Genomic DNA, 72,089 nt, shown 5'->3' on the forward strand with positions numbered 1-72,089 from the left:
GTGGTCGTGGTTGATAAAATCTCTATAAAAAAACAACGATAAGAAAATAAGAGTAATGAAATAGATTAAAAATGATGAATGTAAATAAAGAAATGTAAGTATGTAAAATAGTAAATATAAAAATTATTAAAATAGATTAATTTTTATTTCGCTTTATTTAGAATTCGATTGACTACAGTCTATATCAATGTTTCATATCGGCAAAGCCGATGTAGCAACACCTGCCATACCACAACAATTTCATTATAATGAAATAGTCAAAGCTTTTAATGCATTTCATATTCCGGCCATAATCGATATATTTCTGTATAAATTAAGGTGTAGGGACGAAGGAAGCAATATGCCTACATGGAACCACCTTATAGAAATATCTCAATCTAAGTATTTAAGATATGTTGAAACATTATTAACGATATTAGGTTATAATTATATACCAAACCAAGGTTATCGTATTGAAATTGTCACCATATAACACGTGTTCGCCATTCTCATGTTTGAATACACTTCTCCGCGTTTAACAACAATAACTTCATTCTCCCGAGCTGAACTCGACGCAATTTTTATTTTTTTCGTTTGTTTGTTTGTTTTTCTATAAATCTACTTTGCTCCCAAAATAAAAAGAAGACGTATATTGATTTTATTAGTAGATGCTAATTGTCAAAAAGTAGCAGAACAACAATAACAAATGTGATGGAATGGAATGAAAAATCTATCATTGGAAGATGATGTTGACGTTAATATGTCGTGTATCATATGATCTACAATTTGTCCAAGTGCAAACAATGGTGTTTGGGGTGTGCCAAAACAAATAGATGAATTGTATTGGAAATTTGTCAAAAGTGGGAGAATTGTTGCTATTTATGTAATTGGTTAAGTAGCATATACACTGGTGGCCAAAACTAAAGCAACTAAAATTGCAAAGTTAAGAAAGGCCCCATAAAAGTTAACAAAGGCCACGTGTTGGGTTTCTCAGTTTTAAAAACATTAATGCAATATTCATTGTGGAATAAAAAATAATTTATGGATAAGGGAATTGTCTCAATTTTTGTTTGGACAAAACTAAAGCAACTCTACATTACAAACAGATGAGCTTTGAAATGTTAGTAATTTTTACCATTATAATTGCTATGTTTTTGTTTCTACACCTATTTCGATTCTTAAAGATCGATTAAATAGATTTTATTAGGATAACATGTGTCTGGTTTTCAATTTTGACTTACTGCCAAAAAACATAAATATAAAATAAATACAGTACTCCGATAAAACAGCTAACTTTCAGTGATTATAAAAAAAATGTACAACAAAAATTATGTTGGAGAAATATTCCATAAATAAATCCGTGATTTCTCGTATTATATGTAGGTTTAATGCAACTAAATTGGTAGTGACAGTTCAGCACAGAAGATACGTTCTTTGACGAGAACGAGAAAATGAACTTGGGCACAACGAAGTTAATGTGCAATGTGTCAAGATCTGCCAGCCAAAAGAACAAACACACTGTTGAACCTGGAAAAAGATGAAATTAGAGCAATGACAGGTTTTAATGATTATGCTTTAATCTACAGCATCATCAGAAACCTAAGGTGGTTGGGAAAGAGCAACCTTAGCACGTCACCGATACTATTTACTATCTACCTCCTCTTGCATCCTTATTAGCTTCTTGTCTTCTCTATTCCCTTTCTCCCCTACACATCTCTCCATATGTGTCATGGATGATCACAATGGACCGGACGGTCTACGATTGCTGCAGTCACAGTTAGTGACTACACATCCCCAAACCTAACATATCGTTGGATATAACCTCAAGAACAGACGAGGACGAGCTACGGCAGCAGGCCTACATGCCCGGAAACTATCAAAAAAGATCTTTTTTTTCTGAAAAGAAGCGGAAAGCCAGTTTGTCTTTTGCAAAAGCTCATATTAATTGGAATCCGACTCAGTAAAGAAATATTCTCTCGGATGAATTGAAGTTATATATAAAAGACTCAGGAAAGAAAAAAGTTACCATGAGAAAGACCAGAAATGAAAGGCTCATGCCACAGTATTTCAAGGGTACTTGGAAGCATGGAACGGGTCAATAATGTTATTGGGCTGTTCTTCTCATTATGGAGTTCGATATATTTACGAGATTTATGAAGTAATTGATTGGATTGTTTATACAAATGATTCAGAAAACTCTATGGTTTCCTTCGCTGAAGAAAATATACCGCTTATTTGCGTGTTTCAGCTTGGCAATAACCTCCAAACATACACAGAAACATTTCAAAGATTGATTAGTTGGAGTCAAAACTCAGGGTTTTATAATGGACAACACAATGATCAGATCATTACCCTATAGAAAAACCTTTGGAGTATCATAGATATGAAAATCAAAAAAGTTTCACAAACAGGCAGACATTGCCTTTTCCCAAAGGTATAGGATGCAAGGTATAGTATACCCAAGGAACAAATTGAGCATTTTATTGATTCAATGTCACGTAGGTGTGCTGCCGTAATGAAAAATAATGGTTATGCTAGCGATTTGTCGCAAAATTTTGCTTAATTAAAAGAAAAAATAAAAAAGTTTCTTTAGTTTTGACTAAGCAAAAATTGGGTCTATTTACTTTTCCATAGAAATTGTTTTATTTCAAAGTAATTGTTTTATTTTAAACAATAACCTCAAACATACACCGGAACATGTAAAAGATTGATTGGATGGAGTCAAAAATAAGGGTTTTATAATGGCCAATACAATCATAAGACCTTTACCCTATAGAAAATTTTTTGGAGTATCGCAGATAGCAAAATCAAAAGAGTTTCACAAACAAACAGACATTGCCCTTTCCCAAACGTTCCGGATGCAAGGAATAGTAACCCAAGGATCAAATTGAACATTTTTTTGATTCTATGTCTCGTAGGTGTGCTGCCGTAATGAAAAATAATAGTTATGCTGTCGATTACTAGAAAAATTTTCTTATTTATAAGAAACACATTAAAAAGTTGCTTTAGTTTTGATTAAGCAAGAATTGGATCAATTTAGTTTTAGTCAAAAATCAGGGTTTTATAATGGCCAAGACAATCATAAGACTTTTACCCTATAGAAAAATCTTAGGAGTATCGCAGATAGCAAAATCAAAAGAGTTTCACAAACAAACAGACATTGCCCTTTCCCAAAGGTTCAGGATGCAATGAATAGTATACCCAAGGATCAAATTGAGCATTTTATTGATTCTCTGTCTCGTAGATGTGCTGCCCAATGAAAAAAATGGTTATGCTGTCGATAACTGTAATAATGAATAAACTACCTATTTATTTCTGAAAAATTTTCACTATAAGTTTATTAAAAAAAGTTACAGGTAATTTATTCAGTTTGATATTTCAGTTGCTTAAGTTTTGTCCATCAGTGTATACAAAATACGTTTTTAACAATTGTTCAATTTAGACAGACCCCTAATCATATTAGAATTAGTTTTCAGACTTGGACTCTTTTAGCATCCATGTATGAGCTACTTTGCTAAAGTTCTAAGTGGCATCAATGACCACATCAAACGCTGAGTACTTTTCGCTTAAGTCAGGATTGAATTCTAGCTGACATATGGGACGACATATGCATGACAGACGATGCCAGTTATCAATCCGCAGAGACCGTCCATGACCCAAACTCAAACAGCGATAAGAAATTTCACAGGATGAGAAAACAATTTAAAATTACGATCTCTACGAAGGTAATAAATAAGGATATTCCCTGTACTGAAACAAATATCACAAACAAACGTATTAATTTAGTAATCCAGATGATGGTCGGTAAGCAAGTCACATAAGGGAGATCTTAATTTTCGAGAAGGTACAATCGTGAGCCTATAGATTGTCAGTAGTGCTATTCCGTAACAGTTTAACGACAGAATTATCGACAAATGTCGATAACTGCAAATTTTCATTTGCTTTTAATTTCGTTTATTACCAAAAAAGTTCGGTAAATTAGCGACGTTTAGTGGTCGTTAAGCCCTACTGATAGATATGAATAAGTTGACTCACATTTTATTTTTTACATTAAAACATGAGTTTTAACTTTACCGATATTTGCCTGCAATACAAAAAATAGTTACCTAATTGCACCATCAAACTGTCATAATGACAAAATTCTATTTGAGACTGAGATAATCAAAGATATGGTATATATGTGTGTCTTATGGCATTGAAAGTATTGACTAAAACAAAGGTACAAAAAAAGAAAACAATTAAAAACTATTTGTCATTTTTTGTTTTGTTCCGTTTTTTATTTTCAATTTAGTTTACAAGCGAGCACAACCCATGATGACGATGGTGATGATGATCCATTACAGTTATAATATTGGCATATGATGACAATGATGTTGACACAAACAGCAGAGAAAAAAAGCACAACATTGATATGCTATTAGCAAAAAAAGAACAGAACAGCAACATCATACACAACATAAAGTGTTTTCAATGTTCGTATGTTTACTTTTGAGCCCAAGTAGAACACCCATAATGTGTACAGTTGTATGTATTCGATTGTATATTAAAACAAAAAATTTACATAAATCTACGCCTCAAGTTTTTAACATTTTATTATCGATTGAATATCCCTTTTGTAAACATCACATCGACGTGCAACAGCATTAATAACTGACTTGGGGACAATATTTTGCAAAACAAGCCCGCTTGACCTGCTGACCCATTCAAAGTTTTAACATTTTGATTTGCCAGAATCACCAGTGCTAGTAACCGTCGTCGTCAACGGCAAACAGTAGAGCATCATTGCCTCTGTCTATCACCTATTTTTTGCCGCCATTTAGTTGGTTTGTTCTGTTGTTCGTTTCTATCACCTTAAATTGTGTTGGCTGGCTAGCTAGCTGTGTGTGAATTTGTTGGTTTTTGCATGTGTTATTGTTGCTGTTGTTGTTGCCTTTCATGTTAATGTAGAGCAAATAATTTTTTAAATAAATTATTTATTTACTTTGTTTGCTATTTATTTGTTATTTGTTTCAAGTTGAAAGGTGTAGATTTAATGGAGGGTTTGTATACATGTATTACTCAGGGAGTGGGTGTGTGTGTGGCGGGGTATAGTACATAATCCGAATTTTTGAACAAGTACATTTCTCATACAAGACAGTCAGCCAGCCAGCCAGTCAGATACCTAATGTACGCCAGACATACAAAACTAATATAAAAAAATTATACAATACGCAGCACATTTGTATATTTTCATTTAATACTATCTGATATATAAACAATATTGTATAATGAAAAAATGTATACAAAAAAAAAAAAAAAAAGACAGAAATAAATACGACATTGACTTTCGATAGATGACGTTCATCTGTCCCTTAATGGTTCAATATACTACCATTAACCTATGCGATATCAGTTGGCCTATACACTACCAAAAATGTTTCGTAGTTTTTTATGTAGGTTTGTAAATTTGGTCAGCATTTGTATGTATTTTTTAGAAATGTGAGGGTAGCTCAATATTTTCGGGAATTTTTCTCATTACTTTTACAAGTACAAACTGCAAAAACACAACAACTTTCAATGAAGAACATCCTAATCTCTATGTAATAGATCGTTTCCACGACAGAGGTGTCTACGATCCGAAACGATCCGAGTCTTATGGTGTTTTTACACGATATGTATTTTACATATGTGCTGTCACTTTTTTACATATGGAAATAGAACTCGTCATGTGAAACATACGGAAATTTCAATGTGTCAAAACAATATGCAATTACATATGTATTTTTTCCGAATAGGACGCGCTCTATTTTCGTATGTGAAACATAAGGAAATCAGCTGTTTGAATGAAACACATTGTTGGAAGAAAATATTTCAATTGCAAGTCAAAGAAAAGGATGAAAAGGCAACAATTACAAATTATTATTTCGTTTGTAGGTGTTTAATAAAAAAATGATGTTGATTTAAGAAAAAATAAAAGTGTCTTTTTGTTTATAGGTTATGTCATATGTAAAATACATATGCCGATTTGAACACAAAAATAAATGTTTTGTGTACGCTGCTAATTTTGACACACATAAGGAATTACATATGGATGAAATAAGTGACAGCACATATGTAAAATACATATCGTGTAAAAACACCATTACTCGGCCAATGTCTGTCACATCAGCCTATTGTGTAAAAGCAATAGGGCTGCTACAACAACAAACCAGAATGGTTGGCTGCTACAACAACAACAAACCAGAGTGGTTTTGGCGCAACCGATATCTGGGTGGTGTAGCCGCCTCAAATCGTATTACAAACGAATTGATGTGATGACCGGTCAAACCCACTCACATAACCCGATCTTCACTTAGAAGATAGCCAATTTTGAACATTGAGTTAAAAGATTAACAGAAAAATTCACACCAGTATAAGTTGTAACTACGATCCCCGTATAAAGGACCAGACGATTATGACGGTATTATATCTACCATGAAACGAGACATGAATTTGGTAGCGGATTTATGGTTAACAGGAGAAGAAAAGACCTCGTCGACCCCGCGGTACGATCAGGAGTGTCATAGTGCTACTGATGAGAAAAAACGCAACGTATGGGGCCAAACTACAGACAGTAGCAACACGTATTGCGATCGAGAATTATCGGGAGAAAAGAAGAGAAACGAAAAAAAGAAGAAATAACAAGAAAAAAAGAGCAAATCGAGATGTACAGGAGTCAGAACGAAGTCCGGACATTTTATCAACGAGCTAAGATTAGGTCAGAATCAATCAATCGTCTGAAGAATAACAAAGCAGCAGCTGCCGATGGGTTACCAGACGAACTATTCAAATGCTGGTCAGGAGCATTCACAAGCTGATTAGTATATTTTGGTTAGAGGAATGCATGCCCAATAATTGGAACTTCAGCATCCTGTGTCCTATGCACAAAAAAGGAAACAAGATGATATCTGCCAACAATAGTGGAATAAGTCTCTTTCCCATCGCATATAAAGTGCTATCCAGCGTACTGTGTGAACGACTTAAGCCAATGGTATATGACATTATTGGACTATACCAATAAGGCTTCAGTCCTAGCCAATCCATCTTTGACCAGATTTTCAATCTGTCCTAAATCCTGGAAAAGACCCACGAAAAACACATCAACACATTCCACATATTCGTCGACTATAACGCCGAATTCGACTGCCCTATCCTGCAAAATTAATACGACTATGCAAGTTAACTTTAACTGGCACAAGGCCAGCAATTAAAGTCGGAAAGGGCCTTTCGTAGCCTTTCAATACCGAACGAGGGTTCAGACAAGGTGACCGCCTCTCGTGTGACCTTTTTAATATCCTGGCACTCTGCACACCATACAACACATGTTACTCGCCTACGCCGATGACATCGACATAATGGGTCGAACATTGCGAGCAGTAACAGCCTCCGTTGAACAAATTGAGAAAGTGTGTGCCAAAATGGGTCTGGCAGTAAATAGCTGGTAGACCAAGCTGATGGTATTAACACCCATGATGGTATATCACGTAGACTCGGACCAACTTTGACATAAGGACATGCGTTTTGAAATTCGGAGAACTCACACTCTACAAGACGCTGATACTACCCGTGCTGGTGGATGGATCAGAAGGATGGGTACTTGCGCAAGCATATGAGGCAGTTCTTGGAGTGTTTGAAAGAAACATCTCCGAAAGATCTATGGGCCGATCTGTGACGGTGAATATCGGCGTCGAATGTACCATGAGTTGTACCATCTATTCTCGGCATAGATGACATATAAAAGCAAGCCAAATAATGGCTTGCTTTTATAGTAGAAGGGGAAGACCAGGAATTCGATTGAAAGATCAAGTGTAAGATAACTTTCAAATTGGAAGAGCTTTTTTAAACTCGGCTTATGGAACAAACGTTCTGTCACAAGCCAGCTAACTAAGTGATAGGCATCCACTGCCCATACATTCCAGGAATTATCTTCACGATCATGAAAGACAGGTCTACAGGATTCAATCGCACTGATGCTGTTGAGAAAGCAATTCTATAATAAATTGTGAGTACAATTCTCGGAGAACACTCACCGCTGAGTGCAACAACAAACAATCCACAGCTTAAATCAGGGTGGTGTAGCTGCCTCTATTGATGGCAGACCTCTGGTGGTAATGATCCGATAATGAAATGTATGAAATTTTTATCAAAAAAGTAAGTCCTTTGGGACAAAATTAAAAAAAGGAACAAGGGTAATTTAAGGCTCCTCCTGGATCGTTTTTAAATTTTTACCACATGTAGTCCTAGGGGCCCTAAATATAAGAGTATATTTTTTTTTTCTTGTGGAAATCGGTATTTTAGTGCTTGTGATTAAGACTTTCTCCTATAGACAGATGGCAACAACGGCTACGCGACAGAATCTCCTTTTAATTAGAATAGTGTTTGCGGGTAGACGGCCTTCGGCCGGGCATTTAAGACTTTCAAAAAAAAAAATACAAAAAAATATATGTAGGAAATAAACAAATAAATATCCCCAACTTGTAGTTCTATCTGATCAAAAAAAAAAGCTCAAGTTTATACAGAAGTTAATGAAAAATTATAAATCAGTGCGAAGCAAGACAAGAGGATGTCCAAATCGTGCTAATGTATGGCACGTGAAAAGGCTTCCGGTATGGCGACCATGACGCAAACTCTACGGAAAACCGACGACTTCTAGTAACCCATCAACTTTTTTTTTGTAAAAGTAGAATACTTAAAAACCCCCAAGTACATTGATAGCTCTTTACCACAAGGAAATCCATTAACTTTATTGGAAATTCGTTATTAAGATGTAAAATTGCAAACTATTCATATAGAGTCTATTAAAACAGTATAAAAGTTAATATAAAGTTCATTGTAATTTCCCACCATATTACAACACAAACAAAAACTCCAAACAAAAACTCCAAAAAGAAGCTAAAGTTTTGCGGTTTTTCTTTTAGTTCTAAAATTACCAAACATAACCTCACACTTGTTAGTAATGTGGTTATGGCACACATTTCCAATATGCAAACAAACGGTAAATATGTATTCCAATAAATTGGCGCGTTGCATTCAAAATTGATGGTTCTTATTACACACGGGATATACTCACATTTAAAGGAGAATGCAAAAACAAAAAAATTGAATCCTTTTTCTGTAATTTCTCCAGGAAATCTATGTATGTCGTCTGCCAAACCTGTTGATGCTGTTGGTTAATTTTGATGATTGTGATCTGGTCACAATATGTCGGATATTCAGAAATTCAGAAATCAATCCAATTTTCATCCAAGTTTGCTATTTCAAAGCAAACACAGACACCACACAAAATGCCAAGAGCATTTACAAACACACAAAACAGATATTAAAAAAACGATTTTCGAAATCGTTTTATTAAATACAAATTTTTTTCTGCACAATATTCTATATCATTATTACAGCAATTTTTTTTTTAATTTGTTTGGATTTTCTTTACGAAACAAACGTTAAACATTTAGGACTTTACAAGAACACAGTTCACACAAAAGTATTGATGATTGGTCGTTGGTTTGTCGTTCGTTTGGTTCGACCAGCAGCAACAGATTACGAAACTAATGACGATGGAGTTATTAGAAGAATAACATTTCCATTTTTGTTTTTGTTGTTAGCTTTACGAAACTGTAAAATAAATCTCCACTACTTCTTTAACGAAACATATTTTTCGTAGAGAGGAGTTTTTTTTTTGGAACGTAGGAAGATGATGTGAAGGGAAGTAGGAAAAAATATCAACAACAATTAAACTATGATATTCGCTTATTAAGAGTGGTACCGTTGTAAACCTAGATCATGTATAGAGAACAGAGAAATGGAAGAGGAACATTTTAAAGAGTTTACAATAACCCTTTGCTTTTGTGGATTACAAAAAAAATTTAAAATAACCAATGTAAAAAGTCAAGACTAGGCCCGTTTCGAAATTTTAACACATATAAGGGATCTCATTACCACGTTTAAATTTTTTCCTTGTGGAAATCCATACATTCTGAGAATTATTGGAAAGTAAAAATGACAACTTTATTCCTAAGGGGCTGCACAAATATGAATAATCATAATGTTAGTATAGAATTTATCAAGAAATATGTATTTTCAAATATCCGATATTTCGTTAGCAGTCCATTTACTTTGACAATAGAAATTACACCATTATTAAAAGAGGATCGATATGAAAATTCACTGCAAAAATTGTGGAATTTTTAATTTCATTCAATTTTTAATCATCGTGAACCAATTTGTTAAAATAAGTACATAGAGGAATTCCATGCAGGTCGCCCAATTTTGCCCTTTCCTCGCAGTTCTTTAGAATTGGACATTGTAGAAACGTTTGACCATAATGCTTATAAACATCAGTTAACGCAATCAGGCCTGCTGGTCGACCATCAAAAAACGTCGTCGGTATTCCACCAAAAAATCATTTTTACTGATGCAATCACTCTGAGACCGTTAGATCCGTTGTGATCATCCACAAGAAAAAAAGAGATAGGAAGAGATCTATGAAGATCAGACAGAAGATATATTACGTGTCAAGGTTGCATTTTCCAGGTTCGCTTGTTGAGATGAAGCTAAGACTCGGTGGAAAATGAGCACCCACTAGTCTGTGCCACCTGTAAGCTAGGGCTGGACAGTGAACCAGAAGATGCTCAATTGCCTCCGTCTCCTCCTCGTCAACGCAGAGTCTACAGTAATCAGTTGCATCAAGATCCCATTTACTAGTAAAGGCCCTTATATTGCAATGACCGGTAATGATTTCTGTCATTACTCTTATTTCAGCTTTGCTCAGGTTCAACAGTGAGTGCGTTCTTTTAGTAGACAGAGGCGGCCAAATGGATCTTGACACGTTGCACGAAAGAGCCCTTGTGCCAAAGTTCATAGGCTCTTTCATCGAAGAACGCATCAAAGTTCCGGTAAAGATGACATATGGTGGGTAGCTAGTTCGTCTGCTCTTTCATTACCCATGATGTCACGGTGTTCTGGTACCCAACACAGCTGATACCTGTAAGTTCTTCCAAAGCTGTTCTAAACTTGAGGGCGGCCTCGGATTTGATATAACAAGATTTGATGGCTTTAAGAGCCGCTTGACAATTCACGAAGATAGTCACCGGTTCAACGACCTCTGCATCCAGACTTTTTATCAAGTCCGCTGCCTTCCAAATCGCGAAGATTTCAGCTTGGAAAACACTACAGTTGCAATCCAGCTTGTAGGTTAAATTAAGGACTTAGACATCGTGAATACAGCGAATGCACTATATATTTTTTGAAGACAAAAGAACTGTTGGAAACAGACATCTAAAGCATCGACCTTTTCGAAGTCTGCTGCTCTAACGACGACTAAAGCGACTGTGTCCCAACACTTAAATAGTGTAGTTTCTATTAAAAAATACAATTTTGTTTATAATGTCTTCGAAATAGTAGTAACTTTAAACGACAATTTTCTTAGAAATTCCACCATATTGGAAGGTTTGACATTTAATTGCAATGATTGCAACAACAAAATATCGTGCGGGATCTATGGTGCACGATTTACATAAAATGGGACTAAAATATATATGTGAGCTATATTTAAATCTGAACCGATTTCAAAATTAACAAAATGCATTATAGTAAATTTCATACCCGCTGCTAAGTTTCGTGAATATGGAACAAACATAGCCTCCTCTTTGCACCATTTACATAAAATCGGATGAAAATATAGGTATATGAGAGCTAGCTCTGAACCGTTTTCAACAAAACAAAAAAAAAAACGTGCAAAATTTTATTTCAATCGGACAAATTCGGACGAAACTATATATTAGAGCTATAACTAAGTCAGAATCGATTTCAACAAAACTTCGCATACATTACTCTGAACTGAATTCAGTACTCTGCACAAATTTTTGTCTCAATCGGATAAATATAGGGAGTTTGGTGCCTAATTTACATAAAATCGGACGAACCTATACATGAAAGCTATATCTAAATCTAAACCGATTTTCTCCAATTTCATTAGGGTCCGTCCTTGGGCCATGTGACCTGTGCTAAATTTCATCCAAATCGGATCAAAAATGTGAACTGAACCTTTACTCACAAAAATGCTTTGACGGATATTATAAATCGACTCAGAAAGTGATTCTAAGCATATTCTCAAAAGGAACTATTGGTCTCGATTCATTTTGCCTGTTGCAAAAATATGCACAAAGACATAATACCCTTTACCGCAGTGTGGCGTAGGTTATAAAAAGGTGTTATATGAGGACTATCCCCAAAAGATTCGTTACCAAATAGGATTTCAATACAGGAAATTCTGTTGAAAAACACACTCTAAAAAGTCAAAAATATGGGTGTACCCGTATATGGGGGCTACCTAAAAAATGAAGCAATATTGATAATTGTTAGTAAAATATTTGGTATCCCGTCGAAAAACTTGTCCCGACACTCAATCTCCCCGAAATTTTGGAGGTACTGGAGCTCTAGCAATATGTAGCTTTTCTAGTGGCCTTGCGGCAGTCCATACTTCCAGAGATATAGGCCTACAAATATTCATACAAATTTGAAGTTGTTGAGGTTGTGGTATTTTTATTTCTGTAGTTAATCATCGAGAGAAATATTTTTCCCAATTTTTTTAAAGGAATTTTGCGTTTAAAATGATATAAGTTTATTACGAAAGGATCTCCTTTTAAAGAGAATACGTTTTTGGTTGGCTTTCTGCCATATTAAATAGAAATATGTTTATGGATGGCTGCACTTCGGCTGATTTTCTCCTACGTTTAGATGTTAAAACATACATTAATATAACCACTTCAAAATTATAATCAAGAGCCAAAACGGATCCATATACCAGGAAGTACGGACTTCCGCAAAAAAAATCGATGTCGTTGTAATCAAGGTTCCAAGTACTAGTCATATGTTCAGGCATAAAAAAATCGCCGATGATTGTCGGTGACTTAGGGCCAGATATACATAATGCATACTTATTAAAGTCAGGCTAACGATTTGGGAATTTGGGCTTAGGCGGTAGAAATTATTTTTTTCTGAAATTATATTGATTAATGTATTAATCTCATGTTAGTTTTCCGGATTTCTCTTACTTTTACTCAAGACATACATCAGTTTGAAGCTGTTGATAACTTTAAACCCTGATCATTTGAGAATTACCAATAATGCTAACGGACATTTTGACATTTCCGTATTTAAAATTCCATCACACAGAGAGAAATATTTGCATTTGGATTTCTTCGTGTTGCAATAAAAACTTCATTATCGAGCCGCAAAACATCTCTCTCAGCCTTCGTCTGTTGTTGCTGTGACTACAAACAAAGCTGGAAAATTGTATGCAAAAACTAAACTACATGGGATGCTTGCTCCTCTCCTTGGATCTACTACATCATTGTTTTGTTGTTATTACTTTGACATTAGGGAAAAGGAGGCTTTGGGGATGAAGAAAACATCAAACACACACAAACAGACACCAAAATACCATTTCTAGCGATTTCTCTTTGTTGTAAACACAGAAGACGGGGGGACGACGACTTATCCATAGCTGGAGCATTATTTGTATCTGTATTGTAACGTGGAGTACACTACACTCAATTTGTTCGTGTTTTGTTTTCTTGTTAACAGAAAAAAATGACCGTAATTCTTCTCTGGTCGAAAGTTTGTTGATATTGCGCTGCGCTGTTTGCGTCGCTGCCGACACAAGTATGTTATTGTTGCTTTACCGTTATAATTGCGATGTTTGTTTTGTTTGTTGGTATTGTACACCAGCCACACTCTTGCCTCTTGGTCGTTGGCAGTGGGTACAACACAACATTGTGGACTGCGACAACAATTATGGCAACGGCGGCGACAACCAAAACGAATGTCGACTTCGCTGCCAACGTCACTTTCTCATTATTTTTTTTCCTTTTTTCGCAGAGATGATTTGGTTGATTCACTTGTTTTTGTTGGAACGCATTTTCGCTTTTTATTCTTGAAATTTCCAATTGTACAAAAAAAATATTCGACTTATTACTTTTTCACCGAAGTATAAAAAAGAGGCATCACACAATACCGATTGAAAGATTTTTGCATTTTATTTCATTGTGACCTACACCACAAACACAAACAATTAACTTTGTTGCCATTGTTATTTGATCAACTGACTGGTGGCTGGTTGGCTGTGTGTTTTGGTTGTTCTGTTTGTGCTAAATTCTCAGTATTTTTTTCTTTTTCGTTTCTTTTTTTCTGGGTGCCAGATTTTCTTTACGCAGTAACAGCGCAGTAAAACCTTGAAATTATTTTTTTATTTCATCTTTATTTTTGCCGTTGCAATCTTTTTCTTCTTTCTTTTTCATTTACTTCAGCATAGCACTGACTTTGTACTTAAAAATAGCCACACCAAATTCAATTGAATCCTTGCCCCCACCATATTTACACACAATAGAAGAAGCAGAAGAAAAATGCACGGGCGGGAGCACAACACACACTCGCACTCAGATGAAATAACACATTCATCCTATAATTTCGATACAATTTCATACTTTTCCTCATTATTTGTTTTATTTGCTTGCGTTTTCCCCATTCACTGTGCTCTGTGTAACTTTCCTCACCTTATTTTTTTCTTGTATTGTATTTCTCTCACTCTACAACTTGTCACTTTTCTATTTTTTATTGTATTTTAATTATTCTTCACGAAAAATTTCAACCACGTTTACGTCCTTTTTATTGGAGGTTACATGCACGCAATTGTTAAACTCCATGATTTCGATGTCTGCAATTACTTTGCGGGAACGTCTACGGAAATATTTGCGAAACCCGTATTAAAATTTGATAGTTTTTAATATTTTTTCCTCAATGAATATTTTTTTCTTTCTTTTTTCCATGCACACTTTACGACAATACGAACGACGACAAATCATTGACAGACGATGAACGCTCGTACTTTGAACCGACCGAAATTAAAAACGTTCCACCTGCTACGAATGGGAAAGGAAAGAGAGAATGCCTAATAAAAAGGGAACTCAAAGCAAAATGGCCAAAGACGATCATTGATTACGAATGAGGTATGATGGAGAAGACATGGTCGATGAATGACTTTTGTTTAGAAGGAAAGGAGAAATTGACGGACGAAGCGTTAAGGAACTATGTGGCAACTATACTTCTGTGTTGAAGTTAGTCCACTTTTCCACAGGCATATTTTTATTTGGCAAATTTTTTGCCTTCTCCTTTGAAATTTTCGGTTGCTTTTCCACTAGCAAATTTTTCTTTGCTAAATTTGCGAATCAAAATACAAAAGAAAGAAACTCAATTTTAAAGGATTTTTTAATATTTTATTTATTTTTTTATATTTTTTATTATATAAATTGCAAAAATTAAAAGTTAAATTTTACTTGGACAAATTAAAGCAACAGGTTTGCAAACAAAAGCCGGCTGTGTGTCAGGAAAACGAATAGGTTAAAAAGGAAATGTCAACAAAATTGTTTGTTGACATTTCCTGCGTGTACCGCAAATTCTGAACAGGCAAAGTTTAGTTTTTCTTCCTCGAACCCCGCATCAAAACAAAAACATTTGTTTTTGTTTCGACCAAAGTTGGCAGCATTGCACATCGTATTCAAGTGGAAATTACGCACTTTGAAGTTAATCAAGACATCAGCTGTTATAAATGGACTACCTATTCATTGTGCCATGCCTCTCGCCTAGAAACTTAGAATTTGCCACATAAAAATTTGCCTGTGGAAAAGCAGACTTACTAAAGTCCACATTAAGGTGTTTTTACACAATTGATCTGTTGCAGTACTTTTTAATAGTAAAGCTAGTAAAAGTCCTGATTTAGATTACGCGAGTTTACTTGCGGCAAGTCTCGCCTCGTGCTGGTACAATAACAAGAAGTAGGTTAATGGCACCTGCCGGTTCCGGTTCAAGCCTGGTACAATAACAAGAAGTAGGTTAATGGCACCTGCCGATTACAATTTTTTTCTACAGTGTCCATAAAAAGCATTCATATGAAAATATTTCAGGGTTTTGGGAAGAAATATTATTATAATTATATTTGCGACGCCATATTGTGAAAACACTTGACATTCCATTAATGTTTCGCGATATTTTCCTTATTTCATCAAATTGTAAAAATATGTCAAATAAACAAAACAACCTGTCGGATATGTTCACATGTAAATATGTCATTACGATGGCGGTTCGGAAACTTTTTGCCTATCAATGAAAGAGAATAGTTAATTTTTCAAACAAAAAAAAAATATATATATTTTTTTTCAGCATAATCTCCTGTCAACGTCATTTGACTGAAAAATGTAAACAAACAAACAATTTATCAACAAATTATATTTATTTTGAAAATGTAATATTTTCGAATTCTCATACAGCCTGTTTTTGTAAAATTCTAAACGAACGAATTCGAGTGACTTACGACCAAACTCCTTGGTTTTGAAAAATATGTCATTTATTTTTGTTTTGAATCAAAAAATATTTGTTTACATAAACAATGGTTTGGTCGTAAGTCACTCGAATGCGTTCGTTTAGAATTTTACAAAAACAGACTGATAATAAAATTGAAAAACATGAATGAAAATATATCAAATTTATATTTCTATCGCTTCCACATCTTTCCTATAATTGAGCCATTGCCATTGCCCAGCAGGCAGATTGAGTAAATTGAATACGGGAGGACATTTACTAAAGAACAATATCGAATTGTATGGGTTATTTTTAAAAACATAATTTGTCAAATTCATATTGACACTAGTATTACGTTGGAATGAAATTAGCTGGGATTTGTTGTTACCTTTTATAGTTGTGCCATGCTTTTGAACGTACTGTATTATGCTATCAATTCAATGGAAATACCTTTTGTAACAAAAGTGAAAGAAGAAGAGTGTTAACATTTCATTTTGTACAATCAATAAGAAGAAGAAGCTTTTTATTATTATTGTTCATTATAAGAAAAAAGATTTTTTCCTAAGAAGTGGAGAAAAAATGAAATAATTTAAAGAACTTTTGACGGCATTTCAAAAATAATTCGGCCTAAATGCAACGCTAAACGGACACCGAATTTTTTAACGCAAAGAACAGAAAAAAAGCAAGAATTATAATGACCACTATGTCATCAATGCACAAATTTTATTTTTAAACGGAAATTAAGTTCTGTAAATGTTCTAAAATTATAAATTGCTTATAACAAACGAAAGTCTGTACACAAAACCAGTAAAGCAATTATTCATGTGATTAGATACTACATTGTGTATATTGAAAATGGTTTCCAAAATGAATGACGACAATTGTAAGTTGGAAAGAATTTAGAATTTGGCACACAAGCACACGCACTCACACGGCAAAAGATTTTGTTCGAATTCATGGAGGAAAATTAATGTAAATATAATATGTTGTAATGTTAATATTATTATTTATCAAGGAAACATTTTGTGTGTATTTTTGAAAAGCGTTGGCTATTCCATCTGAATAGGGCCTAACACGGTGAAGGTCTAGCTAATCCCATTTTTCTACTGACGGGACGTCTGCACTAAGGTTATTGTTATTTTGACCTGCTTGATAGGTCTTTAGGTCTCTTCCTATAGATCATGATCATGAACATTCTTTCAGTGTTTGATATGTTGGTCTGTTAATGCACAGATTTCATGGATGCCTTCAATCATCACATTATAATGGTAGGGATGTCCCAGGAGGTGCCGGGCAAAGATCTTAGAATGTTGTTCCTAGCCTAGTGCGTTCACACGATAATCGGATTGATTGATACGGAACGGTCCGCCTTAAACTCGACCAATGATTTTAAACTCAGCGACAGCTATACCATATCAACTTGTTGTAGTCGACTGTTATATTTCCAACCTTGCCATATGCTGAAGCTTCCAAAATGTTTTTTTCGAACTTGTCGACGCTTGTTGTAGTCGACAGTTATATTTCTGTCCTTATCCTGTGCTGAAGCTTCCTAAATGTTTTTTTTCGTTAGGTTATTCTGGATGGTGTCCTAACCCTTATAAGATTCAATTCTAAAAAAAGGATACGAACAGAAATAGCATTAATTATTTTCAATATATGTATATTTCAATTAAAATTTTTATTATATTTGTAACAATCAATATGTCTTTTTTTTTTAGAACCTAAATAAGACTAATATGCCCTATATAAGCTTGTGAGGAACTAATTGGATTTATCTACATTTGCTGCAAATCCATTGTGAAAATGTTCACTGGTACGGAATCGCAAAAAACAACCTTTCTGGAACAGACCAAGGCAGCCAGAGAAGAAAGGGCTCTCGAAAAGAAACGAACAGAGGCTGCCATTAAAATACAATCGACGGTAAAAGGATTTTTGTGCCGTAGGCGTTTTCAAAAACGTATAATGTATGTTAGATTGAAATATTCAAAAGAGCTATGCTATATTTGAATAAAATTTCATTTTTGTTTTAGAAATGATTTTGATGCCCTTCTTCCCATCAATCCAGCTGGTGATGAACAAAAGGAAAAAATCGATTTATATACCGCATCTGTGGTGTATCCAGTATTTCTGCGTTTCTTGACACATTACAAGTTATACAAAGATAATGAAGAAACTAGAGAACGTATTGAACGTTTGTGTCGCTACTTGAATAAGTCAATGGAAAGTGATTCGCCGAAGCTTTCATATGCCACTTTGTGTTTGCAAAAAGATAAAAGGTAAGAAGTAATTATTATACAGAAAATAAAGTAAATAAATTAAAAATACGACAAAAGTAGACATAAACAATAAAACAAATAAGAAGGAAAATTGCAATTGAAAAAATAAGTCATATAGTGTTGGCTAATAATAATATGTAATTCAAGGTTTAAATTAAAATTGCATTTTTTATATATTTTCAGCTTGGCATGGATAGCACACATTAAGACTCTACTGAACTTTATTCTTCAGTTACTGCAGGATATCAAACCAGGTACTTATTTTTGGTACTCCTAACATATGTCACAAGCACAATATGATTTGCGTATTCTCCTTTCTCACTTATATTCTTTTATTTCAGAAAATCATGCTGATAGCATATCATTGGCTCTATATTTGCATACATTGGTGGTATTCACATCTCCAAAATCCTGGGGTATTTTAAGAATAAAACAATTTGAAAAAGTACAAGCGGCACTACAGAAAATATGCTGTAACATACAAGGCAATCTAATACAAAATGATTTCTTCAAAATAATGAGGGTAAGCTCGGAAATATATATACAATTCCACCCATTGATATATTAATATATTAATTACTATCTACTTTTTTATCACCTATAGAGTCTACTCCTCAAGGGCACGGCACGTGAAGATTTGTCATTGAAACCTGTTTCATTGATTGCCATAATGACATTGTGTACGCGACCATTGATAGATGGTGATTTTTCACGTAATATTATGGCACAATTTCTAATTGAAATATTATCAGTGCCGGCACTGGTTTATCATTTACATGCTGTGGCTCCGCAATGCATTGAACAAATGTCTTCAATGTGGATTTTAAAGCGGGCGCTAAACATATCTGAGGATATGAATTGGTTTAAGGACTATGGCAGCAGCATGCCTGGCACCAAAAGCTTGGCTTTACTGGGGAACATAATTAATCTCTTTAATATAGAAAATGTGACCGAGGCAAAACTTTTGGCCTATCCTCTACTGACGGTAAGCAAATCTGAAAAATTGTGCAAACTACATTTTCTAACATTTTCTCTCCCAACAGAACACTGTTACAATGCTTTTTGAAAATATACCCAGTACATCCTCGTCAAAGGGAGTATTTACACAGTGGCATGAATTATTGGGTTGGCATACACCATCCAAGGATCCGGCACAAAACCAATGTGTTGCCATCATTAAGAAACAATTTCACATGTTGTGGGCATTGCGCTGTCTACAAATTCTATTGGGCGATCTACTCAAAGAGATCAATGTAAACTTTGAGCGTATTGAATTTCAAGCACCCAGTTTAGCCTCAACAAGTAATTTGTTGCGTAGAGCTCTTGATCGCAGTTCAACTCGTACGAATCTAAATAAATCCTCTAAGGTGGCATGGCGTAAATTAGATTCTCCCGAAGTAATACAAGTGTCACGCATCTGTGCCATGTATTATTCAGCTCTGAATACCTTGTCACAGCTGAAATTGGAAATATTGACAGGTATTTGTTTTGTGGACAAAGTGTTCTATGATTTGTGGTTGTTTTTGACATCGATGGGACCTAATTGTGCTCTCAAGGAATATTTGGAATTATTCAAATGTGAAGATTTTCAAAATAAGCCTCAAACACAAATGTTGATGCTCTTTTGTGATTGTATGACTCATTATGTAACGTAAGTGGTGAATGGAGATGTCTTGTTAATATAAAATAGAGTTTTTGAGTTGTGTTTTTTTTTCTTTTTCTAGCGTACTTGATGAACACGAAATGTACACCGAACAGAAATGTTTTCAACTAAACGATTTTGTTATGCTGACATATTTTTTAAATAATATTTTATATCGTATCATAAATGAAGATATATTTGGTAAGTATTGAAAATAAGAAAGCAAAACTTTTTATAAACAAAAATGTCATCGCATGCACAATTACTTACATCAAAATGAACTTTTTTTCTTATATTCTGTCAATATTTCAATTTCCCATTTCAGGCAATACAAAAAACATCACACAATCCCCAGTCTTTGTATCATTGCACATGCTAATGTTGTGTCTATATAAGCGGGATTGTCGTCGTCGTTTCACTCCACCCAATCATTGGTTAATACCCGAAGTTAAACCCTCAACTTTTATTAATGATTTGGAAAAGGGTAAACGTCATGCCGTTATATTGTTGCAAAAAATGCCTCACATTATACCTCATGAAGATCGTGTTAAGCTATTTCGTAAATTTGTTCAAAACGAAAAAGCGGTATTGGGCCTAACCGAATCAGCATGTGCCTCGCCGCGATCCGCATTGATTGTTGTACATCGTGAACGTATTGTAGAGGATGGTTATCGTCAGTTGGCCGCTTTGAAACCACACGCTTTAAAGGTAATTTTTTAATATTTTATATTAGACAATTAGTTTGAAATTTATAGAAGGAGAGATAGGAGAGAGAGAGAGAGAGAGAAGAAATGTACAACATGAGGTGATGAAGATTCTTCCCTGTTTGGTTGCTTCAGAGAGAACAATCCTAACCACACATTGTGAATTGAACTTTCCCACCCAGAGAAGGATCTGGAAGATCTAGAGAAACAGGTCCAACGATATAAAGGTTATCCAGCAGGTCAGAATAACACTGATGTAATTGCTGACTTATTTATGGAATACATAGTGAATGCCGTTCTCGGAGATTCCCTCACCCCGGTACGTCAGGACCACGTCGGATTTATTTAAAAGCCCTGCTAACCTGTCTCTGAACTCGCTTGGGGGGAGAGTACCAGATTATCTTGTATTATTTAGACATTCGAGTGCAGTATTAATACTTCGAACTATGTTTCTTACAATTGGAAAATATTGTAGTCTTAAAGTAAAATGCTTAGCAACGCCATCTACATTCCAATATATTTATCAATTTAGCTATTTTATCTACATTATGTAAAATATCTAATCTTTATTTTTTGTATTGCATACCTTTAGGGCGTAATACGTGTACGTTTCATCAATCAACAAGGTCTCCACGAAGCTGGCATCGATCAAGATGGTGTTTTCAAAGAATTTCTCGAAGAGACAATAAAACGTGTATTCGATCCGGCATTAAATCTTTTCAAAACCACCTCAGATCAACGACTCTATCCTTCGCCCATATCCTATGTACAAGATAATCATTTGCAGCTGTTTGAATTCGTGGGTCGCATGTTGGGCAAGGCTGTCTATGAAGGCATTGTCGTTGATGTACCATTTGCATCATTCTTCCTTTCGCAGCTTTTGGGCCAGACACATCAGGCCCTCTACTCCTGTATGGATGAGTTGCCATCATTGGATGCTGAACTGTATAAAAGTCTGACATTTATTAAACACTATGAACATGACGTGGCCGATTTGAATTTAACATTTTCCGTGGACCAAGATGTTATGGGTAAAATTGTTACCCATGAATTGCATCCGGGCGGTAAAGGACGTGCTGTGACCGATCACAATAAATTAGTTTATATACATTATATGGCCTATTTTCATATGAACACTCAGATACGTGAACAGACTCAGGCATTCAATCGTGGTTTTCGAAGTATTGTCAATCCGGAATGGCTGTCGTTGTTTTCGCCGCCCGAATTGCAACGGTTGATATCAGGCGATACGGTCCCCTTGGATTTGAAGGATTTACGTAAACATACCCAGTATTATGGTGGCTTTCATGATTCACATCGTGTCATCGGTTGGTTGTGGGATATATTGGCTAAAGATTTCACCGAAGAGGAAAAGAAATTGTTTTTAAAGGTAAGAAAACAATAGAATGCAATAATGTTTCAATATTGTTATATGCCATTTTTTCTAGTTTGTTACCAGCTGTTCAAAGCCCCCACTATTGGGTTTTGCCCATTTGGAACCACCCTTTTCAATACGTTGTGTTGAAGTGGGCGATGATGAGGATACTGGCGATACCATTGGCAGTGTTATTCGTGGCTTCTTTACAATACGAAAAAAGGATCCCCTAAATCGTTTACCCACCTCCTCGACCTGCTTTAATTTACTCAAGTTGCCAAATTATCAAAAGAAATCAACGTTGAGAGATAAATTACGTTATGCAGTTACCAGTAATACCGGTTTTGAGTTATCTTAATTTGAGAAGAGGTTGAGGATGCAATTTTCAATTATCCCTTTATTTTATTTTGTTTTTTTTTTGAAACCCACATATCAATATTCGACTTTGAATATTTCTTTTCAATTAGCTGTAGGTTTTTTTTTTCTAATTCACACAAATGTTAATAACTATTAACATATTTGGGTAATTATTATAAGGCGAAATTCAATAACATTTCCATAACCTCAATATGGTGGCTAAATCGAAATGAAATGAAAATTTAAAATTTACGAGACGAAAATTACTTATAATATAATTTTTTGATTTTCATATTCGCAAAAAGGTCCACAAAGACACCTTTCTTATGATTTTTTTAAGAGAAGAAAATAGTCTTCAAAGATTTCATTGTTTTGTGAACCATTAAATATAAATGCTATGGACTATCAGGCGGTATACAAAAGTAATTTAAAATTTATTTTGAATTTTGCTTAAAATAATTAACAATTTATATCTTTATGTTTCTTTTTTATTATGCTATTTTTTTTTCTTGTTAATTTATAATAACTGTGCATAATTTTTCACCAGTCAATCATGTTTTTGTTTTAATGGTCACTTCAATTCTATTCTATTAGTAACTGTGATATTGGATGATTTTTTGCTTTTCAACAAAAAGAATATATAATTGGATTGAAAACCACATTTTGTTATTCGAAAAGAATATATCAACGAAATGATTGATTCGGATTGAAATTTTTAGTTAAAATTTATATTGATTTTTTACAAAAAAAAAAAAAAAAAAAAAATATTTATATAATATTGCCTATTTCTTTGTTTTTTTTTTTTGCTCTTCTTTAAATTTTAACACATTAATATTATTGTAGTCGTTGTATTGTGTAAAAACAAATCCATTATCTTGTAATTATACATTCACATACACACACAAAAGTAAAACGTTTAGCATACAATATACATAATCTTCAATATATACATACAAAATTAAATATGATCTAATATTATATTATAATTATGTATACACCGAAAATATTTTAAATAAAATACTAAAATGCTGTGTTTGTGTACGATAATCTATACTAATAAAAGAGTAAAGTGATTGACTGACTGACTGATTGACTGACTGACTGATTTAACGATTCATCAACGCCCAGACGAAACGGCTGAAGCTAGAATCTTGAAATTTTGGGTGAGGGTCACTCTTGGCCCAAATGTGACAGATAAGGCTGGGTTTTTGGAAATTCGTACTAGAAGGGTACGAAAAGTACTAAAAAGTACTAAATATGATATCATTTGTATTTGGCGAACCAGTAGAGCTAGAACTCTGAAATTTGGATTGAGGGTCACTGATGGAGTGTAGGATAGATGTACCAAAGGGTTTTTGGAAATTCGAACTACAACTATCCGAAATGTACGAAAATGTACTAAATTTGGTACAATTCTGTAGCATGAGAACGGATAGAGCTAAAAACTTGAAATTTGGAATGTGAATTAGGGTTGGGAAGTAGGGTCGATATAAGGAGATGGTTTTGAAACCGTGTACTCATGTTTACGAAAAGTACTATATGGTACTATATTTGGTACAAATTTGATTTGGAGGTACAAATGGAGCTAGAATCCTGAAAATTGATATTAACATTACCGTCGGAGTATAGGATTGGGGTATGTACGTAGTTTTGGAAATTTGTTACTTATGAGTACGAAAAGTACTAAATCGTACTATAATTGGTACAATTTGGATTTGGGTGAACCGATAGAGCGAGAACAATAAAATTTGGAGTCAGGATCACTGTAGGGATGTAGGATTAGGGTCAGGATTCAGTTTAAGAAAATAATACTTATGGGTACTAAATGGTACTAAATTTGGAACAATTTGAATTTTAGGTGAACCAATAGAGCTAGAATCATGAAATTTGGAGTCATGTAGGAAGTTTTAGAAATTTGTACTAATGTGTACTAAATTTGGTACAATTTAAATTGTGGGTGAAGCGATAAAGTTTGAATCCTGAATTTTGATTCAGGATCACTGTGGAGGTGTAGGATTGGAGTATGTAGGTAGATTTGGAAATTGGTACTAATGTGTACTAAATTTGGTACAATTTGAATTGTGGGTGAACCGATAGAGTTGGAATCCTGAAATTTTGATTTAGGATCACCTTGGAGGTGTAAAATTAGGGTATGTAGGAAGTTTGGGAAATTGGTATTACTATGTACTAAATTTAGTACAATTTGAATTGTGGGTGAATCGATAGAGGTGGAATCCTGAAACTTGGTTTCAGGATCAGTGTGGGGGTATGATTGGGGTGTGTAGAATGTTTTAGAAATTCGTACTACTGTGTACTAAATTTTGTACAATTTAAATTGTGGGTGAACAGATAGAGTTGGAATCCTGAAACATGGATTTAGTATCACTCTGGGGGTGAATGTTTGGGTTAAGTAGGAAGTTTTGGAAATTCGTACTACTGTGTACCAAATTTGGTACAATTTGAATTGTGGGTCAACCGATAAAGTTGGAATCCTGAAACTTGGATTTAGGAACACTGTGGGGGTGTTGGTTTGGGCTAAGAAGGAGGTTTTGGAAAATCGTACTACTGTGTACTAAATTTGGTACAATTTAAACTATGGGTGAAGCGTTAGAGTTGGAATCCTGAATCTTGGATTTAGTATCACTGTAGGGGTGTAGGTTTGGGGAAAGAAGAAGGTTTTGGAAATTCGATCTATTGTGTACTAAATTTGGTACAATTTGAATTGTGGGTGAACCTATAGAGTTGGAATCCTAAAACTTGTATTTACGATCACTGTAGGGATGTAGGATTGAGGTAGGTAGGAAGTTTTGGAAAGTGGTACTACTGTGTTCTAACTTTGGTACAATTTGAATTGTAGGTCAACCGATAAAGTTGGAATCCTGAAACTTGGATTTAGGATGACTGTGGGGGTGTAAGAAGTTTTGGACATTGGTACAACTATGTACTAAATTTGGTACAATTTGAATTGTGGGTGAACCAATAGAGTTGGAATCCTGAAACTTGAATTTAGGATCACTGGTGGGGTGTTGTTATGGGTTAAGTAGGAAGTTTAAAAATCCGTACTACTGTGTACTAAATTTGGTACAATTTGAACTGTGGTTCAACCCATAAAGTTGGAATCCTGAAACTTGTAATTAGGATCACTATGGGGTTGTTGGCTTGTGATAAGAAGGAGGTTTTAGTAAGTCGTACTACTGTGTACTAAATTTGGTACAATTTAAACTATGGGTGAAGCGTTAGAGTTGGAATCCTGAATCTTGGATTTAGTATCACTGTAGGGGTGTAGGTTTGGGGTAAGAAGAAGGTTTTGGAAATTCGATCTATTGTGTACTAAATTTGGTACAATTTGAATTGTGGGTGAACCTATAGAGTTGGAATCCTAAAACTTGTATTTACGATCACTGTAGGGATGTAGGATTGATGTAGGTAGGAAGTTTTGGAAAATGGTACTACTGTGTTCTAACTTTGGTACAATTTGAATTGTAGGTCAACCGATAATGTTGGAATCCTGAAACTTGGATTTAGGATGACTGTGGGGGTGTAAGAAGTTTTGGACATTGGTACAACTATGTACTATATTTGGTACAATTTGAATTGTGGGTGAACCAGTAGAGTTGGAATCCTGAAACTTGAATTTAGGATGACTGTGCGGGTGTAGGATTGAGGTATGTAGGAAGTTTTGGACATTGGTACAACTATGTACTAAATATGCTATAATTTGAATTGTGGGTGAACCAATAGAGTTGGAATCCTGAAACTTGGATTTAGGATCACTGTGGGAGTGTATGTTTGGGTTAAGTAGGAAGTTTTGGAAATTCGTACTACTGTGTACTAAAGTTGATACTATTTGGATTATAATTAATTTTATCTAATTCATGATTTCAATTTGATTGCATGATGTAGGTAGTAATGGAAATTTTTACTTATGTGTTCTAAGTGGTACTAAATGTGATACAAATTGGATTTAAGTGAACCGATAGAATCCTGAAATTTGGAATTAGAATTGTGGTATGTGGGAAGTGTTGGAAATTCGTACTTATGATTGCTAAAGTAGGTAGTTATGGAAATTTATATTAATGTGGACTAACTGATACTCAATTTGGATTTGGGTGATTTTTTTTCAAAATAAGTATAACAAGAATACAAATGGTAAAAAATTACACCAAATTTAGTATAGAGGTAGATTTCTGTTGCGGTCGGAATGGGTGTGTAGGGTTGAGATACAGTAATATATTTGAGAACATACTATGGTACTCAATTGTTCTAAAATTTCAATAATGATCGATATAGGGTGGTTTTAAATACATCCCACATTCGCTAACGAAGTAGCGGGTATATGCTAGTAAAATATAAAATGGTTGTTTTGTTATAAATTTATGCTGTAATATCATGAGGGGTCTTCATGAGTATTTTGAAAAAAAATACTCTTTGGTTTAGAGATGACACCTGAAGACGACAGTATGTTCATGCAAATGTGGCTCCTGCATTAGTGGAATGTAGATACCAGATCTGATGAGGGTAAAGAGCAGTCGCAGTTGCAGCCTTACAAACATGCAGTTTTATCAACATTACGCTTAGCGCATTCTGTTGGTCACGACCGAGGGATGTTTCTCCAGCAGTATCTCTGGCAACACTGTCGTCTCGCGACAAGACTTTTTTGTTCGTCTTGAATGAGTTGAGGATTCGAAGACCGTCGTTTGCTTCTCAACCAAGTTCCGTGTTTTTTACATTCACAGTCAAGTTATAGACGCCAGCTTACAGAAAGGGGATCAATCACATTGATATTTTTCTTAGGGTAATCCCCAGACTATTTCCAAACTGAAGGTTTCGACGATCAATTTCGTCAATCAGGAAAATGATTTTTTAAAAACCGATCGACCGACAACTAATTAGGTCCACTGATGCACTCATCCAGATAAACACGATCAACGATTGTCAGTAGTAGCAGTTCGGTTCGGAAGCGTACAAGGTAAACGACTATGTGTGTCTCTTCGCTGCTGCTCATCCGAATACCGCATCCTCTTTACAGCCACTGATTGTATTGGAGATTTGATCCCCGAGTTACAACATCCGCAGAAATCGTCGTTGATGTTGCGAGCAATTCATTCCTTGCATTTTCCATTTTGGTATGTTGTTGGGATTTGTTCATTAGCTGTTGTACTGTCATAGCCCTGGTTCTGAATTTAGGGGGCGCAACATCTGGTGGATATGATTTTGTGGTTTGTATTTCTTACCTTTCTTGGCAATGGTAGATGGTGGCAAGGATCTCTCGCCATTCGAAAGGGATCCTTTCGAAAAATCTTATTGATTAAGGATTTCGATTTGAAAGTATTCCTTATCGGTTATCGTACTTCTGTTTCGGCTGCAGAAGTTTATAGCTCTCTGGTAATCTTTTTGTTCGATGCAACCTTGGAATTGACACACTCGGTGTTGATGAATCATCCAATGTTTCAATTGACAAATCATTGGCACTAATATCTACCTCAATGATCTTTTGCGCCGGTAGCATAGGGCTGGGTACTTGCTGATATGGATTAGAGGTTTCCATCTCCGATTTACGTCCTCTTCCACATTATTGAATGATTCACCTTGCGTTGGAGGAGTCACTGCACCAGCATGGACGTAATTTGGCCAAAACTAGTGGGGTTTGGTTGGCAACTGACGTTTTTCATCTGCGATGGGTGGCTGCTTGGCTGTATTCCTTCAGGGCTGCTGTAACTGCTTCATTATGAACGCTATTTTGAGCTGCGCCATAGGCACCTTGGACTAGAGGGTCCATATTATAATGTTGGACCTCTCTCTCTCGACCATGCAAATCCTTCCCGACGCTCCACCATATGATGGTTAGGATGATTGTCCCTGTAGCGCCCAAGTAGGTACTGTTTCCTCATAAAGTTGGTCTATCCTGTTGCAGTTTCAGGTCTGAATACTTCTCCATTGCGTAGCACTGGTATTCGCATACCACACAGACCGACCTATCTCTTTGCAAGAGGCACCAAGTGCTGTTTGTTCCTACTTTTCAACTCATCCACCTGCACATTCAAAGGCATTCTCATCTCCGCAGTCCATGTGGTGAATAATGTGACCGAATGTTTCGTGGCGGATATTTTCCGTCTGGAGGTCGTGGAATACCGGAAATGTAGAGGCTAAACTGTAGAGGAACTCAATGCTTCACTCTTTGGGATTTGGACTTCTTATTCAGGAATTCTACATACGATTGGTGTCCACACATTTCAAGCTCTACCAACAATATTCTATGGCGCGGTCGATTCTGGCAAAGTCCTCGACTTATATGTGTGAAGATGACTTGTAACGCTGTTGTTGTACTGTGTTGCTTGCGGAAACCATGTTGATGATTAGCAACTGAATAGTATTCGCTAATGCTGGGCTTCAGTAGCGGGACCTCCCTGTCCATGGCTATCGACAAATTGAGGGATTTTTTCATGTACTCAACTGCGGGCTCGCGCAGCTATTTCAGCATAACCATGTATATTTTGTCAAGGCCCAACGCTTATGACTTAACGTTCCGGATGACACATGCAACATCAGCCATTGTAAACTGTGGTGGTAACTCCTCGACGCAAAGATATCTTATACGACGTACTACTCTTCACTTCGCCCTGTCGTTCTCGGAATGTTCGACAAATTGTCTGGGTTAGACTAACTTTCTCTGCCGGGAAATTAGGTCTCATCTCGAGTATTCGATCAGCAGGTATAAATATGGCGGCCGCAGCTGCAACGATGTCCCGGAATTTACTTTCTGCTACCCGTACATTAGAAGAAATGGAAAATTCTCTGACGCTTTGGTTGGTGAACTTTCTGAATCCTTAACCATATGAAAGCCAACTGGCAGGCTTTCATATGGTTAAGGAAAGTGCGGCGTTCAGACGTGATGAAATCGGGCGGTCTGCTGATGAATATGAATATGGGGAGGTGGTCTGAGCCAAGATAAATGACGGCTGCCAGTTGACGTCATTTGATCAGACCCGGTGACACAATGGCTGTGTCTGGCAAACTGTGACACTCTCTCCTTATTCTGGTGCGGACATCCTCATTTCAGTAGAGAACGTGGAGCTATCAATTTGCTCTGCCAGCATTGTTCAGCTCTGGCCATTACCTGGGATGGAATACCACAACTCATGATGAGCATTGAAATCCCCCGTGTACCTAACGGTAAATGGAAGCCAATGTTAAGGAAAAACGCGATTCACAGCTATTAATCGGCCGTATATATACATTAAGCACCTCTACCTCGGCAGTACCACATTTAACTGCTACCCCCACATATACCATGTATGGGTCATTAGGGATAGACTGCATTGTACTGAGTGGTGCATAAGGAATTCTAGGTCCCCACTTCTGGTGTAATCCTTCCACAGAATCATCACAGCGCTTTTCAAGATATTCCGACTTATGAAATACAAGATCTCTTAAATTTTTCCTCGAAGTCGTTGCAATTAAATTGCAGAAACTATGTACTGTCAGGAGTAGGAACAGCAACGTGTGCTGCATATTGAGTTCCCTACTCCGAAAAAGAAGATGTCGTCGTGGCCGAAGACTCGCTTAGGTTTGCGCTGCATTAGTAAAATAAGCATATATAACTGCGGTGACAACCGCTGGCCGAGTAATTTCGGGTCAATCCGGTATCGTAGAGCCCGTTGCCGTGGGATTGATGTCATTGGGCGTCAGGGACGTTCACTCAATGAATATTATTGGGTTTTCCGGCGGTGAAAGTGACTCTTGTAACTATGGTTATTATGCAACCTGTACTATATCATGTTATAGTGTTGTGTTCCTCAAATTTAACTTTCCACATAAATTTACTTGCAATTCTTCTTAAAGAAAACAATACCACATCAAATCCTTTTTTTTAAATTTATGAATAAAAATTCCCCGTCCATCGTAGACTAATGGTTATTACACAAAATTGTTAAATAACTTTCCAGTTAAAATTTCATCGATGTCCATTAGTCCCAACGTCTACAAATCCCACTTCCAATATGAAAAATTCTAAAAAGTAATTTTCTTAACCACAAACTGCTGCTCATCAGGTTACAAGCTACCAGTTTTCGACCGGTTGATGTGTCGATCGTTGTGTGTCTGTGTTATCTAATCCTTTTCTATGTTAAATCTTGTTTTACATTCCACTACCCGGTAATGTTCGGCTAATAGGAGATTTTGCGGTTTGTCGACACAGTCACTCTGATGATCGACAATGTCAAGCTGTGTGTTCGAAGAAACGCCATCAGCAACGGAAGCGGTGTCATTTGATTTGCACGCATAAACTAACCGGACCGGACACTGTGCTGCAATGCACAGCATAGACACGTAACTACTTAGGATCATAAAATGACAGACGGAATGACATTAGATCTTAACACTTTAACCTGTCCTGCATCGAGTTGTAGAGGAGACAAATGGAAAAGTGTCGCCAGTTTTGTAATAACCATTATATCACTTGTAATAAATTTGTTTCCATCACTTCAATTGTCATTGTTCTTTTGTGTGCGTTTCGTCTGTGTGGTGCCCCCGCTGGGCTATGATGTCCCTGCCTCAGTGCCGTAAATGTTGTAAGACAAGATCATGAAATTCTTCATTAAACTGCTGGTGGACATCGTAAAACATCAACGGGGGTTCTATTGTCTTTTGGTACTCGCACTGCCTCTTGCTCGCTCTCTCTCGCACTCTCCCTCTGTGACACTGTAACAAGTGTCATTAGATTGCAACTCTGATATCGATTTGTCAGTTTGGCTTGTGATATTTACCGACACGGTTCATTTAGAAGACAATGACGAATATTGTCAGGCTAATCGGAAATCAGGACACAAGTGCTGGCTTGTCGACGACAAGTGTTTCGTCGGTTTCGAATTGTATGTTTTCGGCTTTCGGTTAGTTTGATTTTTAATGGGTCATTTGTGGGTGTGTTGTGATTGGCGCCAGCATCTATTGTCCTCTGGTCTCTGGTCGTGATGAGATGCGTTTGAATCCTTTCCGCTTCCTATGTGACATAACTGTTGTGATGTGCGGGGTGTTGTGATGTCATTTGTTTTGTGAAATGTTCATGTTCAGGTTGTCGGTGGTGTTTATCATTTGGCGGATCTTTGTGATTTTGTTTTATCAAGATTTTATATCTTGAAATCTCAGTGGGTGCTGTAAAACGGCTGCAAAAACAGTGGCAAAGATTTTCGATTTCAGGATAAGTTAGCAGCTGTATTTAGTAATCTAAATTTAGTTTGATAAAGAGGATGATTTGATCATTTTCTCAGTCATTAATGTCTTACATCATAAATGATTTCAATATCTAAAATTGAATGCAGATTGTAGAAAAATTGACATAGTTCCGTGTCCAAATTGTATGCATGGCTTACTGAATTGTATAAAGTAACAGTCGTACTGATTTGAAGGTCCAGATTTAGTATGACTAATAAGCATAAAAGCAGTATCCGAGTCGACGTTTCAATACCCTTTTCCTTTTGACTAATTATAATCGTTCGTTAGTCTCGCTAAAACTCGAGAACGGCTGAACGGATTTTTCTTATCTTAGTCTTGAAATGTTCGTGAAGCTTCAGGGAAGGTGAGAAAATTTTAAAAATCGCGAAAAATTTGCAAAAAGATTTATGAAGCATATTTGCATTTCCACGAATTTAGTACCGAGCTATTTTGATTGCACCACGTCATGTTATTTTGAGATATTTTGGGCAAATGATACGCGGCATTCCTTTAAGTCTACATTTGTCAATTATAGAAAAAATTTCAAAACATTTTATTATTTTTTCAATTGGATTGACATTGTATTGAAACTATTTTATGTGAGAATACCTAAAAAATTGAAAAGTATATCATTGAATATACACGCGATCATTGTATGTACACGTTTTCAATAGAATACACGTAAATGTTGGGGCAAATGCTAGGATGTAAAATCAAAAGACATTCTGAATGGAGTTCGTGTCAATTCAGTGAATTTGCTTGAAAATAATAATAATAGTTCCATAGGAACATGTTGTTGTTTAAAGTACCGAATCAGTTGGTACCATTTTATAGTGGTTATATGCCTAATCATTTGTCAATATTTTTGAACTTATAAACAGAGCACCTCGCATATATCCGACACAAAAATGTGTATCATAAACTTTAACCAATATTGATAATTTTTGTAAAGATATTTTGTACTCAATTGCATATGGGCGCTACCCCACAAAGGTTGACCAATATTGCTTTTAATAGGATCTATGCTACCAAATAAAACAACCAAACAACGAACTACAGCTGATTATGCTGAAAAACATGCCCAAATCCCCAAAGAATCGTATAATGTGGAGGCTTTTGGGAAGCTTGGGCAAATTTTGTTAGGAACATTTTGTACTCAATGATATCCAAAATATAAAATTAAGCCAAATTCCGAATATTAAGGGATGGCGTTATTAGGGGGAGACCCGGACACATGGCAATCAAAAATTACTACCAATTCTGTTGAAAAAATCGTAAAAATGCCTCATATTACAAAATACCGTTATATGGGGGCTACCCTTAAAAGAGAAGCAATATGGAACATTTAAAATACGAAATAGCCTAGGAGTATTAATGTACAGTGGCTCCATCGCATAATCGGACAAAAGGAGTATTTACTAAAACCTGAAGATTTTTGGAAGCAGGTAATTTGATGATAGATCATCTTAAAATACATTTCTATTGATAGTTTTCATTATATTAAGGTTCTGTTTACTGACGAAAGCAAATTTAATTTGCACGGATCAGATGGAAAGATGTATGTGTGGCGTAAGCCAAATGCTGAATTTGATCATAGGAATACAAAAGCCACTGTTAAGCACGGAGGAGGTTCTGTTATGGTTTGGGGCTGCATATCGAGTGCGGGAGTAGGCAATTTGTATTTTATTGATGGTAAAATGGACAAATTTGTCTACCTCAACATTTTAAAGCAAAATGTAAAGCAAAGTGCAGACAAATTGGGTATAGCAAACAACTTTGCCTTTTATCAAGTCAACGATCCCAAGCACACATCAGGTGTTTCAAAGCTTTGGTTGATCCATAACTGCCCAAAACTTATACAAACACCTGTACAGAGCCCAGACCTTAACGTAATTGAGCATCTTTGGGAATAATTAGCTAGGATAGTGTATGAAAAAAAATTTAACTCCTTAGTACAGCTTAAGGAGGCTTTACTGGAATCGTGGAACTCCATAGAGCCGGAGGTATGCCAGAATTTGGTCAAATCAATACCGAAGCGTTTACAGGCCGTTCTGGACAACAAATGATATGCAGCTAAATATTAATTTCTCGATTTTTTACTTTTTTAACATTGATACTTTGCTTTGTCCGATTTTTCGTTGAACACAATAAATTGAGTTAATTTTGTTTTTCTGACGAAATTTACTGTTATCACTAGAAAAGTTGTTGTTTTTTGTATTGTTCAGAAATATAAGTAAGTAATGTGTAAATAAAAGCGAAAAAAACTACACATTTAGACAATTTTTTTTTAATGTATAGCATTGTTATAACTGACAACCACTTGTCCGATTATTCGATGGAGCCACTGTATGTGCAAATTTCAAAGCTCTCTCTTAAAGTGGAGAGTAGAAAAAGCTAACTTAATATTGGGCTACCGTTATGAGGAAGTCATATAAATATATTGGGAAAATTTAATTAAATCCCAAAGTCAAACTTATATGCGCATTTAAATTTATTAAAATTATTTTTTTCTACGAATTTGAATATTAATACATTTTTATGAACAGAAACTTTAGAATGGAAAAATAGAACAAATATTACTAAGATCTGTACACTCTACTTTATGGTGGAGGGTTTAAAAAGAAATCTAAGATTCCGAAAATTATAAATCAACAATATTGCTTGGCAAGACAACGTTTGCCGGGCCCGCTAGTATATATATATATATATATATATATGGAGCAAGAAAAATATATACTAACCCATCAATTGAGAACGGCTGGACCGATTTGACCCAAAATTTCTTTAAGTTGTCGGTAATTACAGTGGGAAGGTTTTAATGAAAGAACATTTTAAGAAAAACCCACGAAAATCTTCCAAAAATTATTTTAAAGAAACGGCTGGACCGATTGGACTTAATGTTTCTGTTAGTAGTCTGTAATTGAAGTAGAAAGGTTTTTGAGAAAAATCCGTGAAAATGTTGCAAAATATATTTTGAAAGATATTAGCATTTCCCCACATTTTATATTGAACCTTTATGGTTTCATCTCTTCGTAGTTCTTTTAGAACATATTTTGGGCGAAAATGTCAATGATGTAATATTCTCAAAATATGTCAATTTTCTACAATCAATTGGATTGTCATTGCCTTGAAAAAAAAAACTATTGTATATGAAAATAAATTTATATTTTCACTAGCGGGCCCGGCAAACCTTGTCTTGCCTAGCAATATTATTGATGTATAATTTTTGGTATTTTAGGTTTTTTATACACTCCACCATAAGTATTTGTCAGAGCACACATAAAGTAACATTACAAAACTTAATATCTACAATTTGATGTTTATGATCGAATTTTGTTGCTCCCTCCACGGTTTAAGAATGAACTTTGAAATTTGCTCATACATTTCGACTACACATAAGATTTTGGTGCTTTAAGGGTAGCCCCGATAAAACGATACCGTTATATGGTCGCTTGAATATAACTATATTCAAGAGAATCTCCTTAATTAAGATTTTCAATAGTGATTTACGAATAGCCCCCATATAACGGTATCCGTTAATATTCGATATTTGGCTGTAATTTCATAATTTCAAGCTTCCAAATATCCCCCATATAATAGTACTTCAACTTTTTGGATAATGTGGGGGATTTGAGCACGTTTCTAAAGGTAACCGTCTCTAATTTGGTATTTGGTAGAATGAATTATACTAAAATTGTTAATATTGGTATACTCTTTGAGGCAGCTCCTACATAGCGTTACGCACAATATTCGTATGTTTGGCAGTTTGGTCCAGTGTTTCAACCAAAGTGTCTGTGATGTTTTATTTTTGGATGATCAAAACCTTTTACCAAAAATTATCAATATTGGTCCAAGTTTCCGGGTAGCCACCATATAATGGTATCCCCTATTATCATACATATTCATTCCCATTGTAGTATCATATATAATTCATATCATATATCATTCCGGGATATTGAAGGGTAAAACACATTTTTGCGAAAACATTTCTATTCAGGACCAAGTTTTGATGAAGTTTCTACATACAGTTCCCGCCCTATTTTCGGTATTGTAAATTTGACCAAAATATCAGCTCGAATAATATTATGGCTCGACACGAAATTTTGCACTACGTATCAAATTGACTCTTGAATGACGTTATTACGTGTTGTTAAAATTAGCGCAGATGCTTCCATATATATTTCAAACGGGTGTCAGATTGAGATTAAATTTTGAAGAGTGCGGCCTACCGAATAGCGTGTATCAAGTTTGCTCTACATCGATTTACTTAAATTAGTCCCATTGTACTCAAACGACTCTAAACTTTCCCGAATGAAATGAAATTTAGCATAGGTTCCAGAAACGCATAAAGACCACATATTCAAGTTCGTTCAATTTCATGAAAGTGTTCTTTCGAAAAAGTGACGTCTGTTAAGAGACATATGTAGAATATATCCAAAGTGGTAAAGGGTATCGTATAGTTGGCCCCGTCTGACTTTACATCTTTCCTTTCTGGTTTTACCTTCTAATTGAATTCGTATTTCGCAGTAATTTTATATTTTGTTGAAAATGTACCTATCAATATTCACGAGAGCTTCCGAATAGACCCTATACAATGATACTCCACATTATTCGATGCGTTCGGAGGTTTGGCCAACGGTACCCGCAATATTCGGCATTTTGGGGAGCTTCTCTTAGCAAAAATTATCAATATTGGTCCATGTTTTCAGATAGCCCCCATATATGTTATTCCCCTTTGTTCGGCATTTTCTCATGTGGTGTCAAATCTTCCTACCAAAATTTCACATTATAGTTGCTGCAATATGTCATTGACTGGATGGATATTAGAATTAGAATTCTCTGAATGGACACAATCTCGATTCCGAATGTCTTCTGATTTTCAATTCTTGCATTGCCCCAATAAATTCGTGAAACGTGTGCATACAATGATCGCGTGTACATTCAATGATATCCTTCTGAATTATTTTTTTTTTTTTTTGTATTCTCACCTAAAATATTTTCAATACAATGACAATCCAATTGAAAAAAAATAAAATATGTACATACTTTGAAAATTTCAAAAAAATTGACAATGCTTCATAATATTTTTTGCAAATTTTTCGCGGTTTTCGATTATTTCTCACCTTTTAAACCTTCCCTGAAGCTCCACAAATATTTCAAGACTAAGATAAGAAAAATCCGTTCAGCCGTTCTCGAGTTTTAGCGAGACTAACGAACAGCAATTCATTTTTATATATATAGATAGATTAGAGTTAAATTTAATAATAAGAAACCGAAAAGATAGAGTAAGATTTATTGGTATCATTATGTTGTGTGAAACAATTTGCATGGTATGTATAGATTGTGAAATTTTTCTCAAATAAAACACAGTAAGACATGTTAAAGTAAAGATTAAGCTGTTCCATTATGTGGAGCCTATACTAAAAGTACAGAATTAAAGGCAATTACATGGATATTTTTTTACTACTTTCCAAGTACTAAAAATCGGATTAGGATGTTTCAAAACGCACAATAATGGAACAAATTGTTTTGAACTGGGCCACTGACCGAAACTTGATCGTGTCCTTAATAGGAAACTACACCAGGAATATTTTTGAGAAAATTGCCAATACATAGACATATGTTCTTATGTTTTAGTAAAAACGAAAACTTCTATCAATATATTCAATATAGTTCAATGATGTTAGTAATTTACTTAACAAAATACTAATTTACGTCAACAAAATACGAAGGTATTATTGAACATTTTTTTTATATACGGGAAGAATACATTTAAATTCGAATCCTACATGGAGGCACTACATGCTGTTTGTGTATAATTTATATGTGCCTTTATGGGTCCTCAAAATGTATTTTTAAAGATGTGAAAAATGTTTGCATGCTGTATTGACTGGATCGATTTCACTCACGCTTTCCTTTGGCTGTTTGTAATTGCATTGGCAAGGTTTTTACGAAGAAAATGTGGAGAAAAACATCAAAAAGTTGGGAAATTGGAATAATCGAACGTTGTGTACTCAAGAACGTCTGCACTGATTTTGACGATTCAAAGGACTTATAAATCGTATGTGCTCAGAATAGGAAAATATGCTAACTAATTGTGAGATTCCGCCGAAACAAATATATTAATGTAATATTTACAATTCCCCAATGTTTGTATCCAGCTTTAATGTTTAAATAAATTGTTGTTTTTAACACATACGGTTTTTTTGAGATAGTTAGAACAAAACTTCCAATTTCATAAAGTATGTGTATGTTCTAATACTAATAATGCGATCGACGAAAATAATGGTAATGTTAGCATTATTAGTATTCCCGTCAGATTTTTGATGTTTTCTCTTATTTTATTCAGAGCCCAAGCTGTTGGACATGAAATCTCATTTTCATATTTGTCAAAAAATTGTATTATTTTTTCAACAATGTTTCTTTTTTTGCCGACAACTTGAAGTAGGTTAAATTAAATTGCCGACAACTTCTTCAAATGTTAAATTGAAATTAAGTTTTTAAAAAATGTGAGCATGTAACAAATCCGATTACAACATTTCACGATTTAGAGTTAAGATATAAAACAGGCATTTACAATTAAAAGAAGGTATACGGCGTCACATTCGCCAAACTTTTCCCCAATAACTGTAAAAACTAATTATAGAATATATAGCAAACATATACAAATCTATAACGGCAATCTGAAAACCAATTAACAATTTGTTTGAAAATGAAATATACCTATATCTGAGGGGAAACCACTAAATTGCTATGCCAAATCTAAAATTTTTCGAGTTATATACTGATTTCAATATAAAAATCAAAAGGACAGTTGGACATGAACAAAATGATATTGTAATTAAGAATCCTCCAAGAAGCGACAAATAAGAGCAATAACGAATACTTTTTGTTGACATAAACTTAGTGGCAAATGTTTTTTAGCGCATCCGATTTTGGTGTGCAACCTAGAAAAAACTTCGATTTATACATACATCAATACGGTCCATTAAGAACCATGAATGACCCAGCTCACACTATTATTGAGATAAATTGAGTACATCGCTCTTTCGGCTGAAGTTTTTAAAGTTCTGTTTTTGCAAATGTTCAAAATCCGTATCAGGTTATTTATTGAAATGGAAATGATCCACAGAAAATGCAATTAAATCCGCGATATTTGCAAAAACAAATTTCGTGTTTTTGAAAGGTCAGTTCCCGCCGTTGTAGTAGATTGATTTTTACGAATAAGATTTTATTTCATCCGAAACGCAAAAAACCTTACTGATCGCGGGTACCCATATCATTCAATTGAAAGATCTAAAAATTTGGTCCAAAAAATAGGACCTAGGATCATTGAACCTAGAAGTAAAATTCAAAAAACACTTAAAATCGAGCTTCAAAATGTCAGCATCTCTTAAAGGAAGATGAAGTTCAAATTTTGAAAAATGATACACAGGAGACGTAATCCTCTTTTTGTATGCTCCTAATTTTACTTTGACACGAAGACCGTGAAATGAATGGCTTAGTCACAAATCGATAGAGAACATAAAAAAAATGGTTCGCCTCAACCTGTTTTTACACATTTTTTCACATTAAAGTAGATACAGCTTCCAGCCAAATAAAGTTTGAATGTCAATATCATGAAAAGTTTGCAACGACAGATCAATTAACCCAAAATTATTAACTTTTTTGTAATTCACGAGTAATATAGGCGTGAACTTCGGCGTCAGCTATGTTAAAAAATTGGCAATATTGCCCATATACTGTCGAGGTCGGTTATCGTACCTGTTGAAATCGGGATAATCCTGGAAGTTTCTTATTGCAAATAGGGATTTTTTAAACCGAAGTATTTGCAATTTGGTATTTTGCGTTTTCTTTGTCACCAAAAATAAATAATAAAAATATCAATTTTGTTCCGCATTTTAAGAGTAGGATGGGGAGTTTGATTAGAAAATCTTCCTACCAAAAGTTATAGATATCGGCCGAATTTAATGTCATTTTTTGATTTTATTATTTTGATGTAATAAAAAAAGGCCGTGATTTTTTATGTAGGGAATATAACAAAGAGGTGAACCTATGAAAAAAGGATTTTCCAAGATTACCAACCCACTGGACACCAGAGATACTAAATTGCAACCTCATACAATTTTTCTAAGAACTGTATTATACTTTTTCGCCTTTCCATGTAAAGAGTAATGAGCGGAATAATTATACATCGGGTATACAAAAATACCGCCACCATTCCCCCAGCTGATTTTGTAACCCTCAAAGCCCAAGAAATACTAAATTTTAACAACTGAACTATAGAACCCTAAATATGAAATTACAATCAATTCGGCTGAAATTATATGGGGACTACCCAACTACCCGAAGTTATTGTGATTACGGACAGACAGACGGACATGACAAAACCTACTTAAAATTTTATAGTGATCCCGAATTTGTGATCGACATCGATTATAATCACGGCATCCAAAATGCTCGTTAAACGTTCTCTCATTTATTTGATATGACTAGCAATTTGCACTGTAATTTATTCGATCGAAAATAGGTATTTCATTAAGTTAAATTTAAAATACAATTGGATATCTCCGTCTGTTTTTCTATTGAGTTCAGACAATTCCTTCCATTGAATGCCTATTGTTGAAATTGAATGCCACACGACTTGTGGGTGGATAATTAAATTTTCTTTTAATCCAATATGTTACCAATTAGTACCTCTAACGACACGTCTGTAGTACATCATACATGTGTTAAGAATATTATTTTGGGTTGGACAATTGGCAAATGTTGAGTCATTCATGCATCCCATCATCTATCCCAGCCATTAACACACATCGTGTTGATACTTCGATGTTTGAAGTGTTTGTTTCCTCTTTCCACTGCTACTGTTTGTCAATGTCCACTCCACCACTTAGACGCGACAAAAGACTAGACTAGACAACAAGCTCAGTGCGACAAAAGAGAGAAAGAGAGCGAACCGAAAAAAAAGAATAACATTTACTTACTAGCACCACAAGCACTGTCTACAGACATAGGAGATTTGTCACGCCCCATACGGAGGTGCCACAACACACATGACCAACAAAAAAATAAAAAGCGCCTGCCTAGACGAACACCAAGACCGACCGACCAACAAAACTATCCTCTTAATCCAAAGTAGTAACACAAAAATCCAAATAAGACAGTGCTGACGCCGTCCATCAGCATAGATGTTTGGCGAACTGACGACTTGGTCATTTTCAACGCTCAACAACGCCCTGATCTTGGGAGACTGTCGTCATTAAGTGTTGTTTTTCTTTTTCGCTGGTTACTATGGCGATCCGCTCTTTGGTCATTTTGAAAACTTCATTCAGTTGAGATTCGGAAAACCAACAAGCCATTCACGTTTACATGCTTGCCATTTTTTTGTTCTTGTTTTGTGTTTTGTTTCCGTTATGGCCACGTTAATGTTGGTAATTTGAGTTGAACTTCCCAGCAACAACAACAGCAAACATCTTCGATTCTGATTGTTTTTCTTATAATTAGTCTTAGTTTTGAGGATGATTCGTCCATGTTGCTGATCTTCGGCCGCTGATAGGATGAACGTCTAGTGGAAATCCTTGAAAACTAATTAAATATTATTAGCACAAAATGGAAAATCCTTTTTGGGATATTCTCTTAAATTGCTGATCGGGTTTCTGTTGTTGTTTTTGGTGGTGGTGGTAAAATGGTTGCATAAAAGTTAATCCACATTTCCGTTACCAGGAAGTAATGGCGAGAACAACAGGATTTGGTTGTACAACAACTGCCAGGACTGTGTGCGCTGCCGTAACCTGAGTTGAGTTCACGTAATGAGAGGCTGATCTTACGTCTGTGATTTTGTGTGGCTGGTTGGCATCAATCCTTTATTTTATTTTTTTGCTGGAATTAAATATGAGAATATGATTTGACGTATAGACAGACTATAACAAAATGACTTGGGCACCAAAATGTCATTAAGAATTGGTTTTCAATATCCTCTAGCCACAAATTGAATTCGTGGAAAATATTTTTTCGATGAAGAAATATTGTTGGCAATCTTATTGACCAGGTAGAGATATATTTGGGGATTTATGAAATACAACTGAAGGGAATTTGGTAATCTTTATTCGGGGAATAACCATTTTGTTGTTGAATGAATGCAATTGGATGTGAATATTCCTTGGGGAATTTATAAATAATTTGATGAACCGGAAAAAAAATTATAGCCGATTTGCAAGGAAATTCTCAAAATTAATTTTTTGGTTTTGACATAGTATCATATAATTTCAAGTGGATCACGAAAAGCATAGCTTATAGACTTTTGCTGGTTTACATACCTCTCTATCAATGGTCATTTGGTTTCGCCTGATATTTTTTTGATACAATCTATTTTGTTCAACTCCGACAACAATTTGATATTGATTGTAGACATTGCAAAAATATACTGATTTTCTTCCTTTCGAAGTCAATGTTACTCTATAGCCCTACGATCAATAACCGGGTACAATTGTATCATACTGCAAATATACAATTTGAAGTACAAAAGCAATTTTTAATGACACTTTTTTTTTAAAATTCGAAGTCAATGTTACGTTTCTTTAAAAAAATCCTAAATTTAAAAAAATCAATAATGCACAGTTGCTTTTGTACTTGAAATTGGAAAGCGGTCAAAATGACTTTTTTTATTAAAAATGTAGTAAAATTGTCAATAATAAAGATATTTGGATCAAATTTTGAGAAACTATTCTTGAGGTGTATTTACTCATAATTTATGAAATAAATTGTAAATATATCCCACACATAATATTTTTTTTTATAAATTTTGAAAGTTATTACCTACGTAGATCAATAACCGTGGTATATTTGTACCCATCAAAAGTTAGCGCTGTAATTCATGGAACTATAATGCGGTATTTTATAAAGTAGCCTATTGGGATCTGAGCTATATGTACGTACACAAAATCATATATACATTAAAGACATGTATATGTATTAAAATTCATTTTTAAATGGAAATCAATCTACAACAATCATAGTAGAGGGAGAAACACATAAGAGGCTTTCAGGCATGGCATGTTAAGTTGGCCTTGTTTTATTTAAAGGAAATAAAGGAGAATGGCGTCCGTGGCTAAGCGTAGTAAATTTAGCTTTTAGAGAAAAACACACAACAATATTTAGACATTAAAAAACATTTGGTAATGAGTGCTAAAAATTTTGGATTCATCAGGGACAACAAACCATATTTTATATTTTATCAGGATAAGGATCCTAAGCAGAAGTCACATGTAGTGCGGATGTAGTTTCTTTATAACTGTTGCAAAGTTTTGGTTACGCCAGTCCAAACCTTTGGTTACGCCGACCTTAACCCTCTGTTTAAAAAAATGTGTCTAAAAGGCAACCAAAAATATAAAAACAATAAAAACTGCAATATTGGTTGAATGGCACTACATTCCGAACAAATATGACTTGGTGCACTCGATGAAAAAAACGTCTACATCAAGGACGGCCATAGAATATATTAGGCTGGGGAAAGAGAAATGGTCGAAGTTGACCGGAATGTTATCAGTCGTAATATCGCTTAGGAGCTAAAAAAAACTCTATAAAACAGTTTTAAACCATTTACAGAAAGCTGGATTCAAAAAGAAGCACGATTAACAGAAAAAATAGGATGAATCTGATTTTCATCTGCGAAGCCTTCGCCGAACGGAATGAGTTATACCCATTTCTTAAACGGATGGTGACTGGAGATGAGAAATGGATAACCCTGTGCGAAAACGATCGTGGTCAAAGAGCGTTGAAGCACCTCAAACGGTGGCCAAACCCGTACTAACGGCCAGGAAGGTTCTGCTATGCATTTGGTGGGACTGGAGTTGCTTCCATATGGCCAAATGCTAAATTCTGATCTCTACTGTCAACAACTGGACCGTTTAAAGGTAGCAATTGACCAAAAGAGGTGTCGTGTTTCGAAGCATGTTAAATAAAGTCCTATAGTTCATATAAAAGTAATGGACTCCTTTTTCCCCAGCCTAATTTTAAAACTATGAAAATTTATATTTATAATTATTCTATAAACTTAATATTTACATCATAAACTTAACATTACATAAAAAGAATTAATTGACAATGTAAAATCAGGTATTTGTTGTTATATTTCTATCGCTGTGTATATGTAAACAATTATAAAAATATAAATTTATTAAAGAAACATTTATTTAAAGAAAATTGTTATTTATTTAATGTGTAAACTGATTCTTGACATACTGTACATTTTTACTCTGGTCGAGAATTTTTTTTATGGTCTCCGATGAATATGTCGAGGTATTGCAAACGGAAGGACAAATATATGATACAGCTTATGGCGGACGGTATAGTTTCGTATCTAATAATTCTTGGTTATTGTTTATTTTTCAGCAAAAACGTTTAATTTAGAAATTAAATGACATGAAATCGTATCGTTGGGTTTAAGGGATTACGACCACATTTGAGCACAACAAAATAAATTTCTATTGAATTTTTCATAAGAAATCTAAAAAAATTTGAGCTACATAGTTTTCTGACAAAAGCCCGTCAACGTTTTTGTTAAAGTAGTTTGCTAAGTGCTCCTAATGCCGGCATGTACCAATAGTCGACATGGAAAATAACTTGAATAATCTTCAATAAACCTATCTCTATGTGACATTTCATCGAGCTGAGTACATTTATTCAGCCAAAATGTTGCATATTGTGAATTAGGTTTTTCAACACTAGCAATAATTCATATTTCTTAATAAAATATTAGTGGGCATGTCGATTTTAAAATACTTTTAACTATTTTAAAATTATATATTTTTCACAACGACATTTTTCGTAATCGTAAAGAACATACAAGAGAATACTTTAGAATTTAACATTTCTACAAAAATATTTTTAATTATGATATTTATATCGATACCATCCTTAGGAACAAACATTTTAAGGTTTTCCTATAGTCAAGATATTTATTGGTGAATAATAATCAGCATTTCGATCATTTTGGCTCTGAATACCGATTAATTTATAAAAAAATCCGGTGCTAATGGTTTTTCATAATAGAAGACATGATTTTAATCTTATATTCTTTTAACCTCTGATATGCGTAATTTAGCCATGCCGAGAATTGGATAACGGGTTCCCAAAGTCAGCACCATGTCTTATAATTGTAATATTTTAATAAATAACATTATTTTATATAACTTTTTCAATACATAACCCATGGAAACGTCCGATAATAATATTTTATTAAAGAAAATAATAGAAAAAAGTGCCGATTATTGGCAAAAAAGCTCTATTTTACCTAATTGTCAATTTACTCAACTTTAATACAAATTAATTCAAAACATTTTTATTGCATTCGAGAGTAAAAAAATTCGAAACAGATGAACCTAAATAAAATTTATTGAAACAAATTCAATCGGAATGGTGAAAGTTTTAAAATACGATGTAATGAATGGACAAAATATTTAAAATTTTACACAGGCTACTGCATACGAACGGTGCAGAAATAATTTGATTGCATCATAAAAGATGTGTAAACATAATGTTATTTTAATTATTATTATTTTTTTTTTGGAAATGTGGCCCAGGGTTGACTGTAGGGCCTTATTTTCCGCATATGTATCTTTGTAAAGGGATATTATTACCAAAAATTATGTTTTCATTCAGTATTTTAATATTGGAACAGAACTGAAGTAAACAAATCTATTTTTCTTAAGACTAAAAAATCCCTTTTAAAAAATCCTATTCTAAGGACTTCAAAAAAATCTAATTGTTTTACTTTAGTTTAAGGAAACATTTTTAAAATTATTCCAAGTGTTTTTGGTAATCATTTGTTTTAACAAATGGTAATTAAATTTTAACAAACAGAATGTTCATTTTCCTAAGTAAGGATAACATGGCCTTGACATAGGCAATTAGGCTTATAGTGGTTTGGTTTTAACGAACAAAGTCAATTGCCACAATAAGGATAATGCAATGGAAAAACGGAAATGGATATTAAATTACAAAAATCCTGCGATTTATTTATTGGAAATCTTAAAAAAGAGCATTCACAAAGTACCCTACTTAAATATTGTACGTATGTATGTGCATAAGTATAAGTATCCTGTAAATTGATTTGGATTTGATATTTCGTATTTCTTTTTTCGTAATATCTTACAAAAAATACTTGGCAGGGAGGATCAATTATTGCAATTGCTGCAAAGACGTAGAAACAGAGAGAGATTGGAAATAAATCACCCAGGCCCTACTTATGATAATCATCTATGTTGCTGAGCCATTTCCGGTTGGTGACATTTTCGAAAAGCATTTTTGAATTACTTTTTAATTTTCAAGTAGCAAAATCCTTTCGCTCTGTTTGTTTTGTTTTTCGTTTGGAAAACAAATTAGTTACGCGACAATTTTGAATGGCAAACAATTGAGAAAACCCCAGGACGATGGGAAACAATAAGTGATTATTAATATATCACTTACTTAGTATGGACAGTTATTCAATGGACGAATGCATGAATGAATGACTGTCGCAGTTGAAGTGGTCTGGCCCAGTATGGGTTTTCTTCTTGTGGTACGAACAAAGAACAACAGCAGTGGCAACAACAACAATAAGTGAGACATGATTTTTTTAAGTTGCGACAAAACAAAAATGGAGAACCAGACTCAGGCCTTTTTATTTTGTCGTCACCATTGATTGGGCGAGAAAGAGAAAGCATGCTCTGTGTTTAAGAAAGAAACCAATCACATTGTCACTTAATATATGTGTGTGCGAGAGAGAGAAAACACTCAAGGGAGATCATAACACAACAGGTAGAACATGTTTAACAACAAGTGTGGCTACCCACACCACAAACGCACGCACACACATAATGTACCGTCTCTTGAACACTCTCCCATGTTGATCATAACGCAGAGAGGCAAATCTCAGAGAGTTCGTGTGCTTGTGTGTTCTTAAGAGATTTGTGGGATTTGTTTGCCAGAGAGCTAAGCAAACGGAGTTGTGTTGTTAAATCAGTTTGAGAGTGAACGTCGAAGAAGTAACAACTCAAAGCGGAGTAAAGCAAAAACACAAAAATAAGAATTTTTCTTTAAATAATTTCTCGCACAATTAAATCGTTCGTTTTTTTGGAACACCCTTTTTAAATAAAAACAACAAAATGATTACCATGAACGAATTGGTGGATTTAAGAATGCAACAACAAATTGCCCAAGAGATTATTTATCGCCAACAAATAATGCAACGGATACCCGATCCATTTGCCGCTGCCATGATGCCCTCCATGCATTTGCCACCCCACATGTTGATGCCGGCCCATCCCCCACTACCCGGCGTCGAGGCTAAATTGGAGAACAAAGATTTATGGCAACAATTCCACAAGATCGGCACAGAAATGATTATCACCAAGACTGGAAGGTATGTATTCGATCGCATATCACCCAATGTAGGGTATATGAAGAGAAATAGCCAAACAGGTGTGATGTCAATGTTATCAGTCATTATTCCCATGAGTCGTTGTCGTTTTAAGGCAAAAGCCACCAAGAGATAAAATTGACAAACAAACAGTGCTGGGTTGAGGGGGGTTCTGTTGAACGAGTACTCACCCACCTTAGACTTGAAAATCAAAACGTAATCTAACTAAAAATAAACAAACATGGCTCATTGGGGTGTGACTGTGATATCCACCATGTCAATAGATAATGATAGCAACGATGATCATCATCAAAATAGACAACAACAATAACAACAAAAATCTAATAAATTATTTTCTTTTCTTTGTATTTTTACAGACGTATGTTCCCCTCTATGCGTGTCTCCCTTAAAGGCCTCGAAGAAGAATCTCAATATTGTGTTCTCATCGAAATGGTTCCAGTGGGAGATTGCCGTTACAAATTCTCTGGTTCCCAATGGGTACCAGCCGGTGGTGCTGAACCTCAATCACCCCAAAGAATGTATCTGCATCCCGACAGTCCAGCCACCGGTTCCCACTGGCAAGCCCAACCAATTCTCTTCAATAAAGTGAAGCTGACCAACAACACTTTGGATAACAATGGCCACGTTGTCTTGGCCAGCATGCACAAATATCAACCACGTATCCATGTCATACGCACCAATGACTTGTCACAAATCCCCTGGGCTCCACAACAGGCCTTTGTATTTCCCGAAACCGAATTTGTGGCCGTCACAGCCTATCAAAATGATCGCATCACCAAGCTGAAGATTGACAACAATCCCTTTGCCAAGGGTTTCCGTGAAACCGGTCAATCCAAGTGCAAAAGGAAAATGTCTCTGTCGCCAGCCTTGTCCGACGATCAGAATGCCAACAGTTCGTCACAAACCGATGATGATCAATCGAGCATTGCCAGCAGCCAGGATTCCCCACCATCTCAGAACAAACGTTTCTGCAGTCGTGAAGAACCCCTACCCTATATGGATTTGAATGGGGCCATGCGCTATGCCATGCAACAGCAATCGGCTGCCTCGGCTTTAATGAACGAATTTGCGCCGGCATTTTTCCCACAAATGCCGTCGGTCGTTGTACCACCATCATCATCCATGTACATGAATCATGCTGCCTCATATATGGATGCCATGGCAATGCAACAACGTCTGCCCTTCCATTATCAACATCAGAATTCCGGCCAGTCGGACAACGAAGAAAGCTCCAGCGTGGCGGAACAAGCCAATGAGCTGTTTGTGGATGTTGTCAGCACCTCATCAGAGGATTATCAGACACAACACAATACAACACCCTCAGCATCACCTGTTAGTAAATCGAGTCAATCGCTGCCACAAACACCAGCTTCCGTAGCATCGCCATGTGGCCCCAAACGCTCGAATTCCTCCGATTCGTTGTTATCCTGTGATATGCCAACAAAACGTTCAAGTTTCAGTATTTCTTCCATCTTGGGAAGTAATACACGAAATGTGGTGACTGTTTAAATTGTGGGATTTCAATGTGGGACACTCAGCTATATCCCCTCCACCTTGCCTTTCGCATAAATAGTTTTAAGTGCTAAGTTAGAGATTCTTTCGATTTTACGTAATTATTAATTATATGCTGAGCATGTTAGTAGTTAAGTTAATATCTCTCAACAAATTACATGAAATAGCATGTTTTTTATTAGACCTTTGTATTAGTGAGTGTATTATAGCTTTAAGAAAAACAAAATTAATTAATTTATTTTTTTTATTATAAAATTTTTATTAAAAACAAAATAAACCCAATTTAAAAATACAAAATAAATTATTAAATGGATTTTTATTTAAAATTATTGTTGTAAAAATTTGCTAAAAATCTGCAACATTATCGTTGCATAGATGGGTGAGAAAAGAAACGCGATATAACAGATATTTACTAAATGTTAACCTTTTTTCCAAACCAAATCCGTTTCACACAATTTGGAGTCGATTTACAAATGTCCGTCCTTCGGTTTGTCGGTCTGACTCACGAACAGTGTAACCGATTTTACCCAAACTGATCTCCCGCATTATCTTCACTCTAGTGGCTCCAGATGATAAATATAAACCTGATGAAGTTCAACCGATGATGTAGTTTGCTGATAAGTTGGACATTTTTACTAACCATATCCGATATTATGAAATATGCTTTGTTAAATTGCACCTATGTCTATGGTCTTGGTATTATTCACCGAGAAATGTATAAATTTCTATAATTATTCTAACAATTTTGATTAGGACGATTTTAGAACAGTCATTAGAAGTCAAATGCATCGGAACAGTCTTCGACCACAAATTAAGAGTCGTCTAATAACACATGGGTTGTAACTTATGAAGACTGAAATGGGAAGTAAAAAACTTATAATCCCAATAAACATCTAAAACGGAATGACTTTGGAGCATTAATAAGAAGCCAATGTGGCTTTGAAACTTTCATTAGAAGCCAAATATTTCGTAATAATCACCATAAATTAGAGGAACGCACTACGAGAGTTTTAACAGCACTTTTGGTGGGGATTAAAACCGAAAATCGTACACAAGATTTTCATAGGTTTCTAAAATAATCAATGGGTGTCTTTTTTGGTGGCAGGCATTTGTTGAACGAACACTCTTGTCAAAGCAAAATAATGTGCGCCGATTGGCATCTCCTACAAACAAAGTGGAAGCTCAATGAAACAGAAACGCAGAAAAAAATATTGTTAATGAATATTTTCATAATTTTATTTATAGTCAATTTTTTTAATATTGCACATGTACCTCGCTTTGAATAGAAGTAACATTTCTGATAATCAATATTTTCTCCAAGAAAAAATGTAAACATTTCATTACTAACACAACTATTTTCCTACTTCGCTCTACTTTACCACTATTTACCTTGATTTTCCTTCTCTTTTATAATTATTATGTTTTTCTTTTGAAAAAAAAAAATAAAATAAAATAAAATACAATAAATAAATAATAATAAATAATGTACTCCTCCCAAGAAAAAAAAAAACTCCAAAGCCACCAGTCATTGTTTGGCTGTGTTTTATTTTGGTATTGTTCTCAGCCTCTCTCCTTACTTGGTGTTTGCTATTTTGCCGACTGTTTACTGCTTCTCTTGCCAAAACCTGCCAACTTTCCAATCATTCGATTGTGACTAGTTTTGCTTGCAATAATTTCTTTATTTTAGACACTCTTACTGTCCTCTGCATTGGTATTACCAAATTCGCATATGTATTTTCCAAATTATTTCGATATAAATGCTAAATACAATATATCGAACAAGTGTTGATACGAAGCAAGCCAGCAAGCCCAGCCGGAATGTTTGTATATCGTTGTTCTAATGACGCAGAACATGTATGTAGATAAGAAGAAGCGAGACTAGACATAACGAAGAAGAATATAAAGTTTAATGAATTTGTTTTCTAAAATCCAAATAATAATAGCTACGTTATTGACTATATATGACCTACTTTGATTTCGAGAATTTCAACATTATTATTCAACAGTCTGCAGATTAGGCCACCAATTGGCAAATTTCGCAAGAACTGTTTCGATATTTAATAGTTTGAGGAACATCGGTACAGAACCTCTGGCCGGAATTTTCACGATGAGTAACTACCACGTTTTTCATCACAAGGAAAGAAATAAATCAAACTTAGCTAAGGGATCAGGTCTCACACCTCCAACAGGGTTGTCAATGGTGTGGATTATTGGCGCTTACTGTAGGATGAGGAAGAGTTGGAAACGATCGACATAACATAACATGTACTATGAGATGTCAAATGCTCCTTTTTGCTACGGAGCAAGATGTAATCAAAATCCATAGCTTTGCAAAAAATCACTTCTGGCTAAGCTATAACATCTATTTTCATCCTATATCCATATCTTTACAGGCAGTCGGGCTAAGCTCAATATTCAATATATATATATGTATATATAATATATATGTGTTTATATTTTTTGGTCACGTTTTTCAGCCGAATTGTCGGTAATTTAGTATTTGACATCTCAATGGGTAGCAAATCCCAACAAAAAATGATCAATATTTGTCCTCTTATTAGTGTAGCCCCCATATAACATTAACCCCAATATTCGGTATTTTGAGGAGTTAATTTTTCGACCAATTAGATGGAGATTTTGTATCTTGGTTTCTCATTGGATAGCAAATTTTCCTACCAAAAGCCGGGTATTATGACTTTGTACTTAAGTTTGTTAATCCTTTTGAGAATAAGCATAGAACCACTTTCTAAGTCGATTTATGCATGTCCGTCTGTCTGTCCATGCTAAATTGTGAACAAAGTGCAGGTCGCATTTTTTATCAGAATGAAATAAAATTTGGCACAAATGATTTATTTGGCTCAAGAAAGAAAATCGGTTCACATTTAGATTTAGCTCCCATATATATTGTTGTCCGATTTTATATAAGTACTGCACCAAAGAGTCAAATTTAGGCCGATTAGCACAACACTTGGCACAACGTACTGAAGATAGGATAGCCTAATGTGTGTCAAGTTTTATTGAAATCGGATCAGATTTTGACATAGCTCCCATATATAATACCGTTCGATTTTTAGTAAATGGTGCACCAGAGAGTCAAAATTAGGGCGATTGGAACAAAATTTTGTCCAGATGCATCTCTTAAATATACCCATTACTGGTTTTTTAAATAAATTTCTGTTCGTTGCACATCAATGATTTTTGGTACATATAACTGCAACAAATTCTAAATTCTAAACATCAACAAAAAATTTTGTCGGAATAAAAATATAAAATTTTGTATTTAAAATCATTTAAAGGCACAGAGTTTAGAACAAAAAGCTAATTTTATTTTAACCCTCGGACAGTTTTGTCTGTCTTTCAGCAAAAACAAAAACATAGGATAACCGAAAAATCGCAAAGAAAGACAGTAAAAACACTGAAAGGGTTAAAAGAATTATTTTTTGCACAATCTACACAAATCGTGGATGTTTAAAGAATAATTTTTCAAGGACCCACACAAGGCGTGGAACAAATTCTGGACATCGAATTTGTTCTGAATACTGTATATAAGAACAATTTTTTTAAAGCCCGCAATCTATTATACTGGGCCTAAATATTTTGAAATATTAATTTTTGGTTAATTGGTGTTTTGGCGACCAGCGACCAGTATCTCTTGACAAAATCTATTTGCACGGGTCATACATCAAATGAAAGGCCATTCTCTGCTAAACATTTTAGGTTTCATAACGAAGTACGTATGTAGTACATAGTTCTGATAATGACATGGGCAAATAGTTTTAGCTGTTACAGGTATATGTCCCGAAATAGCCAACAATTTTCGACATTTTCAAAACGTTGAAGCCCAATGGCATTTGTTAACATCTTTAGACGAAAATGACTAAATCGAAAAAAAATTATATTCTGTTGAGGAATATATCTTCCGATGTTGTGTTGCAAATGGAATGACAAATTGAATATACCTATACTCCAACATATGGTGTAGGGTATCAACATTAAGTTTATAAAATATTTCTCTAAGAATATTGATAATATTGAGAGCTGCCAAGTGTTCGGTTGAATCCCTCCCATGTAGTTCAATAATAACCCCTTCGTTTTATATATAGACCCGCCACGTAGTTCAATAATATCCCTTTATTTAGATAATTTTCTTAATAGATGCGACAGATGTCGCATCCTCGGTAATACCTCGAACAATTTCATAATTAAAATATTCATAAATTATTTTCGACACAGGTGAAATATGAGCTGGTCACTACTGAGCATCTTCAAATGTACCGTTCGAAGAATACCACATGTGAGTCGAAAAGTAGCCACCATTATCGGGATAGAAATCAAGATGATCAACCGCAAAACAACCTGTAGTACACAGTAGTCGAAAAAATTAAGCGAGGGATAGGACAGAAAAATAGACGACAATAGCCTGCTGGTTAATGGTGATGGTGTTGTCTAAAACAAGCGATTGTTGTACTAAGATATCGTCGCTCAGCTAACTATGATCACGCTTATCAGCAGATCATAGAAAGCCGCATCTTAAACGATGGCGCCAAGTCAAATTGTACGATCTGGTAGGTACAGCAAGCGAACTAGCGGGCTGGATGGCTGGCAGGCTGACTAGGTATGTATGTACATACGAAGGTATGTTGCTACGTGTGTTATTGGCCACATTTGATGTTGACTAAACATAAAGTCGTACATTTGGTGTTACATACATACATACAAACGAGAGCCAAAAAAAAGAGAGTGTGAGAGAGCGGCCAACAAAGGAAAACTCTAGTTGATATTTATGTACAACCGTCAACGAAGAAATAAGGTAGCCTATCTACCTACCTATGTAACCCACAACAGATATCAGCAACAACAAAAAATTGTAAATAAACGAAGAAAAGTACCAACAATATCTAAGGTGAGGAAAAAGATGGCTGTAGGAAACAGAACACAAATACTATAGCCGAAAAACCAAAGGAAATGCCTTCAAGATGAAACAGTTCTTATCACCCGCTCTCTAGTACCTTTACTCCGTTAACATCCTTGAGAACAGGGCATGACGGGGCCGAAATTGATGTTTTCACATTTGATAAGAAATCCCGTAAAAATAAAACATCTCCAATGGAGGCCGAAAAATGGAATACATCTGCCAAAAGGAAAGATTAAGGTCTTGTTTAAATTGTCAAAGGTAACACTGACTTATCGGATGGACGGACGGATGGTTGGTTGTAAATGCAGGAACAAATAGCAACAAAAGTAAAAAAAAAAACGACATTTAAGATGTTGTCTAGCAACAAGATCATGTAACATTTTGCGGCTTGTTATATAGCGCTTTGGTTGATCTATCAAAATGATATGTACGTACAAATGTATGTACAATGTACAGAGACACACAGCGATACATATTATACAAATGTAATATTTTGTTCTTTGTCAGGGGCATTGATTTGTTGTCCATTCCCGACATGATATTCTCCGATATAGAATGTAAACGAACGACTGAGATGGGGGCATAGAGATGAAATATCAACACGGGTGGCATTTGAATTGCACCCGCGAACAACGGCGGCATTCATAACAGCCGGCCACCAAAATGCAACTAAGAGGCCTTTTGAAAGAGATTGTCTCCGACAACAACAACGGCAGCCACAACACAATATCGGCAACAGCAACAAAAGGTGAAGGCTTTTATCGTAACAACTTGTTTCCTATTGTCAATGAACAAACATCCAACGACAATCTACTGCTTTTCCTATCCTTGCCCCGCTTCACCCCCTCATCCGACTAACATAAAATAAATGCCGCCACTCAACAACTCCACAAGTCACAAGTCTTTGCTCGTTGGCTACCAACAACAACAACATTCATTCCATTGCAAAATGTTTGTTGTTGGTTCTCATCATTGGTTTTTGGTATTCTCCATTAAAATGTTGTTAAAGTGTTTATAAGCTCCACATTAATAACACTGCATATTCATGTTCGGCATTATGTTGATTGTTGTAGTTGCTGTTGTTGTTGTTGTTCGACTCCAGTCCTCTGCAACGACATTAGCTTTTCAACAACAAAACAGCATATAAAATTGCGACAACATCAACTGTAATGCCTATAACAATCAATATTGAATTGAACTGGGATGAACAAACTTGGATACGACGAAGGAGCTTCTATAATTATTAAAAATATGTAGTTGTCAGGTCCAATAATATTTCCAAAAAGGAAGGTATTTAGACTCAGACTATGAATCAGAGAGCAACATAACAGACGTAAATATAGGTCCTCTTAGTTTGCAAAACGGATGCCGAGTCCGAGTAAACCATAGAATGTGGAGTTCTAAAAATAGCAAAAGAAGTGCAGAAGCAAGTGCCTAGAACACAGAGTTGAGAGAATATGTCTAAACTAATAAGGGCAATTAATATTTTCAAAAGAAGTCTCAGCTTATTATATTCATAAGCTTCGAAACAGTTCAGATCCTCTGAAGGCTAGACAAATGGGAGCCTTCATTTCAATAGATATTGATCTCGCTCGTGACATCTTGTGCAGAGCCTGGGGTGCTGAAGAGATACCTAGACGTTTTAACTGTTGGTTAAAAATAAAAATGAATTATTCCAAGGAAGGATATTTGCGTTGTCGATTTGTTTGAGATTATTCGATATCTACTGATTGAAATTCTCAAAATATCTAATAGTGGGTCTACCGTTATATGGGGCTATAATTAAACGGAGATTAATATTGATCTTTCTTGGTAGTGGGATTTGAGAACCAATGAGAATACAAAATACCAAAATATAGGAAATTCGGTTGGAAAAACCTATCCAAAATACCGAGTATTGGGAAGTACAATTGTGCGGGGGCTACACCAAAACGAGGACCGATATATCCCATTTGCAATACCAAACATCATAGGAGAACTAGCAATGTCTGAGCAAAATTTCACAGTTATATCTTAAATAATGCGATCTCTATCGTAACTTCAACAGACAGACGGACATACATAAATCGACATAGAATTTTATTTGGATTTACAAAATTTAATATACACTCTATCTCATGGTGGAGGTATAATGAGAGTTAAATCATCTTTAAGCTAAATGAGAAATAATTGTCTGGGAAAAAAGGTGAACATAAACAAAACCAAAAGGAATTCACTCAAAGGCTTTTAAATTTCACTTCCTCTCCTTGGAGACGGAGAAAACGCGATTTTTTTCAAGCCACTCACTAATAAACCACTCGATGTCTCGGTAATCTATTTGTGTCATAACGATCAGACATTTTAAAGACAATGCAAAGATCGAGACCGTCAAGGAAATTATCAGCTTAATCGGGTCCATATTTTATGATCCGAATATCATGAAATATTAAACTGGGAAGGGGATCTGAGCAATGAAAAAGCATGATAGTCGGCCAATATTTGGCGGGTCAAGCGGACCAAGATTTTTGTGTAAAAAATTACAGGTACGGAAAAGTTTGTCGGCCTATATTAATCCACTTATTTTTTTTTTCAAATCGTAAAGGGTCAATTTTATATTAGAAGGTAATAGGATGTAGAAGACCGGTACTTCAGATTTTCCATGTAGAGAATCAGAATCCGATAGCAACATAATAAAATTATCATGGAAAATGTTGGGGTCCAAGAAGTGGGATATAAATTGCGCGATAATATCACAAAGCTCACAAGACGAAGCGACAGCTAAAACCGAAAATCAACATGACAACAACGAATAATTTCACATGAGGTGCACATCCTTCCACCTTTGCCAAAATGATAACACCTCGCGAAGGAGGTTTATTGCACATTAACTTTAAATAATGTTCCTGATCATTGTGAAAATCGTTGAATCAATTCAGAAATGAGTCTGCCTCGAGAAACCCTTCTTTAGAGCACCATGAACTGAGTTCGAATATGAACAATTCCATTCATTGAAATTTATAATGAACCCGAATATTCTAAAATGTCATTCTAAATTATCGTATACTCTTTCGAATAATACTGTCTATGAATTTAGCTCAACCAGCGTTGGTTTGGGAAACTACTGACGAAGAGAGATGTGTTAATTGAGTCTTTCAGGCAGAATTTGGCCTCCTTTTCCAAGCGGGCTAGTACTTTGAACATACCGAAAAAGAAACGAGATCTTTATGTGAACCCATGTCAAAACATAGATCCATATTAAGGGGACCCCTCCCATTCTCGGGGTCAAAATTTTTTTTGATATAATTTGAATCTACAAGAATTCAAGAATGTTTCTACAAAATTTCAAGTGAAAATCTCAAGAACTCTTGAAGATATAGCCGATTTATTGTGTCAGCATCAAGTGACGGCTGAAGGGGTTCTCAAACTTTAAACGCATTTTTCTCCTTTGCGAATGGCGGGCACGATAACTCAAAAACTAATAACCTAATCGATACCAAATTTTTACACGTTTTCCTGTGAGTGTATAGCTATCGTATGAACTAGGATAAAGCCAATCGGTTAAGATCTTCCTTATTTTTATTTTAAAATTTACGATCTTACATGATTTCCATATACCAATACATATAAGTATTGATTTGGCTTTGAGAGCCTAAACATTTCGATTGTTCATTAATCCAAAATAAATTTCATCTTGGCGTACCAAATGTTGGTTGAACTCTCAACTGCATCTCTTCAATGTGTCTACAATCATTAACATTTGTTAAGATAATCGCTTGCGATATTCCAACCCCCTCAACCCACTGTATCCTACTTCCCTCTCGCTTTTGACAAATCCATTCCCAGGCCAAGTCTTCGAAAGGGAGACGACAATCCTTTTCCCCTTCGTTGTTTTGTTTTTTTTTGTGAAGATTAACAAATTTATTGAATTCTCATTGGGAAAAATGTTGCTGCCAAAGTGAAAACGACGACGACGACGACAACGACGGAGAAGAAGATGAGATTCCACAACAATACAATTGCAAGCAACATCATCCCGTGCAGTATCAATAAAAGCTTCCTTTGTGAATGTCACAGTCATTTTGGCCAAGCTGGCAGGCGGTACTTAACTTGACCAAAAGCACCAAAACATGAAAAACCAAACCAAAGCTAAGCAACATCAAGTAGTGGAAAAAGGTGATGATGCTGTTGTTGTAGCCAATGTTCAATGGGAAGACACCATGAAGCGAAGACAGCTTGGACTTTTATTTTTTGGCTTGTCTCGTCTGCTCGCTCCACTCAACTCGACGAGATAGATCTACATGCTGTGATAACAAATGTTTGCAACATGTAAATCGCTTTGAATGTCGGGGAAAATGTTGTTCAAAGCGCGGCGGAGTGTGTGTCGGTGTGGTGATGGTGGCGCTTAGTTGTACGTACAATCATTGCCCTGCTATGGCGGCTATGGGATAAATTAATGTGGTAGCGGCTTAAATCAAAGCTTGGCTTTTGTTCGATTTCTTAAACGGCAGCAACCACTAATTTCGTGTGTTTGGCGACAATTTTATCGTTAGTCTCACATTAAAATTATTTCGGCTTTTGTGACTTTCTTTTCTTCGTTGCCGCCGACACAACTAAATCGCAACAACAACAACAGAAAAAAAATATCAGCAGCAATGGGAACCACACCGGGGAAAATATAAGAAAATAATAATAAGGCACCAAACAACACCAACACACAGACAATGGCCATTCCAGGGGGGTCTTCAATATCGGTGATATTCTTGTCTCCAACGGTTTGACATATGGATATTGTTTTTGGTCGCCATCAGCGCCATGCTTTTCGTAGTTACTGCTGCTGTTGTTGTTGTTGTTAATAGTATAGTCTGTAGTGCCATATACTTGTTGCTATTTTGTTTTTGGGACTTTAATTGCTTTCCACTTTGACAGCTACAGTTTATGTGAGAATCAATTTTTTGTTTTATTTAAAACTTTAAGAAAATGTATTTTATTTTTTTTTCATTTAAAGGGAGTAGGGGGGACCATTAATAAATTACAGTTAAAATTATTGTTACTCGAATGTTTTTTATAAAATGTTAAAAAATGAAAAACCGCCTACAGTTTTTGTAAAAAATGTGATGACATTATTGGCGACAATTTTCCCCTCTATATTTTACAGTTTGAGACAAATTTATGTTCTTTAATCATCATACCTATAGACTTGAGTCTACTGCAGTATTAAATTTTAAATTCCATTAAAAAGTGTAAAGATACGTTATATCGAAATTCTACTGTACCTATTTATCAGTACGAATTTTTGGAGTTTTATAGAATTATGTTTGTCCTTAACAGTTTTCCTTATTTATATTAAAGAGGCTGGATGAATTTGGGAGTAGAGTACTTACCTAAAATTCCTTATTCGTTGCCAAAACTTTAGACTTTACTAATATCAGCCCAAACCCGTGTTAAGGGAGAGAGGGCACATTTGAACACTTTTTCCTTTCAAGCCTTTTTTTAATTTTTAGTTTTTTTATAACTTTTTACTAATAGGTGCAAATGTAATCTTTGCATTTAATATACATATGACATAATTGAAGTTCGATTTAAATATTTTATTACTGTTTTACTGGAGAAATTTCAATATTGGCATTTTTGAACGGCATTGTTTTTCACAATTGTTATGTTCAAATAATTTTATATTTTACTAGCGGGACCGGCAAACGTTGTCTTGCCTAGCAATATTGTTATTTATAATTTTAGGAATCTTAGATTTCTTTTAAACCCTCCACCTTAAAGTAGAGTGTACAGATCTTAGTAATATTTGTTCTATTTTTGCATTCTAAAGTTTCTGTTCATGCAAATTTATTAATATTCAAATTCGTGGAAAAAAATAATTTTAATAAATTTAAATGCGCATATAAGTTTGACTTTGGGATTTAATTATATTTTCCCAATATATTTATATGACTTCCTCATAACGGTAGCCCAATATTAAGTTAGCTTTTTATACTCTCCGCTTTAAGAGATAGCTTTGAAATTTTTCCGGTTGTCCCCCTAATAACGCCATCCCTTAATATTCCGAATTTAGCTTAATTTTATATTTTGGATATCATTGAGTACAAAATGTTCCTAACAAAATTTGCCCAAGCTTCCCAAAAGCCTCCACATTATACGGTTCTTTGGGGATTTGGGCATGTTTTCAGCCTAATCAGCTGTAGTTCGTTATTTGGTTGATTTATTTGGTAGCATAGATCCTATTAAAAGTTATCAATATTGGTCCACCTTTTTTTTGAGTACAAAATATCATTACAAAAATTATCAATATTTGTTAAAGTTTCCGGGTAGCACCCATACCAAAAAGTAATATATCTCCATTTCCATTGTAGTAGCTGCAAAATGACAGTCCGGTATATTGGGGGTATGACAAATTTTTAGGTCCATGTTACTGGTCCCGCCCCATTTTCGGTATTTTGAATAAAAATCTAATTTTCTCATAGAGTTGGCTATAAGGCATAACGGATTCCAGTGAATAAATAACATCATCCCAGAAATTATGCTTAACGTTTTAGAAATACGCCATAATTACCTGAATAGGTAACATCATGAGACTCATTGTTATAATAAATGTTTTTGATGGAAGATTTAGTATAACCTTCACATTAGGTATTTTGCCTTGGCTGTTTTTAAATATTACTGGTTTTTCATTAATTGTTCTCTTTCCAGTTGTGCTTAATGATAGATTTTTGCAAAAAAATCTTGTATATTAGTTTTCTCTGTGATACATATTTTTTGTGTGGGATATATGCAAGGTGCTCTGTTTATAAGTTCGAAAATATTGACAAATGATTAGGCATATAACCACTATAAAATGGCACCAACTGATTTGGTACTTTGAAGAACAACATGTTCCTATGGAAGTATTATTATTATTTTCAAGCAAATTCCCTGAATTGACGCGAACTCCATTCAGAATGTCTTTTGATTTTACATCCTAGCATTTGCCCCAACATTTACGTGTATTCTATTGAAAACGTGTACATACAATGATCGCGTGTAAATTCAATGATATACTTTTCAATTTTTTAGGTATTCTCACATAAAAAAGTTTCAATACAATGTCAATCCAATTGAAAAAATAATAAAATGTTTTGAAATTTTTTCAATAATTGACAAATGTAGACTTAAAGGAATGAAACGCGGCCAATATTCGTCCAAAATATCTGAAAATAACATGTATGACGTGGTGCAATCAAAATAGCTCGATACTAAATTCGTGGAAATGCAAATATGCTTCATAATTTGTTTTTTGCAAATTTTTCGCGATTTTTAAAATTTTCTCACCTTTTAAACCCGAAGGAGAGGATAAATGAGTTCCATATTGGGATAATATGTTGTGCAAAGTTTAGTTCAAATCGGACATTCAATTCGCCTAATATTGGATTTCTAAATATTGAAACTGTAGACCATACGTGAGGGAGGTACTTGGACTTGACTAGGTAAAGATAGAGGGTTGTACAATGTTTGGTTTAAATCGAATAGTCCGTTCCCATGATATAACAAAACGTATTTTAGGTAAAATTTTGAACATTTTGTGTGGGAGGTTCCAGTAAGAGTGGACCGTTAATCCCCATCTTCGAACTTAGACTGGGTTTTGATGAAATATTACGATGTGCAATGTTTGGATGAAATCGGTCGGACAGACGGACATTTGTAAATCGACTTCAAACTGTCAATAAAAATTGAACAATAAAATGCGGAGCCTAAATAACTTAGTGCCGATGGGTACTTTGGCATCTGTGGTCGATGGTATCGCTACAAGCACCCAGCCAACAAAACAGAAATGAATGTGACATTAAGAATCACCGGTGAAGAGTAATCTCGACCCAACTTTCAGTGACAGGCTGAGACTCAAAATCAAATTCCGAGTCTAAACACGAGAGTAAGACCAATATAACCATCAGACAGAAAAGAAAAAGAAAGAGCGGAGTGAATTTATGAAAAAGCTGGAACATCTTGGATAAGATCACTGTATCTGAATTTTCTGTAAATACTGTGGAATCTCAAGAGGACCGTGCGGTCTTCACTAAGGTTGCCAGGAGACGCTACAGATGTGATCGACGAAAATAATGCGTCCGATAAACTAAAAAACGAGACCCATTAGGAGGTGTAGGATGCGGACAATAATAACATCACGGACAACCTGCTGTAAGAAAAGGCCCCCAACGTGGATCGATATATTTAATTTTCAATACCAAACATGGTGACAGACGTTTGCCGAGAAAGACTGGAAATACTGGGAGTATCAAGAGGACCATCCGGCCTTTACTAAGGTTGCCAGGAGACGCTACAGAGAAGAGCTCGCTATGATGTAATTGACGAAAATAATGTGTCCCATAAACAAAAAATGAGACCTATTAGATGGTGAAGGATGAGGACAATAATAAGATCACGGACCACCTGTTGCATGAGGGGAACCCCAACGTGGACGATTGTATTCCATTCTTAATACCAAACGTGAACATGGTGGTAGACGTTGGTTCTATATTGATAGTGTTGTCGTGTTTTCAACTTACGGACAGACTGACATGGATAAATCAACATAGAATTTTATTCTGATCAAGAATATAACATGATATCGGAATATGAGATTGTACAACAACGTTTCAAGGATAATCAAAGTTGAATATTTACGTTGTCATTGGAAAGGATTATTTCAGTGGGAGATAGTCCTTGTTACGGCAGGAACTGTATAAGTCGTGTATATCGTTGATCGCACACTGGCACTTTGGGCATTATTGATGAGAGATTTTTCCTTTTGCAGTGAGCAATCACGAATTTTAGAACTTTTGGGTTGCCATTCAGAGCCACAGACACTTCTTTTCTTAAGCGCTTAAGGACACATCCATTCTCGGTTTTAAATAACCATTTTTTAATTTTTATTTAATTTGAATATATAACTACTCAAAAATGTCTTCTTAAATTTTTCAAAACTCTTGAAGATCTAATCGATTTGTTGTGGAAGCGACAGCGTTGCTCAACACTTTATTAACTTAAAGAATATTAATCAAATCAACATTTGAACACGTTATTGTGGACCCACACAGCTACCGTATGCACTAGGATAACTCTAATCGGTGAAGATCTTCCCTATTTATCAGCTTGATTTGTGGTCGAAAATAGACGATTTTCCAAAAAATAATTTTCCGAGGTTCGCTGTTTTGCTAATTTTTGCAGAGCCAGATATTTCAAAGTACATTCTCCACTTCTTTCAGATTTTACAATTTTTCAGATTTAAGGGAACTAGGACAGACATTTTGTCCATTAATTTTTGGTCCTGAAAATATCAACTAAAAATGAGGAATATTAACTATCTAGCCTTGTTTTTTAAATCAGTAGTATAAAATAAAAGTAACAAATCTCTGTAATGACAGGTGAACCATTTGATGTGAAGGGGGAGTGAACCTAAACTCTGGCATATATCTTACTAAAAGATAAAATTCTTAACAATTACATTGTTTAATTGTTATCAACATTGCAATCCACATATGAAGAAAGACGAAATCTTTTGATAAATTTTATCCTAAATAGATTTAAAAATTTCACAAAAGTTGAATTTGTGGGCTCAACGACGATCCTTTAATTGTTTTATTTGTTCACATGTCCGGGCAGGAGGAAAACATTGTGAAATGTAAAACCGCAAATATTCAATTGTTAGGCCACAAAATGACAACGAAGGACATGTACTTAAGGCCAAGGAGACATGGACAAAAGAAACCGAATCGACGAAGGATGTGTGTCGAAGATTTAAGTTTGTAATCACAAGGACCAAGCAACAAAGAAACAAAGGACATTAAGGACAAGGGGGCAAATCTCATTTTGAGTAAATTACATTTAAAACAGGTACCACCCAGTAATATTAACATATGAATAAGGACACCAACACTGCTACCACTACTTGTTTAAAGGACACTCACAACGACATGTGTATGCATGTATGTAAATTTACACAAGACATATATGTATGTTGTGTAGACACACTTGTCCGGCCACATAATGTAAATTGTTTATATGAAATTATAAACATTTTCCATTTGTATCCTTTTGTCCCCGTGATCCTGTTTAGTTTGGGCGCGACTCTTTAAAAGAGTTTAGACGAACATTTCAAGTGGTTGCCATTGTCTGTGATGGGATAAAACAATGTACTTAAGTAGGCCATTGCTGTGCTGTCTGTCTGCCGCACATCTAGCCATGGGTGGATTTTCATTATCCTCTAATTGTTATTATCATTGTAAGGACAATCTGGAGAGATCTGCTCTACAAAAGGAATCTGGGTTTTAATCTTTGGGAAAAGGGGCCAAGATGTTTGTGTAGTAAATTGTAAGATTTAGTAGCTGGATATTTTGCGGGTCTGGATGGTTGGCGTTAGGCGATGTGTAATACAGTGGGTTGAAAAATTTAAATATTTTATTTACTTAAAAAAGACAAGCTACAGAACTGTTTTAGATATTTTATAGATAGAAGAGTTTCAATGGGTTTTATGTATGTATACAGAAAATCAGGGATATTCAATTTCCATACAGATCCATGTTTTGGCATAGATCCCTAGAACTATTTTGACATATATATTCTCTTTTCTATTTTCGGTATGTGGAAGATTTAAGTTGCAGCGAAGTGACTGTAATTTGACCACATTCTTAAAGGCTTCAAAACTTCTTATTTCCATACAGGTCCATGTTTTTACATAGCCATTATATACAACTCCCGAACCATTTTTTAGTATATTGTTTTCTCAACAAAGTGACTAAAAATTGGTAAATCAGATTTTTGGTTTGCAGGAAATTTTTGATATAGGTCCATGTTTCGGGGTAGTCTCCAGTATAAAGATCCCCTCAAATGACAGAATTGACTGTAATTTGTGCATATTTGGGAATAAAGAACTTCTTCCGAAAAATTGTAACCTGAGTTCCCATGTCCCCTAAAGATTCCAACCGATTCAAGAAAAATATTGAATGCACACTACATGTTGGTTGGCAATAATATCATAAGAAGAGCTCCGGGTCTTCGATAAGAAGAGCTCCAGATCTTAGATAAGAATACCTCCAGGTTTTCGAGCTCCATGTTGGTTGGTATAAATGACTGACGTGAAATATTCGTTATCGACTTTTCTATATACGGAAAACTTTCATCGAAGTCTTGTGTAAAAGATCTCACACAAGACTTCGATGGGACTTCAACAGTTTTTTTGTTTATATACAGAAAATCTATAAGTTATACTATATAGACAGAAGTTTTCTGTAGCTCAATACCTCCTTTTCAGACACATATAAAGCATATAGGCGAATGATGCAGAATAGGTTATCTACAAACCTCTATATTCGCCTACGGGGAGCAGAGCTAACGGACGCGTCCACAGGCTGCGGATAGTGGGAAGCCCAATATTATTCTACGAGTAGCGGGTCATGGAGGAGAGTCTCCATGACTTCAAATATCCAATTCCAAGGTCATAGGTCACTACCATCCCAAGTGACCTCCCTAACGCTGGGATGTTAGGCGACCTCGTGCCCATCAGTGTTTTACGGTTAACGCCCCAGACTGTATTAGAACGGACCCTTGTTGCCGAGTTCTTACCATGGTAGAGACTATTCCATGGCTGACCTCAAATCCCCACAAAATGTTTTTGTATGGAGCCGAATTTTTATACCACCCCATTCTTCTAAAAAGATTAAAACTAATGTGAATGTAAGCGTTTTTTTTCGACTGATGCTTGTGTGACTGCCTTGGCACACTCAGTTTCGAACTATACAATGCCAGAAATCAGTCAACCCCCCACAAATGATGGCGACCCACGCTATTACACAGGAACATTATTTTATCTCAAACTCCATTACTCTCATTGACGTAAACGAAAGCCTAGAGAGGTAGACGGATCTTCTCCTCAACCTTATAGAGGTATCCGGCTCCTTCAGCCCTAGTCGGGAGAGCATCCCGGGAACAACTTCTGTATATAGTACACATATGTCTTCTATAAAGAAGTTGTTAAAGAGGTTTTCTATATTGCCATTTCTTCATTTTGATGGAAAACCTTTTAACCCAACCCACTGTGCATCGCCAAGTTTTGCTCTAGTTTCAAACTGCATGGCTTAACAATGCGGTCTAGCCTAGTCCTAGTCTTTTTTGGCTTAAAATCTTATCCTTAAGGCCAGTGCCAGCGTATACAAAGAACAGCCACTTGAATTTTTGGCTTATAGAGTTTTTGTTTTACTTTTGTCTTTATTGTCTAACTAATATCCCTCTTGAGATTACAATGGCCACAATGAGAGGTTGAGAGAGATCGAGAAAGGCGCACAATATGCCAAGTCTTTTAAATCAGAGCACTAACATTTATTATCACTAAGTCCGAAATGGATTTCCGAAATGGAAATAGGCGCTTACTTTGTTTTTCTTCGATCGTTTTTTGGTTGCTACACATTTCCCATGTTGTGGGCATAGTGTTGTTGTTGCCCATGCTTCCTTTTGTTGGCGTTTATTGCCCTGATGGATTTGTTTGGCTGATGCTTTTGAGAATTTTATTGCTTAGCACCGGCGCAAGCAGACTGTGGCCAGTGGTTTTGTTTGTTCGTTCTTTGTTCTCTTTGGCTAAGAGAGTTTTTCTGTTTCGTTTCTTTATTGATTCTTTTTTGGTATTTGGTCAGGTCGACGCTGACGTTGTTTTTGTTTTTCATCGTGGTCTATGGACAATTTATTTGCATGGCACAAACAATAAAAACCTCAAGTACCCACTTCACATTGCCATTGTTTGCAAAAGATTTTTGTTTAAAGACTTGTTAACGCCGGCGGTCCAAGATGCTGCTTCTGCTGTTGCTGCCACAGAATAGAGTTTTGTTGTTGTTGTTGATGTTTGAAAGACTAATGATCATTATTATAATTTTTGTGGCGCATATCGTACATGGTAGTTTGTGTTTTTTTTTCGTTCTTTATGATTTTGTTGCTATTTTTGGCTAGCACTTGCAACACTTAACAGTACCATAATATATGGCTTCCTGGACCATAGACAACAAATAACAATATTTGCTATGTACCTGTAATAGTTTACATTATGTACACTAAAAATACATAGCATAACATATACATATATGTATGTATAGACTATATGCTAAGTATTCTGTTTTTAGAAGAATTTAAATGAAAATAGGGATCTTAATTTTGTTATTAATTTTGGAGGAAATTTTCTTGCACAGAATATCCGGCATAGTAAAAGATTATAATAATTAAGAAATCATGGATTTTCGAGTTTACCTATTCACCTAGGTGTCTATTTTAATATGCCTTCATATGTTTTAAAAATGAAAATGACGATTAAATAAAAAAATACTGTGAAGTTTTGTAACTAGGGTTTTAGGTATGTTTTTGGTTGTTGTTTGGTTATTTAAGAGAGATGTTCTTCAAAAACTATAAAAATTGGTGTGGAAATTATATGGTGGACTATGTGAAAACATGGACCTATATTGCAAATTTCTGTGACGATATAGTACATTTAAGATCATGACAGATTTAAGTAAACAAAATCGGACGTGCTGAACTTGACGTAACAACGTTTTAGTTATATCTATGCACAGAAGACGTTCTTTAGATATTTTATATAAGACCTTTAAAGGGTCTTCGATAGGTTCTTTATGAACAGGTGATCATCTATCGGTTATACAGTCGAAATCGTTTATAACGACATATCGGTTATAACGATGGTGTCCAAAAGTCCCACAACATTTAAAAAAGTGTCAATCCGTGTTGCCGACCGAAAGGTACCAATGAGATTGGAACGATGATTTCCATCTTCGGATTGGATATAGGTTTGATACAAATATTACAATTTGCAAAGTTTTGAACAAATCGGACATTCGCTTGATATTGGATTAGCAAGTTAAAAATAATAAAACAAGAAGAAGTGAACCGATAGACCCATCCACCCTATATAAGTCTTCTGTATAGAGTAAACACAGGTCTTCTATAAAGAAGGAGTTAAATCGATTCTCTATATTCTATATATTGCCTATAGAGAGAAGATCTTCTCAACTTCTTCGGTTGATCGAAAGCCTTCTAACCCTACCCAGTGTACATTGCCTAGTATTGCTCTAGTTTAAAATTGCATGGCTTAACAATATGGTCTAGCAGGGTCGACGTCATCCATCTTCGGAAATAATCTCGGCAAGGTAAAATATTACGATGTGCAAAATTTCGATGAATATGCACACGTTTTAAAAATGTTGGCCCCTTTGTGGGGCAGATAATAGATGGAGCGGGCCGATACGTCAATAGGCGGAAGGCACTGAATAGGTTATCTGCAAACAAAATACCGTCAACAGGTCTGATATAGATGGAATATCGACAGAAGAGAGAGAGAGAAAATCTCTAAAAAGTATTCCATAAAGAAAAGCATCTCACAAGCTCTTATATTCCAATAACTGCCTATAAGACATTTATGTTCTTTAAAATACATCATGTTTGGCGGTGAATTATAAGAAGAAAATTTTATCGGAAAAAAGGGTCAGATTCATGAATTCAGTTTCCTGACGTACCGGCTGAGTGTGTAAATTTACCTTATCAATCAAAATTATTTTTCTATGGGATTCCGTCTTAGTTTTTATACATTTAAGGGAACTAATCAGAAAAGTCTCAACGTTGTTGGTGATCGACAAACCACATGTAATTGACAAAACAGAGTTTTCTTCAACTCTTTGGGCAACAGGATTCATCTCGAAAGAGAAATAAATGAAAACATTTACCATGAATGATCTTTCGTCTTAAAAAGGCATAAAACTCAAAAATTCAGCTTGGGCCCTGCTGCGATTATAACCCTATGACATCTCTCAATTATTGTCCGGCGCCTTAGCGTTCAAAACCACCTCCTTGACTTCCTAAGGATGCACAATATGCAGTTGTATACCATGGAAAAACTGTACTGTAGGTTGTATGGAAAAAAGTCCGTTACAGCGAGAAATATCTGCCCTGAAAAGGGATGTTCTGATGTATTGACAAATTTCCGGATCTTGAAGTCCATGTGTATGGCTCGATAACTCTCGAAGGGAATAGCCGCTTTCAACCAAACTCGATATATATCGTTAAAGTAGTTCGATGTAGGGAAATATAGATGTAGGGAATATATAGAAATATAGTTCCAACTTCCGCCAAAATGGTCCTGGAAAATAGTATTCGATTAAAACCAAACTTAATTTACACTAATGTTTAGACCTGCTTTTATAATGCTTGACGTTGGGGCTTTTCGGTTTAGTTCTACCCTAAAAGGATCCAAACTTTGAATACTTGTACATTTCATAATATAAACCGACATTGATATTTATATTAACATAAATTTAGTGCATCTATAAGATATCGGATATGAGTCCATCGTCTCTGATACCTTCCCCCCAAAAAGGGCCACATTATGACCATTACCATCTGAATGGAACCACACCCTTTTCAGACATTATTTCATTTCACTTCTATTTTCAAAGATTTGAGAAGATTTGTAAATTGAGAATTACATTTAAAATTCAAAACGTTTCAATTTGAGGATTCGTAGACTAGAATAATTTCTCATATCCGAATTATTTTTAAGTTTCGATCAACAAAAGTCATATTTTCTATTATGAAGATAATATATTCTATGGGAATGGTTTTCAATAATAAATTTGTTGGTGAGGACTTATCTTGTATTGTCTCTCCTCTAGGTAGATATGGAGATTTCTGTTCTTTTAATTAAAATTAAATCGTTATGAATTTCTCTGAAAAAATAACTCGTGATATGCAATTTCAGTAGTAACGTTTTATTTTTTGTGTAGAAAAACATACAGATTAAAGATTGTAATGGCATGAATAGATTTCCCTTTCATTGGCAAAATTTCCATTTGGAAAATTGTTGACATACATACATTTGCCCAATAAATCAACCACAAAGATAATTTCCCATCATTTCAGATATACCAATTACAAAAAAAAACTAAATACTCCGGCAGTCTTACCAAAAAAAAAAAATTCCCAACATTTTATCAATCACACATATCGCATTTCGAAATGCCGCAACAAAAAAGGAAATTCCTCCCTCTCCATCATTTAACTTCAAACGGGAAATTCCATCGCAAAACGTTAATGGCAAAACAGCCAACCAACCAACCCAGCGATAGAAAATTCCACCCATTTTTAGCACCACCACTACGACCATAACCACCAACAAGCCGCAAACGCCATTTATGCAGATAACCACCAAAGTGACAACAGAGCCATAAAACGCGAATGACAATCGCGTACGTGCTGTCATTAGCGAAAAACCACAATTTTCATACCTAGACAACGGTCGCCGAGGAGGAAGGGGCGGAAAGCGAAGGCGAATGTGCTAAGCAACAGCTAAAACGGACACTTAATAAGGGGGTGTTGAAATTTAATGCAATTCCAGGTTAAGCATGTGTGCCAGCGTTCAGGTACACCCATAGCCAGGCGCACGCACTCGCCAATTAAATCCCGCTTAAGTAGGGGGATTAGCAAATTTAAGTCGCTAGCCTGATCTAACGGCCATAAAATGGTTAGATGGGTGTGTGATTAGCGCAGGTGCTTAAATTCGGAACACATACACACACGCCAGTAGTGGGACAATTAAACGAAAATTGTGATGTGGCCTACCTTCTTAGAGAGTTAGACAGAAAATCCCACGAATTAGTTCATTCATCCGACTTTATAGGAATTTCCATAAGCCGTAGTCAATGTAGTAGCCAGGGATGGCGCAGAACAGACCGATAAAGCCATGGCCTAACTAAACTAGATCATATAAAATTGATCCTAATGATTATTGTCGAGACTAGGTAGGATGACAAATAAAAAATAATCCGAATATTATATTGAGAGTGGTAATAAAAGGTCAGCCATATTATAGTATGTGGACGACAATAATTATATATAAATGTTTATTCTTGGCATTGCATCAGCACGAATATTTGATAGTTTACAGGCCAAATTATTTTAATAACACATATTATTTGGTCTGGTCGACCATATGATGCCGCTATTACTGAACTTAATCTTTTTGCGAAGCTAAATAGAGAGACAACCGAAATTTCGCAAAATTTATTTTTTTATTCTTAAGGGTAATATTAACCCATTAAAAGCCTCAAAAGTGGACCGATGAGAATTCAAAAAAGGAAAACGAAAGCCCGGCTGGGAGTTGAACCCTGGTTCCCATGGCATCTGTTGGTGTCCGGCGCCTTAGCGTTCAAAGCCACCTCCTTATCTTCCTAAGGTTGCACAATATGCAGTTGCATACCATTGAAGAAAAATATTGTAGTATGTATGGAAAAAAAGTCCGTCACTACAAGAAAAAACTGCTCTGAAAAGGAATGTTCTGGTGTGATGCCAAATGTCCGAACCTTGACACGGTTGAATTTAATTCGTAGATGCAATTTCGCAACAATCGTCGACAACAACAACTTATCAAGTAAAGACATTTGTAAGCCACATTGCCCGATATGCCTGATGAGCCGCTTAACCAACGCCGAAGCGCGTCGCATAGTTGTGGGAATGTGCAACTCCGATCATGTATCTCATCTCGAAAGAGAAATTAATAAAACATAGAAAAAATTGCCAATTCTGTTAAAAACGTGCCAAAACTCCCCAAATTACCATATACGTGACTATCGTTGTATGGGGGCTATTCCAAATCCTAGGCCAATATATCCCATTTTTATACCAAACAATGTATGTGCAAAATTTATCACATATTCCTGATATCAATGACATACATGACTAAATCTACATAGAATTTAATTTGATTCATTAGCACTTATTCTTTATGTGTATATATTCGACGAAGTTTCAAGTTCGAAGATAGGGAATATCGGTCCACTCCTTCTGGTACATCCACCACAAAATGTTCAAAATTGTGCAAAAAATTAGTTGCATAATAACATGCGGACGGACTATACTGTTTGAACCAACCGATTATCTTAACCAATCCTTGTTCAAGATTGAAGATGGGACCCATTGGTCCAGTCCTTTTGCTACCTCTCCCACAAAGGGTCGACATTTTTATTTATATTTATAAATCCAGACGAAAGGAATGTCTGATTTAAACCAAATTTTGCACAAACTATTATTTTTACTAAGCCTAGATCAAGTCCGAAGTTGAGACCAGTCTGCCCTCTCCTCTGGTACCACCCCCTAAAAGGGTCAATATTATATAATCTTGTACATTTTATTTGAATAACCGAATTGATTAATATTAAATCTGAAACATCTTTGATAAAAGTATATACCTTACACCCAGAGAAAAAAATTAACAACATCCGAGCACATACGGTTTCAATAGTGTAGCAACACCGTTTGTAATCA

General features: G+C 35.2%; 2 protein-coding genes across 2 annotated transcripts; both read left to right on the top strand.

Moving 5' to 3' along the window:
• Positions 1-18,143: 18,143 nt before the first annotated feature.
• On the top strand, positions 18,144-22,714 carry LOC133323442 (ubiquitin-protein ligase E3B). Its single transcript, XM_061532368.1, has 10 exons — positions 18,144-18,314; positions 18,381-18,626; positions 18,810-18,880; positions 18,968-19,149; positions 19,231-19,611; positions 19,670-20,277; positions 20,351-20,469; positions 20,594-20,976; positions 21,565-22,362; positions 22,421-22,714. Exons 1-10 carry the CDS (start codon positions 18,154-18,156, stop codon positions 22,703-22,705), a joined length of 3,234 nt encoding a protein of 1,077 aa, XP_061388352.1. The 5' UTR covers positions 18,144-18,153; the 3' UTR covers positions 22,706-22,714.
• Positions 22,715-47,045: 24,331 nt separating this feature from the next.
• Positions 47,046-48,844, top strand: LOC133323439 (T-box-containing protein TBX6L-like). Its single transcript, XM_061532365.1, has 2 exons — positions 47,046-47,317; positions 47,692-48,844. Exons 1-2 carry the CDS (start codon positions 47,061-47,063, stop codon positions 48,842-48,844), a joined length of 1,410 nt encoding a protein of 469 aa, XP_061388349.1. The 5' UTR covers positions 47,046-47,060.
• The last annotated feature ends 23,245 nt before the right edge of the window (positions 48,845-72,089 follow it).

Source organism: Musca vetustissima, unplaced genomic scaffold (genome assembly GCF_032173495.1).
Source record: "Musca vetustissima isolate MV318-11 ecotype Yass unplaced genomic scaffold, APGP_CSIRO_Mvet_v1 utg15436, whole genome shotgun sequence".
Taxonomy (NCBI): Eukaryota; Metazoa; Arthropoda; class Insecta; order Diptera; family Muscidae; genus Musca; species Musca vetustissima.

What these genes read in the sequence shown, in the direction of transcription:
- LOC133323439 (XM_061532365.1), top strand. Translation starts at nt 47,061, where the DNA reads ATGATTACCATGAACGAATTGGTGGATTTAAGAATGCAACAACAAATT. An exon ending in ATTATCACCAAGACTGGAAG is followed by an intron (nt 47,318 to 47,691) that starts GTATGTATTCGA and finishes GTATTTTTACAG; the next exon opens with ACGTATGTTCCCCTCTATGC.
- LOC133323442 (XM_061532368.1), top strand. Translation starts at nt 18,154, where the DNA reads ATGTTCACTGGTACGGAATCGCAAAAAACAACCTTTCTGGAACAGACC. An exon ending in TGTTTGCAAAAAGATAAAAG is followed by an intron (nt 18,627 to 18,809) that starts GTAAGAAGTAAT and finishes ATATATTTTCAG; the next exon opens with CTTGGCATGGATAGCACACA. An exon ending in ATTTCTTCAAAATAATGAGG is followed by an intron (nt 19,150 to 19,230) that starts GTAAGCTCGGAA and finishes TATCACCTATAG; the next exon opens with AGTCTACTCCTCAAGGGCAC.